This window comes from Zea mays, chromosome 8 (genome assembly GCF_902167145.1).
Source record: "Zea mays cultivar B73 chromosome 8, Zm-B73-REFERENCE-NAM-5.0, whole genome shotgun sequence".
NCBI classification, from domain to species: domain Eukaryota; kingdom Viridiplantae; phylum Streptophyta; class Magnoliopsida; order Poales; family Poaceae; genus Zea; species Zea mays.
Window position 1 is genome coordinate 91,314,069 of NC_050103.1, and position 72,089 is coordinate 91,386,157.

General features: G+C 43.9%; 1 protein-coding gene and 1 non-coding gene across 2 annotated transcripts; both read left to right on the forward strand.

Annotated features, from left to right (window-relative positions):
* Positions 1 to 15,627: 15,627 nt before the first annotated feature.
* Positions 15,628 to 15,699, forward strand: TRNAM-CAU (transfer RNA methionine (anticodon CAU)). The gene has a single exon. It is a non-coding gene; the product is annotated as a tRNA-Met (tRNA).
* Positions 15,700 to 46,446: 30,747 nt separating this feature from the next.
* Positions 46,447 to 47,162, forward strand: LOC100284446 (late embryogenesis abundant protein). The gene has a single exon (NM_001348983.1). The coding sequence runs from the start codon at positions 46,566 to 46,568 to the stop codon at positions 47,019 to 47,021; it is 456 nt and encodes a 151-aa protein (NP_001335912.1). The 5' UTR covers positions 46,447 to 46,565; the 3' UTR covers positions 47,022 to 47,162.
* Positions 47,163 to 72,089: the final 24,927 nt, after the last annotated feature.

Genomic DNA, 72,089 nt, shown 5'->3' on the forward strand with positions numbered 1-72,089 from the left:
CCACCGCCGCCACCGCCTCCCACTCTGCAGGAGCTAATGGCTCAGCAGAATGAGATCTTGAGGCAGCTAGCTCAGCGTCAGCCACCACCTCAGCACTATGGTGGTGGAGATCATCAGCGTCACCCCGCGGCAGCCACCTACCAGGAGTTCCTCAGTACCCAGCCTCCATTGTTCACCAGGGCAGAGGACCCACTGGATGCGGATGTATGGTTGAGAGTAGTGGAATCCAAATTCCCGCTACTCCATGGAGTTTGCTCAGAGGTCACTAAGGTCAGGTTCGCCACCCAGCAGCTTCGCGGACCCGCAAGGACTTGGTGGGACCATTTTCTTGCTATGCAGCCAGATGACCGAGAGGTGGAATGGAGAGAGTTCAAGGCAGCTTTCAGGGGGCACCATATACCAGCCGGAATTATGGATCGAAAGCTCAACGAGTTTCTGGCACTCACTCAGGGCAACAAGACAGTGTTGTAATATGCTCAGGCTTTTAATGACTTGTGCCAATATGCCGGGTATCATGCAGACACAGACGAGAAGAAGAGAGACAGGTTCAGGAGGGGGCTCAGCACTAAGCTCCGTGACCGTCTCAACACCGTCAGGGCCAACAACTATAATGAGTTGGTCAACATGGCCATCTCCCAGGAGGACTGTATCACAGCTCGTCAGGCAGAAAAGAAGAGGAAGACCCTGTGGCAAGACCTTCAGCTCAGCCACAGCGTTTCAGGATTGTGTCTGACACTCAGAACAGGGGGCCTCAGCAGCAGCAAGGGCGATGGGTGATCCGACCACAGCAGCAGCAGCAGGCACCCAACCGCACCCAGTTTCCAGCTCAGAGGAACAATCAACAGCAGCAGCAGTATCGCCAGGCAAATGACAACAGGTGTTTCACATGCGGCAACACCGGACATTATGCCAAGAATTGCCCCAGGAACCAGCAGAGGCAGGGGCAGAATGTTAATCAGAATCAAGGCAAGAGACAGAAGGTGCAAGTGAGGCAGGGCAGGCTGAACTTCACCACCATGGCTGATATTCCAGAGGGAGCACCCGTCATGACTGGTATCTTTACAGTTTTGAGTTATCCTGCTATTATTCTTTTTGATTCTGGTGCATCACATAATTTTATCAGTGCAAAATTTAGTGCCAAGTGTCAATTGCCTTTTCACCACACCAATGGGGGTATTACAATTTCAACACCAGGAGGCAGGGTTGCCACCTACCAAATCAACAAGAATGTGCCTATAAAGTTTGGTAGTCTGATAATCAAAACTAACCTCCTCATCTTGGGTTTGGATAGTGTGGATATCATATTGGGAACTAACTGGTTGACCAAACATCAAACTGTGATTGATATTGCAGCTAGGGCCATTGAAGTGCACTCACCGACCTGTGGTGAAACCACATTATATTTGCCCGACCAGGGATGCACCCATTCTTGTGCCTTCGTTATGATAGAATCCCCAGGGGAAAAGATCCCAGTAGTCTGTGACTACCCAGATGTTTTTCTGGATGAATTGCCAGGAATGCCACCTGATAGAGACATTGAGTTCGCCATTGAATTGCAACCTGGGACTGCTCCTATCTCCAAGAGACCCTATAGGATGCCTCCTGTAGAATTAGCAGAGCTGAAAAAGCAATTGCAGGAGTTGTTGGACAAGGGGTTCATTCGCCCAAGTACTTCACCATGGGGATGTCCGGCCTTATTTGTGAAGAAGAAGGATGAGAGCTTGAGAATGTGTGTTGATTACCGCCCTCTCAATGCGGTGACCATCAAGAACAAATACCCACTGCCCCGCATTGATGTTTTGTTTGATCAGTTGGTGGGAGCCAAGGTATTCTCCAAGATAGACCTTCGCTCGGGCTACCATCAAATCAAGATCCGAGCCAGTGATATTCCGAAGACAGCCTTCTCAACCAGATATGGGCTTTATGAGTTTTTGGTGATGTCTTTTGGGCTAACAAATGCCCCGGCTTATTTCATGTACTTGATGAACTCAGTATTCATGCCAGAGTTGGACAAGTTCGTGGTCGTTTTCATCGATGATATTCTGGTCTATTCAAAGAATGAAGATGAACATACTGAGCATCTGCACATCGTGCTTCAGCGGCTACGCGATCATCATCTTTATGCTAAGTTGTCTAAATGTGAGTTCTGGCTAAAGGAAATAAAATTCTTGGGTCACACAATTTCCCAGGATGGGATATCAGTTGATCCTGAGAAGGTACAAGAGGTAATGGATTGGAAACCCCCGACTACAGTGAGGCAGATTCGGAGTTTCCTGGGATTGGCAGGGTATTATCGACGATTTATTCCGGATTTCTCCAGAATTGCCAAACCAATGACTGAACTATTAAAGAAGGGAGTCAAGTATAATTGGAGCCAAAAGTGCGAAGATGCTTTTCACACACTAAGGCAGCATTTGACAACAGCCCTAGTGCTAGCTCAACCTGATAACACCAAGCCCTTTGAAGTTTATTGTGATGCTTCTGGTACGGGATTGGGATGCGTCTTAATGCAAGATAATAGAGTAATTGCTTATGCCTCCCGAGCACTCAGACCCCATGAGCAGAACTACCCTACACATGATCTGGAGTTAGCAGCCGTGGTTCAAGCTCTCAAGATATGGAGACACTACTTGATGGGAGCTCATTGTAACATTTACACTGATCACAAGAGTCTCAAATACATTTTCACTCAGGCAGATCTTAACATGAGACAGAGGAGATGGTTAGAATTAATCAAGGACTACGATTTGGAGGTGCACTACCATCCGGGCAAAGCCAATGTTGTGGCAGATGCCTTGAGCAGAAAGGCCCAGTGCAATTGTATGAGCATGGATGCAAGAGTTACCACCCTGTGTGATGAGTTGTGCAAGCTGAACCTAGAAGTTGTTTCTTCAGGTGATTTAAATTCTATCTCAGTGGAACCCACATTTCAAGAGCAAATAGTCAGGGCACAAATTGAAGACAAGGGTGTTCAGGTTATCAAAGAAATGATCAAGCAGAAGGCAGAGAAGTACAAGTTCTTCCGTCAGGACAACAAGGGAATTCTATGGTTTGGAGATCGATTGGTTGTTCCCAAGGACCCTGAGCTCAGAAAGAAGATATTGGATGAAGCTCACCTTTCAAAATTCTCCATGCACCCGGGCAGCAACAAGATGTACCATGATCTCAGATTCTTATACTGGTGGACCAGAATGAAGAGGGAAATTGCCAAGTACATATCCGAGTGTGACACCTGCCAAAGGATTAAAGCCAGTCATTTGAAGGCAGCAGGCACTTTGCAACCCCTTCCCATACCATCTTGGAAATGGGAGGACATTTGCATGGACTTTATCGTGGGACTGCCCAATACCTCCAGGCACCATGATTCAATTTGGGTTATTGTGGACAGATTGACCAAGTCAGCTCATTTCTTGCCAGTACACACCACCCACAAGACGGAGAAGTATGCAGAGATCTACATTGACCAGATAGTTCGTTTGCATGGAATACCAAGGACTATAGTCTCAGACAGAGGAGCACCATTTGTGGCACGATTTTGGGAGCAATTGCAGGAATCACTTGGGACCCATGTAATACGAAGCTCAGCTTACCATCCTCAAACAGATGGCCAGACAGAAAGGGTAAATCAGATTTTGGAAGACATGTTAAGGGCATGTGTGCTACACTACGAAAAAGATTGGGACAAGTGTCTTTCTTTGGCAGAGTTTTCTTATAATAACAGCTACCAGTCCAGTCTAAAGATGGCACCTTTTGAAGCCTTATATGGGAGAAGGTGTAGGACCCCGCTGAATTGGTCTCAAGCAGGAGAGAGGGAAATATTTGGGCCAGATTTGGTACTTGAAGCAGAGGCAAAGGTCAGAGTCATCAAGAAGAACTTAGAAGCTGCTCAGGCCAGGCAAAAGAGCTATCATGATAAGAGGCGGAAGCCTCTACAGTTTGAAGTGGGAGAGCATGCTTATCTTAAGGTATCACCCACCAAGGGCGTCCAGAGATTCGGGATCAAGGGCAAGTTAGCTCCTCGCTACATTGGACCCTACGAGATCAAGGAGGCTTGTGGACCTGTAGCCTATCAATTGAAGTTTCCACCCAGCATGTCAGCGGTTCATGATGTGTTCCATGTATCACAGTTGCGGAAATGTGTCCACCTACCCACTGAAGTGCTACGTGAACCAGACATTGAGATAGAACCAGACCTGTCCTATCAAGAGTACCCCATCAAGGTATTGGATCAGAAGGAGAGATCAACACGGGCAAGGTCGATCAGAATGTATAAGGTTCAGTGGAGTCACCATTCAGTAGAAGAAGCTACATGGGAGACCGAGGATTTTCTACGCTCTCGCTTCCCCGACTTTCTGCCCAAAGGAGTCGATACGTAACCCAAAACCCCACCCCCACCTGCCCTTTGAGTACGATTATAAGAAAAACTTAGATGACCAGGGTAGTCTAAGTTGTGGATTAAAATTAAAAAGGACTTCCTTCTGAAGTTGCAAAGAGAATGACATTCGAAGAGCAGTAACAAGAGAAACTTGGGTAAAAGAAAGAGTAGCACACCAACACACCTTCACGCACCCCTCCAAGGGACTCTACCTAAATCTCGGGACGAGATTCCTTTAGGGCTTGTTCGGTTATTCCCAATACACATGGATTGAATGGGATTGGAAAAAATTGTGAAGAAGTTTGAGCTGTTTGGGATTCAAACCCATCCAATCCCACTAAATCCACATGGATTGAGAGCTAACCGAACAAGCCCTTAAGGGGGGAGGGCTGTAACACCCCAGGAGTTACTCAGGGTGTCCACCTAGGGCTACACCTTTTAAACCTACTATCACATGTGGGTTAGTTTGAGCAAGGTACATCAAACTTAGAATTCAAACCCTAAGCAAGTGCAACCCATCTTAGATGTCATACCTTAACCTATCATGCACATCTAAAGGGGAGAAATGCCCAAAACCCTAAAGCAAACCCCTTTGGACAATGGGGACCCTAGATGTAAGTATGACCAAAAGGTCATGAAAACCTTATGATCATGGCTTGGGCCAAATATAAAAGTTGTAGTACACTTAATAACCTACAAATAATAGTAAGAAATTAACCCCAAAAAGATTTCAGAAAAGCCCCAAAAGGTTCACCAAAGGTTTGAGCACAAAAGAAAAATCAGAAATTGCCTAAGTCCAAAAACTAACCTTTGGCCAAAGATCACATATGTTCACCCTCATTCAAACTTCAAAATACTTCGACCCAATTGACAAAGTGGCGCCAAATTAACCCTAGAATGCCCTGGAAAAAGTTGACACCTACCCTAAGACGTTTGACACGACTTGGCACCATTTTTTTTCTCGGTTTGGACATATCTGACATAGCCGACTTCCCACCCCCATATCTCTCTAACCCGACCACATCTACCCTTGGAACTCACATGAACTAGGTAGCTCTAGGTGCAGGGAAGAGATCTTTCACAGGCTCTAGGACAAGATTTGTACGTTTTGGCCGCTCAGCAGAGGGAAGAACACGGGCAGAAGCAAAGAGCCACGTGTTCGACGCGCTCTGAGCTCGCCAGAGCACGCCCGCGCACGCCCCCGCGTGCCCCGCGTCGCGCCAAAGCCAAGCCGGCGCCATGGCCCGCGCCCACGCCTATAAAGCACCCAGGGACCTTGACTGTACCCCTCCGCATGCACTCGACCTCACCGGAGCTCAAACCCACCGGCGTTTGCCCGTGCACGGCGTGTCCGCGGCCGCCCAATCCCCCTGCCACCATAGACGGGCCAGCAGACCCCTTCCCAGCCCCGTCCAGCCCTCGGAGAAAACTGTGCACACCTTGGTGAACCTCCTCGAGCGAGGAATCGAAGTTTGCTTCGCCGGAGAGGCCAGTCCACGGTCGCCAGACTCCACCCGACCGCCGGCGAGCGTAGACCGGGTAATCCTCTGCTCCATTCCTCGATTCCTTGTGCACACAGCCTCCACATCACCCCGTGAAGCTCACTGTGCCATTGGATTGAACTAGGTCGCCGTGGTTTGGCCGGCACACCCGCCGCCGACGAGAGCACCCGCCTGCGCACGTGGACCGGGCGATTCCGGCCACCTCCACTGTCGAGTCGTACACCGTTGTGACCGCCAGAACCTCCCGGAGCCAACCCCGCCCCTCGCCGGACCTCTCTCGCCGCCGGTAAGCCGCGCCACCCTTTTATTCTCGCGGGTACTGTTTAAACCTAGGGAGGGACCGCGGGGGAGAAGAAAAGAAAGCTAGGGGGTTTTGCGCAATGTCAGTGACTCGGGTGAATAGTAGCACGGGGGTATAACTGAAAGAGTTAGTTTGGAAATAACCCGAGGACTTCGGTGCAAAGTGGTTTTCCAGGAAACCTTTAATTAAATCTGATTTAAAATATAAACAGCACTTGAATAATTCATATCTTCTGTTTTATTCATCCAAATTGAGTCAAACCAATTTTGTCAGATCTTAAATAATACAAACTACTGAAGAAAAATATAAAACCCCTATGTGCTACAGAAAACTTTAGGGTTCTGAATTAAATACTGATTTGGCCAAAAGCTAAATAATAGGAAGAAAAATAGTTGCACTATTTAACTGAGGTTAAGAAAATTTCGAGAAGTTTATGACCACCTACTGACCTATTTAAAAATGCTAAACCCCTCTGTACACCCCATTAAGGTAGAGTTTGCCATTTATTTTACATTATGCTTAAGGTTAAAGAAAATAGGAAAGGTGATTTAAATAAAGAATCAGGGAGCCCGCATATTTTTGTTAGTATACTTATTCAGTGTAGTTTACGAGAAAAATTGATTATACCCTGGTTTAGTATAAAATAAATAGGATACCTTTTATTTTAAGAAAACAAGGGAAACTTAGAAAAACCCTACAAAAATAACCCCATGGTGAAAACATCCCAACCTTTGGGATAGTGAATCTTTTGTATGAAGAACATAGGAAAAATATGAAATTTGCTGTTTGACATTTTTCAAATAGCAAGGTAGTGGAAAGTGCCTTTTTGGCATTAAACTTTGGAAAATCACAACTAAATAACCATCCCTTAGCTTTCTGTGATTTTTGGCACAGAAGCTTCTTATTACTGTTAGATACCAACAAAAATAACCCTTAGGACAGAACCCACCCCTAGTTAAGAGTTGTAGTACAAAGTGACCCATTTACACAACTTTTGTTATTTTTGTCTAAAGCATAGCCTTTATATTTTGAACCTCAAATTCCTAGAACATGCTATTTTGACCAATGGCCAGCCACAGTAATTTTTACAAAATTTTTGGAAAAAGTTAATTCATTGTTGTAGTTCAAACCTACACTAGAATTCATAAATAGAAAATGAAGAAAGGGAAAATGAATAATGGAAATTTGTGTCATCCTAAAACCCTTTGTAAATTGTCCACTGAAATATATAAAGGAAATACCAAACCACTATGCCTATCTCTAACAAAACCTAAACCTAGAGTGATAAGCATAAACCACTAAAAGTCACGTATGACCAATAAACCCTAAGTTACTCATTAACTTAGTTTTTCTTCCTTTAGCATAATGTTTTTAAATCCTGCATAATCATGACATACATATTCATTGCATTTCGATAGACTGTAACCTCGCTGACGGAGAGTACGTCCTCGTGCCGAAGCAAGGAGCTGCTCAGGAGGTAGCCCCGGATCCAGCACCAGAGCCTGTACCAGAGGATCTACCTGCCACTGCTTTGGAAGGCAAGCCCCGGTTTATGCATAACCTGTTATTTATGCTATTTTACTACACTTAATGATTGTAGGATTGATTGTGCACTTAGGTGTAGGAGTTATTTGAAACCCTAGTTGCATGATCTCAGGAATCGTTTTGAGATGAATACTAGTATGCTAGGTCGAGGTAGCTACTTTATTAATCAGGATCTCGGTAGAAGTCGAGTGATTTTTCTAGCACTCGCACGAGATCAGGAATTGGTTGTATCCACTTTCTTATCATAATGATGTTGGTTGGTGGACAACAATCCATGGGGATTGGTTGTCCACGGGATAAAAATTGGAATAAGGATTAAGGTGTGGTACCGTGTGTCAAGCGTTTGAACGTACTAAGCACATGCCGAGAAATATGGTAAATCGGTAAGCCTAGTACCTGAGTGAACCTGGCAGTGGACATATCCCCTCACGCGACCTGAGACGTGGTCTCCCATTCCGGTTAGGGTGGGTACAAGTGCGATCACTGCACGACGGCAGTCGGGGTCAGTGAGGCATTGTACGCCAAGGCGGTGAGCCCTGATCTGCTGACGGGGAATCGATGGGGACGGTTGATGTGTGTGGGGACGAAGTGCCCCTACACGTCGTGTGTTTAGGTTTACCTTGCAAGGATAAAAACTCGATTCGAATCGTCTGCTTCTCGCAGCTAATGAGACTGCTTGATCCATGCTGCTACATTGAGTAACAAGTGGAAATGTGATGAGTTGACACAAGATGTTGATTGCTAAATATGTTTGATACCATGTATGAGTAGATAGTACACTTTTAGCCTTAAGAGAGTCACACTTAAATTTGACAAAGTTAAAACTTGATTTAGAAACTCAGCTAGTGCTTTTGGCAACCAAACCCCACAGCCAAACAGCTGCATGTCTAGAGGTAGAGGAGTAGACTCCTCACACCGGGTAAGTCTAGCTGAGTATTAGTATACTCAGCCTTGCTTGTGGCATAATTTTACAGGTTCTCTGGAGGACATGGTTGCTGGAGTGACTTGGCCGTCCATCTTGCCACCGGGTTGGACTGTCGAGTGGGACCCTGCCTCTGCTGAGGAGGAGCATGAGGAGTGATGGGACAGGCTTCCCCATCTCTCTGTTTATTTACCGTTAGTTTTATTCCGCTGCACTTCGAACAATGATGTTTACTTTTGCAAAAACTCTGATGATGATGTAATAACTTAATACTCCTTAATGTATGGTTTTACGTTTTATTGTATTTGCTCTGTGACTCACCATCGAGTGAGATTGTGGTACTTGATCCTGTCAGTGGCCTTGTTGGACTAGATCCGAGGGATTGACGGGTTATTCTCATTTAAGTGTGGTCTAGCCTCTAAGGTGGGACTTAGGCACTTAAGTCGGAATAATTCGGGCAGTTCCGCCACAGATCAAAACCCTCTTATTGCAAAAATAGTTCTCTTATGGGGGAGAAATTCGATTATTAGAAAAAGGGGGAGTTTTTGGCATTTGATCAAATTTACTCTTGAAAGATCTTTTCATTTGCCAAAATAAGTGTTTTGACATAGAGATAGGAAAAAGAATTTGTTTTGTGAAAATAAACCAAGTGGTGGCAAAAGTGATCCAAATATGCCAAATCCTATGTGAGATGAATTTGTCTTCAATTTGGACTCTTTAGCTTATCTTTGAAAATGTGTTGCATTTTGAGTTGCTTTTTGATGTGTTGGCATAAATCACCAAAAAGGGGGAGATTTAAAAGGAAATGTGTCATTGGGCCATTTCTATAAATGTTCTGGTGATTAGATGCCAAACACATTGTTTTGGTTGATATGCGCTAAGTGTCAAAGAGATGCAAATCAACAATCAAGGTATGACTCTAGCCTTAGTGAATTGTTTTTGGTACTAACATATTCCTCTAAGTGCTAGGAACCTTGTCGAATCAAATGAGATTGGATCGGTTTGGCTAAGTCCAGCCAGACTTGCACCAGCCTGCGGTGCACCGGACAATGTCCGCTGCCCAAGCTGGCGCACGCGACAAACTTGCTGCTCTTGGGAAAAGTTGGGGGAGTCGTGACTATAATTCACCGGACTGTCCGGTTAGCCAACCGCGCCTGCGCTAACGGTCGGCAGCGCAATCAGCGGGCGACGTATGGCCCGCGCCAACGGTCACCAGGTCGCTCCGGACTGTCCGGTGTGCCAAGGGGGCTATGGCTGCAATGGTCGGCTTCACCAGAAAAAGAAGGAGATCACGCACTGTTCACTGTCCGGTGGTGCACCGGACTGTCCGGTGCGCCCACAGATAGAAGGCAACTATTGCCTTCCAAATGGAGCTCCAACGGCTCCTAGTTGCCTTAGGGCTATAAAAGGGACCCCTAGGCGCACGGAGCAGTACACCAAGCACCTCTTGAACATCCTAAGATGCCTAGACTCTGCAAGCACGTATTCAATTCATTGTGTTTGAGATTTGAGCACTTGTTTGAGCTGTGAACTTGCTGCGCTGTGTTGTGTGCTCATTTCTTGACTTGTGTGCGTGTCGTTGCTGCGATTCTAGCTCTTGCATGTGTTTCTATTTCCTCCCTTACTCTTGTGGTTTAATTGTGATCAATCTTGTAAGGGTGAGAGGCTCCAACTTGTAGAGATTCCTCACAAAGGGAATACTTGAGAAAAGGAACAAAAATTGTGGTACTCAAGTTTGATCTTTGGATCACTTGAGAGGGATTGAGTGCAATCCTTGACCAAAGGAGGTTGCCACAACGTGGAGTAGGCATTGGCTGAACCACGGGATAAAATCACCGTGTCTGTTGTGCGACTTTCTATTGTGATTTCTTTCTTCCTTAGAGTTTTACTTAATCACTTGCGCTATTGTTCCTAAGTTCAATACACAATCTAAAGGAACAATCAAGTGAAGAGTTCTCTCTCTCTCTCTCCATTCATAGCAACTTGGTTTTGATCTCACTAACATTTTATAAACCAAGTTTGTTTTGTTTAGTCTTGATTTTTATAGGATCACCTATTCACCCCCCCCCCCCCCTCTAGGTGCTCTTAGTAAGCATGGTTTTTCTTATCATGAACAGAATGCGAGCTACTAGCCAAGGGTGCCTTCCCTTTCTCCTTAATGATGTTGGAGGCCTTTTGGCTCTTTAAGTCATTGGTTCCCCTTTGGAAACCAAGTCCATCCTTAATGGAGGGATGTCTACCAATGGTAAAAGCATCCCTAGCAAATTTAACTTTATCACATTCATCTTTGCATATTTTAAGTTGAGCATGAAGGTTGGCAATATCATCATTCAACTTAGCAATTGTAGAGATATGTTTATTACAAGCATCTACATAAAAAAAAACTTTACATCTATTGCAAATAGAAACATGTTCCAAGGATGAACTAGTATCATTCAATTTTTCTACCCTAACATTTAAATCAACATTTACACTTTTAAGGCTAGAAATAGAATAATGGCAAGAAGACAACTCAAAAGCAAGCATTTCATTCTTAATTTCCAAAGCAAGAGATTTTTCAACATTAACAAATTTATCATGTTCTTCATAAAGAATGTCCTCTTGTTTTTCTAACAACATATCCTTATCATTAAGAGCATCAATCAATTCATTAATTTTATCAACTTTGGATCTATCTAAGCCCTTAAAGAGATCGCTATAATCTAGATCATCATCGGAATCCTCATCGCTAGAAGAAGTGTACTTGGGAGTATCTTGTGTACATACCTTCTTCTCCTTAGCCATGAGGCATGTATGTCATTCGTTGGAGAAGAGGGAGGACCTGTCGAAGGTGGAGGCAACAAGTCCTTCGTTGTCGGAGTCAGATGAAGAGCAGTCCGAGTCCCATTCCTTGCCAATATGTGCCTCGCCCTTTGCCTTACTGTAGTTCTTCTTCTTTTCCTTCTTACCTTTCTTTTCTTGTTCCTGGTCATTTTCATTATAGAGACATTGTGTAATAAAATGACCAGGCTTATCACATTTGAAGCATGAACGCTTTCTCCTTGATTTGTTCTTGTTGGGGAAGTCCTTGTGTCCCTTCAATGCGGTCTTGAAGCGCTTAATCACAAGCGCCATTTTTTCCTAATTAAGCCCGGTAGCCTCCACTTGTGCTACCTTGTTTGGTAGCGTCTCCTTGCTAGTCGTTGCCTTGAGTGCAACGAGTTGCGGCTTATAGAGGGGAAGAGGTATGTTGGTGATGTCGTCAACGTACCATGCCTCCTTCACAATTATGCGTCTGCTTACGAATTTTCCTAGAATTTTCTCTAGCGACATCTTGGGGTTTTCACGAATAAGGTTTACAAGATGGGGATCAATTATAGTAAATGATCTTAGCATCAGTCGCACGACATCATGATCTGTCCATCTTGTTCTTTCACAACTTCTAATCTTGTTTACCAGGGTCTTGAGCCTATTGTATGTTTCAGTTGGCTCCACAAGTTGGAGTCTCTCACACCTTACACAAATGATCTCAATCAAACACATGAGTAAGGGGGAGAAGAAACACACACAAGAGACAAAATCGCAATAACACACGAACACAAGTCGAGAGAAGAGCATAAGAGACGACGCGGGAGAGTTACAACTCAAAACACGTGCTCAAATCTCTATCTAGCATATCAATAGTATGGTTGCAATGTCTCGATGTTGTAGGATGTTCAAAGGATGCTTGGTATGCTGCTCCATGCGCCTAAGGGGTCCTTTTATAGCCCCAAGGGACCTATGAGCCGTTGGAGCTCCATATGGAAGGCACTGGTTGCCTTCTGCCCGCGGGTGCACCGGACACTGCACAGTGCAATGTTTGCAAATCCTCTGATTGGCTGGTTTCCTATTCTGGGGGCACCGTACCGTCCGGTGGGTGGCACTGGACTGTCCGGTGCCTCCATGTGGTCGTTGGCCCTAGGCCGAGGTGTCCACTAGCCGTTGGCTGGCTGGCACACCGGACTGTCTGGCACTCCGCGCGGATTGTCCAGTGATTTATAGTTGGCCCTAGCTGATTTTACTCGAGAGCAGCCCCTTGGTCAGACCGTGCACCGGACTGTCTATCACACCGGACTGTCTGGTGGGTGGCACCGGACTGTCCGGTGCTACGTAGGGCAGTCTAACTTTCTCTTTTCTATTTAGAATCTTTTTGCTTCTTTTGGCTTGACTTCATAAAGTCCCTAGCACTTAGACAAATATGATTAGTACCCAAAATAATTGACTAAGTATCCGGAGCTTACCTTTTTCACTTGGTACCATATAGATTTGTGTTATGCCCTCTTTCAAGCTCAATTTGCTTTATGTACCTATGCTCATTTCTCATGTAAGATAATTTTAGTCTAAACATAATGTGTTGAGCATTTAATCACCAAAACAAAATAGAAATGGCCTAAGGACACATTTCCCTTTCAGTGGATCCGGGTGGAGCACCAGTTGAAGGCCCATCAATTTCATTGGATGGACAGTGGACCGTTGAAGGACCAGCTATCAGCAAGAGAAACAATTAGCAGACCTGCACACGAGTTGCCATCAACAACTAACCAGTAAGTTCCAAGTTCACTAGCAATTCTATTCTATATATTAAGCGCCGACACATATCCGGTGTCTCCTTGAGCCACGTCACCTCCAAAAATCTTAGTCGTTGGATCTTCTACTTGCGGCTTCATCGTTTAGCAATGCTCAACTACAATTTGGAACTCTCCCACGTACCTGGCCACACGACAAGTCGCGATGCTTTGAGAGCTTCTTCCCCCTCCCCTCCTTAAACCCTGACATCGTGCTGGTGTTGCCTGTCGCTCGGAGCGTCTTCCTCTCCCCACTCCACTCAAACATCGACGTCTTCTGTCCGTTCGAAGCGACTCCGAGTGGAGCACCAATCCCTCCAACCAGACACCGCCGGCATGACCCACTTCCAGGAACTCCCTACTCTCCCTCATCCTCTGAAACGACAATGCCGCTGTCGTGTCGGCGCGGGCCAGAGCACCATTCCCTCCTCTGTGTGCTGATTCCAATCGGAGCTCCATCCCTCCCCTCCCCCGGCCGCCCTCAAGCGCCAACACGTTTTGTCCGTGTGGAGTGGATCCAGGTGGAGCACCAGGTGAAGGCCCATCAATTTCAGTGGATGGACAGTGGACGTTGAAGGCCCAGCTATCAGCAAGAGAAACAGTTAGCAGACCTGCACACGAGTTGTCGTCAATAACTAACTAGTAAGTTCCAAGTTCACTAGCACGTGTTCTATAACCTTATTCCATTGAAATTGATTTCCCTTCTTTTCTGTTTGTCACGTGGTTAATGTGATGCAAGTTTATAAATAATGAAGATGCTGAAGTTGAGAAAGCTCACTAATACTTTATAGCATTGTCTACATTTCGATGCTTTTCTTCATATCCAGCTGTCTTTTCAAACCTTGAAAAAATACTACTTTGGTTTTGATAGACTACCTAAACACAAATCACAAAGAAAAGATGATGCATGTCATAATGATATAACTAATCTTTCCAAAGTAGTGTACCAAATTTTATTTAACCCAGAAAAATACCACCCCTTAATTAGAGAAAGAATCCTAAACTAATGCAAATTATAATTTTGATAAACAAAATAGTAAAGACCTAATCACACTCAGCATAATAGGTTTTGCCACAAGGCTATTCACTCCCTATGCCTATCAACATGCAGTTCTTAGATAAAATCCTAACTGTCAGAAATTGAAAACACACAATAACTGATGTAACAGACTAAAAGAGCAAGTTCATTTACCCCATTAACAATAAATAAGATTTCATGGAATAGGCTTTATCCGTTTCGTTTTATATGTTCAGCAATTCATCTAGCTTGCATCTTTTATTATACAACATGTAAATGGAAGAGAACAAGAATATTTCAATAGAAATGACTGATTAGCAATCAGTACACTTATTCACAGTGAGTACAAACAGTGGCGGCCAATAGCATTTATGATTAAGTGGGTCTATACGTACTGCCAAATATACATAGATATATACATTGGAGACTGAAGTCTAATATTTATAGGTTGTTTTGTTTGAGGAATAAGCTAGTTCATCATCTTCTCACTCACTTTTTTGTTTGGTTTGTGAAATTGAATGAGTTGATCTATCACCACCTCATTCTTCATAGTTAGTTAGTATTAACATGAAGAATTAGACCATCCCACTAAATTTAAGGAATGTACTTATGATGCAACACCTTACAATTACATTGACATTGTCGTAATAGTTACCGGCACTATAATTTACCACAATTAATCATTATATTCTTAATAGTTATGCACCATTGACATCATAAAAAGGTTCAATAGGATAATAATATGCACATGGGCTTCTGTACAAAACCATGATTCTTAAAGTAAATAACACAATGAACATTATCTGCAATGTTCACATCATATTAAATATAAAAAAATAGGTAAAACATATGTCTATTGTGCTTGATCGTAGACTTCGGCCCATTGTTGGACACAACATGGCCCGCCATCCATCCATGTCTTGTCTCGGTTCGACAAAATCGGCTAGGCTTGTGGCAAGCTCGTGCTGAGCTGGCCCGACACGACCTATTGCCTATATATACTTCTATGTGAACCTGTCCATATATATTGGTGCTCCAATATATTTACAAAATTGATCTTTGAGTCAGTGGATGCATTGGTCAAAGACTCTGCGGAGCACGAGAAAGGTACTAGTTATGTAAGACGAGTATTTAATGGCAGTAAGAGAACTCGAGGTTTCAGAACCAAGGTGGACACACTGTAACATTAGATTACCTTTAGTTTTTTTATTTAGTCCTCACTAACGTAGATCAGTATTCAGTGTCGGAGCACGTATGTTTCAGAAACAAGTAGATCAATATATAAAAGATAATCTGCTCACTGACAACGACATCAGTATCCAGCGGTTTCAGAAACAAACAGATGTAATTTATATTAACAAAGTTGTGCATAGCCAACAACATCAGAGTGGCGCAGTGGAAGCGTGGTGGGCCCATAACCCACAGGTCCCAGGATCGAAACCTGGCTCTGATAATTTTTTTTGCTTTTGCTTTTTTCCCTGATTTTTTCCACTTTCCTTTTCTTGCAATACCATAAAAATACAGGTGCCTTAAATGCTCAGAAAGAGCTTTTTCACTTTGCTATTCTAGTTCAGTTGGCTTCCTGATTTCAACCTTTTATTCTGAAATTTTCACTTTGCTGTTCTAGCAATACCATAAAAATGCAGTCGTCTGGAATGCTCAAAAAGAGTTGAATTCTTCACATTGTTGTACTATTTCAGCGGCCTTCCTGATTTATATCTTTTCGATGCATAAGTTTTTACTTAGCTGTTCTAGCAAATACCATAAAACTGCAGGTGTCCTGAATCTCAGAAAGAGTAATTAATATTTATATTTGCGTTTCACTGGCGTAGTTCGCGTATAGTTGAATTATCAGCCAATAACTTAGGAGGATGACATCACATTTAAAATGAGTGACGACCGTTTTGTCGTTCCAAGTAACTTTTCTATTGGATGTTTGGGTTAGAAATTAGGTTCTTTGAACACACAATCACAAGCACAACAATAACATGTAAGAACACAGAGATGTAGAAGGGAAGGGGAGCTTCTGTATTCATTTTGTTTCTTAAATTACATAAGGTGAAAGTGACCCCTTGTTCATACTAAAAGGGGCTGAGGTGAATACAATTACCATTGTGTGAACTCTCTAAATTTCCCTCTCATGTTTCATTAATATGGCCAACATTTCAAAGTCATGTTCTTATACTCCCTGTGAGGTAATGAAGGTTTGTCCTAAGTCAAAGTTTTAAAATTTTGACCAACAATATCTACAAAATTAATTATTTTTAAATTAAATAAATAATATATTGTTCTATATGTTTTAATAATAAATGTAATAGTTTCGTTTTTATTTAGTCAATGTTTATGAATATTTTATTATTAATGGTCAAAGTTTCAAAACTTTGACTTAGAATAAACTTTCGTGACCTTAAGATAGGGAACGGAGGGAGTACTATTTTTGGACTTGATTTACAAAACTCCTCTTTTGCCCCATTTATGCTACGTGGATGCTTTGTTAAAAACTCTCAAAAATAGTGAAAATGAGAAAAAGTGCATCACATGCAACTGCTGCCTCATTAAAAAACATGCATGAGAAAACGGATGTCTATATGTATATTGGAAAACACATATAAACAGTAAAAAAGATGAATTATACAGTGAGTTGTCCGCTGTATGTGCGGTTTTTAATTCATTTGCTAGTCTTTAATACAAATGATGCAATATACAAATGATCTTTGTAACCAATATGTTTCTTGCTAATTGATACACACAAATATAATATATTACTTTTTTTGTAAATTAGCAGGAATACAAGACATTGTATATCATTTTAATTCAAAAAGCACCATATACATAATATATATTATAATTGGTAAATGGCATGATAACTTCATGTAGATTTATTTGCGATGGGACCATATTTTTGCCATATATTTTGAACCAAATCCCTCTTCAGTTGAGTATGAGTCGAGCGAGCTTGAATAGCGGAATTCCTTTGTAGCACTCCGACGAAGCGAGGGTCGGGATTGTCATTAGTTTGCCCTTCCAGTGGTAGCACAATTGTTTCACTTGAGTTTTCGTTCAAGTCCATAGGAACTCTAACTTATTCTTTTTCATCTTCGACAGTCATGTTATGAAGGATAATACAAGCTATTACGATGTTGACAACATCCCCTCGCTTCCATAAACGGGCTTCTATCGGTGAACAATATCAAAACGGGACCGTAACACTCCAAACGCGCACTCAACATTCTTCCTCGTCTTTTCTTGATGCTTTACATATACTGCCCACCCTCCATCAGCAAGATACCGCCCACTCTCCATCAGCAAGATAATATGGAGTTTAACCTTTTAACATGTTAATGTTGTAATATTAGAGAAATAAGTGACATGCTTTCTACATATTTAAATAGATTAAATATTCTAATTCCGAATAAAACACTCATATAACTCAGATAAATACCATATGAAATTATAGCAGCAATGAACAGTAGCAATTCTAAAACATGTAAACATGTAAAATAGCTACACAGGTCCATTTCAAAATTAAACATGGCTTGCAGATGAAGAAGGCAGATTAAACTAATAAACATAATTGTTTATCTTAAACTATTGCTCTCAAAGTAGCGGGTTGCTGTAATAAACAGCCCTCCAACGCTAAAAGGTGATCAGAGATCCTCGACTAACGTGACAGTCCTATCTTACCAAATAAGGGTTTTAGATCAGATGTAATAAGCCTAATAATCAAATATAAATACTGATAGTAAGGAGCTGTGTATTAAATAAATTAACAGAATTTAACACAGGTAAACAGCCTCAATAAAGAGAGATTTAATTAGGCACAAATTATATCAATGATGAAAATGATAATACACTAAAACCCAGACTGTCACGTTGTCTCACTACACCGCTATCATCATCGAGCACACAAATCGCCCACAACAGTGCAGTCACACCCAAGTATTTAATACTAGCAGATTGCACAAAATTAAACAGTAAATAAAATGAGGCAACGAATAACTCACAGCACGTAGATTGTCTACGTGGGAAGACCAGCTCAGCGAACACAAGGTTCTGTCCCAGAAAACCAATTCCGCCGCCCACGTCCGGGCCTGCACGGCGGGAGGTTGACGGAGATACTAGAGCCGCTGCCGGAGCCGAGGGAGACGTCCACGGCACCAGCCCGAGAAGACGAACACCGCGCAGCAGGGAGCCCAGGCACCAGACCACGGTGGACAATAATCAGATCAGACAGAGCACCACACAGGCGCACTGTAAATCAACGGAGCACAGGAGAACCTTGCTGCACAAGAACAGCACCACCTCTACTAGCTTCCAATCACCACCAGCGATTAAACACAGGAACACTAGGGAATTATGGAGCTAGAAGAATGGAACAGCCAGCTGCAGAGAGGAGTAGAACACACTTCTACACGGGATTTACCGCCCATCCTTTAAGGAGACGAGGTGGGGAGAGGAGGCCAACTGCTTTCCCGTGGATCTCGGACGAACGAGCCGCAGAGCTCGGCCTCCGTTGAAGCGCCGCCGCCCCAGCTTTTGCTGCTCTGCTCGTTCTACCGATCTCCAAGTCGTGGCCTCTTCATGCCCTAGCCAACTGCCAGCCCGTGGGCTGCTCGGTCAGCTGGGCCTTGTAGCGGCCCACCCGGCTGGCCCCCTCCTCTCTCTCTTTTTTTTAATAAAGTGAAAACACAAAAATCGGATAGCAATCCCCACCATTTTCACTCTTATTTTCTGATCAATGTCATTGAGCTCCCGTACTGTTTATATACTACTTTTCGGCAGAGGTACTTGTTAGGTTTGAACCAAAGCCTATCCCAGTGTACTCCAACCCTACACGAGTAAGCGGAGGACTACGCCTTGATCCACAAACCCTAGTGTGAGAATCTTCGCACAAAAGGCACATAGTACTAGGCAGATTATCTGCTTCTCTTACGGGGCAAGGCGTTACGGTCATGCCATTTAATATCTATTCATGAGCTCACTAGAGAGAAAACCCCATTCTCTCCTGGACTGCGACCCCATAGTCAGCTCATATAGGTGAAATCGTTAAGGAAATTCTGTAGGACAATTTCCCTGCTTATAGCATTGACTTCATTAAGAGCATATCGCTCAACCTGCCATACAGTCAGAGCACAGCAGCTCATGAGACTCTTTATCTTTTGTGCTCTTGGTTCCACAGTGCTTCGTTTCCTGGAGCCTGGATCTCGGGATCTCCGGTCACACAGGACAGTTATCCGCAGTTGAAACCGCTAACAGGGTACGAGTCCCATTCCCATGCACGCTACTTGGATTGGCTTTTGAGCCAGCCCTTTGGTGAAAGGATCAGCAAGGTTCCTTTCAGACTTGATGTAATCTACGGTTATTACACCCGTCTCTCTAGCATGCCGACATGAATCAAGTCGTCTTCTGATATGCCTCGAGGATTTTTGGTTGTCCTTTCTACTGTTCACTTTCAGCAACACAGAAGTGTTGTCACAGTATACTAGGACAGCCGGTATCGGCTTTGCTAGCATTGGAAGGTCTGACAACAGGTCTCTCAACCATTCAGCCTCCAATGCTGCTGAATCAAGTGCAACTAATTCAGCCTCCTTGGTGGAACGTGTCAACACTGATTGTTTAGACGATCTCCATGACACGGCCCCACCAGCTAAAGTGAACACATAGCCACTTGTAGACTTCATTTGATCTGAGTCAGAGATCCAGTTTGCATCACTGAATCCTTCAAGTACTGACGAAAATCCGGTATATTTAATACCAAGATTCATCGCTCCCTTCAAATACCGAAGCACTCTGTACAAGGCTACCCAGTGTCTATCTCCTGGACTGGCCGAATAACGAGCCAGTCTGCATACTGCATATGAGATATCTGGTCTAGTTGCACTGCTCAGATACATGAGAGATCCGATGATCTGCGAATATAGTAGCTGGTTCACATGCTCGCCTTCATATTTACTGAGCGTGTAGGATGGATCATAGGGCGTGGTGACTGGTTTACAGTCCATATGTCCAAAGCGAGTCAGGACCTTTTCCACATAATGGGATTGTGACAAAGTAATCCCATCCTCACCCTTTATTAGCTTGATGTTCAATATTACATCAGCTTCACCCAAGTCCTTCATATCAAAGTTCTTGGAGAGGAATATTTTTGTCTCCATGATAGCTTCCAAATCGGTCCCAAATATCAATATGTCATCAACGTATAAACACATGATAACACCTTTGCCCCCAGAGAAGCGATAATACACACACTTGTCGGCTTTGTTTACACAAAACCCGGCAGTGGTCAGAGTATTATTAAACTTCTCATGCCATTGTCTGGGAGCTTGCTTAAGACCATATAAGGATTTAATCAAGCGACACACTTTGCTCTCTTGTCCTTTAACCACAAATCCTTCTGGTTGCTGCATATAAATTTCCTCTTCCAGCTCTCCATTTAGGAATGCTGTCTTTACGTCCATTTGATGAACAAGAAGTTTATAAGCAGCAGCCAGTGCCAGAAGCACACGGATTGTGGGCAATCGAGCCACCGGAGAATAAGTATCAAAATAATCCTCCTCTTTCTTCTGAGTAAAACCCTTAGCCACAAGACGGGCCTTGTACTTTTCAATGGTACCATCGGGTCTCCTCTTCCTCCTAAAGATCCATTTGCAGCCCACAGGCTTGCAACCAGCTGGGAGATCAGTTATCTCCCAAGTTCCGTTCGAGATGATTGAATCCATCTCGCTACGGACAGCCTCCCTCCAGTACTCTGCATCCGGAGATGTATATGCCTCTGTGAGGGAGCGTGGTTCTTCATCCACTAGATAAATAATATAATCATCACCCAGAGACTTTTCAGTCCTTTGTCTCTTACTCCTCCTTAACTCCAAATCTGGAGTCTAGTCATGGACACTCGAGGGCAGAGAATATGTCCGAGATGGACCATCTGGGGCTACTACTTCCTTATCCCGCATAGGGAAGATGCTCTCAAAGAATGTCACATCCCGAGACTCCATTATTACATTTATAGCGATTTCGCTTGTCTCGGAATGGACCACTAGAAATCTATAAGCTGCACTGTTATGTGCATAACCCAGGAAGACACAGTCTACGGTCTTAGGGCCTAGCTTTCTCTTCTTCGGCAACGGGACATTCACCTTTGCAAGGCAGCCCCAAGTTCGAAGATGCGAAAGATCTGGCTTCCTTCCTTTAAATCCTTCATAGGGTGTGGCCTCACGGTTGCGAGGCGGCACCCTGTTCAGAACATAGCACACTGTGAGTACTGCCTCGCCCCACCAGATGTCAGGCATCCCCGAACTTTGCAACAAAGCATTAGCTAGGTCACACACCGTTCGGTTCTTCCTTTCAGCTACCCCATTTGACTGAGGTGAATATGGAGCGGTGGTTTCATGAATGATTCCACACTCTTTGCAGTACTCATCAAAAAGGTTGGAAAGGTATTCACCTCCTCTATCAGACCGTAGCCTTTTAATTTTCTTGTCTAACTGGTTTTCAACTTCAGTCTTATAGATCTTAAAGTGTTCTAGTGCCTCATCTTTAGTTCTGAGTAAGTAAATATAACAGAACCTGGTAGCATCATCTATCAAGGTAAGAAAGTATCTTTTACCGCCTTTTGTGATTATACCATTCATCTCACAGATATCTGAGTGAATTAGTTCTAAAGGAGTGGTACTTCTGCCTTCAACCGTATGAAACGGTTTTCTAGGCTGCTTAGCTTGCACACGAATACCACATTTTACACCTTTAACATGTTTATATTCAGGAATTAAAGACATGTCACTTAATCTTTTAATGGCCTCAAAATTCACATGACACAAACGGGAATGCCATATATTATTAATGGAGTCGTTATTACAGACCACATTAACATGGTAAGAAGAATGATTGTTCAAAACAGAAAGACGGAACAAACCGCCTGACTCATATGACTTTTCAACAAAAGTACCAAACTTAGACAGGACCACTTTATTAGACTCAAACACTAATTTGAGACCCTGTCGACATAGCAGCGACACTGATATGAGGTTCCAGCTCATCGATGGCACATAGAGTACGTCCTTCAGCACGAGCGTCTTTCCTGAAGTTAACTTCAGGTAGACCTGTCCAGTACCTCGAACTGCTGCCGGAACACCATTTCCCATCAAGACTGGTGCGCTGTTGTATCCCTGGAATGAAGAGAACATGGATCGATCAGCACAAATATGAACAGTAGCACCAGAATCCATCCACCAGTCATTTGATGGACTTGCCATAAAGGCCTGAGGTGCATACCCTGGGGTGGAGTTAACCACCACGTTCCCTTCTTTGCGCTGAGGTGGAGGACCTTTTCTCTTCCTAAGTTTGCACCTCCGAGCTGTATGCCCAGAGACACCACAAACGTAGCAGATAAAGTCCTCCTTTTTCTTCTTCATCTTTTTGGACTTAGGTTGGTTCATATTCTTCTGTGGAGAGTTCTTCTTCTTCTTCTGGAATTTTCTATCTCCACCCTTCTCAACAACGTGAGCCTCGAGTTGCTGGGATGGCTTGTTACTGGACCTTGCACGCTCTTCCACATTTATCGCAGCTGACAACTCAGTGAGAGTCATTTGCTTCTTCATGTGGCGGCGTGAAGTCATAAAGTCTCGCCAAGAAGGCGGGAGCTTTGCCAGTATTGCATTCACCTGAAAACTGTCTGGTAGGACGCAGCCATATTGGACCAAGTCCCTAACAAGGAGTTGAATCTCCTGTAGCTGCTCCATAACAGACCTTCCCTCAACCATTTTATAGTTGAGGTAGTTTTCCGTTGTGAATGACTCATTGCCATTGTCAACTTCAGAGAACTCGTTCTCAAGTTCAGTCCATAGACCCTTGGCGGAGGCAAAACCAGAGTACACGTCAAATAAGCGGTTCGACAAGACGTTCAGCAAACGAGACAAGCATGCCTCATTGGCTTCGTCCCACTTGGCTTTCTCCGCTAGTGCGGCGGCCTTCGCTGCATCATCAGCATCATCTGATGCAGCCCGGGGAACAGCCGACGTCACTACCCAAAATAATTTTAGGTCAGTGAGCCACATGCGAGTCTTAATCTGTCAGCGTTTAAAGCTTGCGCCGTCGAACGCTTCAGGCTTAATGACATCAGAACTGGAGGCCATAATACGAATTGGTTTTCTGGATTGTTGTAATATTAGAGAAATAAGTGACATGCTTTCTACATATTTAAATAGATTAAATATTCTAATTCCGAATAAAACACTCATATAACTCAGATAAATACCATATGAAATTATAGCAGTAATGAACAGTAGCAATTCTAAAACATGTAAACATGTAAAATAGCTACACAGGTCCATTTCAAAATTAAACATGGCTTGCAGATGAAGAAGGCAGATTAAACTAATAAACATAATTGTTTATCTTAAACTATTGCTCTCAAAGTAGCGGGTTGCTGTAATAAACAGCCCTCCAACGCTAAAAGGTGATCAGAGATCCTCGACTAACGTGACAGTCCTATCTTACCAAATAAGGGTTTTAGATCAGATGTAATAAGTCTAATAATCAAATATAAAAACTGATAGTAAGGAGCTGTGTATTAAATAAATTAACAGAATTTAACACAGGTAAACAGCCTCAATAAAGAGAGATTTAATTAGGCACAAATAATATCAATGATGAAAATGATAATACACTAAAACCCAGACTGTCACTCTGTCTCACTACACCGCTATCATCATCGAGCACACAAATCCGCCCACAATAGTGCAATCACACCCAAGTATTTAATACTAGCAGATTGCACAAAATTAAACAGTAAATAAAATGAGGCAACGAATAACTCACAGCACGTAGATTGTCTACGTGGGAAGACCAGCTCAGCGAACACAAGGTTCTGTCCCAGAAAACCAATTCCGCCGCCCACGTCCGGGCCTGCACGGCGGGAGGTTGACGGAGATACTAGAGCCGCTGCCGGAGCCGAGGGAGACGTCCACGGCACCAGCCCGAGAAGACGAACACCGCGCAGCAGGGAGCCCAGGCACCAGACCACGGTGGACAATAATCAGATCAGACAGAGCACCACACAGGCGCACTGTAAATCAACGGAGCACAGGAGAACCTTGCTGCACAAGAACAGCACCACCTCTACTAGCTTCCAATCACCACCAGCGATTAAACACAGGAACACTAGGGAATTATGGAGCTAGAAGAATGGAACAGCCAGCTGTAGAGAGGAGTAGAACACACTTCTACACGGGATTTACCGCCCATCCTTTAAGGAGACGAGGTGGGGAGAGGAGGCCAACTGCTTTCCCGTGGATCTCGGACGAACGAGCCGCAGAGCTCGGCCTCCGTTGAAGCGCCGCCGCCCCAGCTTTTGCTACTCTGCTCGTTCTACCGATCTCCAAGCCGTGGCTTCTTCATGCCCTAGCCAACTGCCAGCCCGTGGGCTGCTCGGTCAGCTGGGCCTTGTAGCGGCCCACCCGGCTGGCCCCCTCCTCTCTCTTTTTTTTTAATAAAGTGAAAACACAAAATCGGATAGCAGTTAACTGATTCAACACATTGATGTCGTTGCGAGATCTGTCAGTACCAAAAATGCCATATACGAAATTGTGTGATGCCACCGCTTGAAGAATCATAGTAGAATTGCCTTTGTCACCACGCGTAAAAAAAGCCAGCCCAAGCTTTTGGACAATTCTTCCAACGACAATGCATACAGTCAATGCTCCCTATCATACCAGGAAAATCGTGTGACCCATTTTCTCTAATATTTTTTCTAGTTCATCCTTCGTAGGAGGTCGCAAGTACTCTGGGCCAAAAACTGCAATGACCCCCTTTTGCGAATTCTCCCAAAAACTCCAATGTTGAGCTTGCACCCATCTTCAAAACTTCATCAAGCTGGTTCCATACGCAAGCATTCGAATGGTTGCGGTACACTTTACGAGGGGAGAGTACCCTTCTCTATCAACCGCATCAAAATTTTGTTGAAAATAAGAAGACCACTGACCAAGAGCCTGCACTATACGCTCGAATAGTAAGATCGGATAGCCTTCAGTTTGATCATAATGCAAATCTTGTAAATTTCAGAAACTCTATTGTTCAAGCATGTCACCAACAAATAGTCTGAAGAACTGGGCTTCCATTCTGCATGGGACGCATCTAATAATCCAGACAGATTAATGTGATCAATCACCACTCTCGATCGAGTGCCAATTGATCATTAGCTGAAACTACCGCAGCCAAAAAGAAGACTTGAGATGCTCTCTGTTCTTATTTTCAATCACACACAGAATTCAGAATTGAGAAGTTCTTTGTTCTTATTTTCAATCATAGACAGAATTCAGATACTAAAACTCACATACCTGGTCCTTGTGTTGGAATGGATGAGGGGAAACGTAGGTAAGGAGGAGTGGCCGATGAGGGCAACGCGGCAACGCCGGATGGAGCCATCGCAGCCGTCAGTGGCCTTGGCTTCAATCCGAGCGTCGTGCCCGAACGCTAGCTACCGGTGTCAACGCCATATCTGTGCATGGACACTGCCATGGTGGAGCAGTCCCAACCCTCCACGTTATCCAGTTTTTATAGTATTAATTCAGCTGCTACATAAGCTAAAAGATGATGTGATAAGTGTTAAGACCCATTAAGCCTAGATCTACTGGCTATATATATTACTACAGTCCTTAGGGACTAATTATGAATTAACACGGTAACAAAGCAGGTTACGAAACCCTAATTTTTTAGCCGTCGTCGTGGCTGTTCCCCACTAAGCCGTCGTCGCAGCTGTCCTCCCGTGCTACCGCCGTCGCGGCTCTTCCTCACCTAGCTGCCGCCGTCGCGGACCTTGCTGCCGTCGCGGACCATCCTGCAGTCGCGGATCGGCTGCCGCCGCGGCGTCCTCTGTGCGCGGACCACTGCCGCCGCGCCCTTGCCGCCGTCTTCCCTGCGTGGATCTGGATCTGGCGCGGATAGAAGCAATGCTGCTGCAATCAAGACTTGGCAGATCAATGATGGCAAGGTAATGGTTGCAATGGTCAACAGCACTAAACCAACTATGATTATGAGTCTGTCCAAATTTACCACTGCTCAGGCTATCTGGTCACATCTGAAGGATCAGTTTGTTCAGGATAGTGGTGCTCTTTTACATACCCTTATGCAGCAGACTCACGTAATTGAGCAACATGATATGTCCATTGATGAAAATTATTCCGCCTTTGATCGTCTTATGAGTGCATTGACCTCCATGGTGCTTTCTTGTACAGCTGTGCCTTGCCCAGCCCATAAGTTCATTGAGAAGTTCTTTACCTATAGATTTGTTATGAGAGTTCGATCTGAATTTGATTCTCTTCGTGCAAGGCTGTTTCACAGTTCAGATACTCTCACTATGGCTTAGGCATTGTCTGAATTACTTGCTGAAGAGACTCGTCTGAAGTCTATGTCTTCCATTACTGGTGTGAGTTCTCACAGTGTGTTGGCTACTGCTCAGAGGTCTAGGAACACCTCCTTTTAGCCTTGTGATCACTGCAAAAAGACCACTCATCGATCTGAGAGCTGCTTTGCTAAGTTTCCAGAGAAGCTGGCTGATTTTCGTGTCTGTCGTGCTACTCGTGGTCGTGGTACAGGACCATCTCCTAGAAGCTCAGTTGCGGTTGCTGCTACTTCATCTGCTGGTGCTTTGTCATCATCCTGGGTTCTTGATTCTGGAGCTTCCTTTCATGTGACATCTGATCAGTCAAGGCTGGCGTCTACTACACCTGTCACCGAGGGTACTTCTGTTCAGACTGCTTATGGTACATTATGTCATTGTCACCCACAAGGGTTCTCTTTCTGATCCAACTTTTACTATCCCAAATATATTTTTTGTACCTCAGTTATCCATGGATCTACTATCATTTGGTCAAATTACATACCACAATTGTTTTATAGGATTTGATGACTCATCTTGTTTTGTACAGGATCGCAAAACAGGGGATGTGATTGGGACTGGCCGTCGTCGTAAATCTTCACCTCGCCTCTACATCTAGGACACTTTGCGTCTTCCTTCATCCCCTACCACTACACCTCATGTGCTTGCTGCTTCGGGCCCCACGACGTCATTCGCCCAGTGGCATAGTCGTATGGGTCACTTATGTGGATCCCGTCTGTCTACTCTAATAAAGTCAGGATGCTTAGGCTCTACTCATGTTGAGTCTAGTTTTCATTGTAAAGGTTGTTATCTTGGAAAACAAATACAACTTCCATATTTTACTAGTAATTCTCATTCTGCTAAACCTTTTGATCTAATTCACTCTGATGTTTGGGTCCAGCTCCGTTTGTTTCTAAAGGTGGTCATAAATATTATGTCATTTTTATTTATGATCATTCTCGTTATACTTGGATTTACTTCATGAAACGCCGCTCGGAATTGCCTTCTATTTACAAGTCCTTCACTCGCATGGTTCACACCCAGTTTTCTGCTACTATTAAAATGGTGAATTCCTATCTGATAATTTTCGCCAGATATTGACCATAGAGGGTACTCTAGCTCAACTTTCTTGTCCTGGTGCTCATGCCCAAAATGGTGTTGCTGAACGCAAACACCGTCATATTATTGAGAGTGCTCATACTCTTTTGATATCTTATTTTGTACCTTCACACTTTTGGAGTGAAGCTGTTTCCACTGCCGTGTATCTCATTAATAGACAACCTTCATTTAAACTTTCTGGTAAATCACCGGGTGAAGTTCTTTTTGGGACTTCTCCACGATATGATCATCTTCGTGTGTTTGGATGTATATGTTATGTCTTGTTACCACCACGTGAGCGGACTAAATTGACTGCTCAATCTGTAGAGTGTGTATTCCTTGGATACAGTCCTGAACACAAAGGCTATCGTCGTTATGATCCATCTACTCGTCGTATTCGGATTTCTAGAGATGTGAGTTTCAATGAAAATCACCCCTTCTTTCACAACCAGTCTACTCACTCCACCTATTATCCCACATAATCTACTTCTTTCATGTGTCTTCCTTCCATTCCTGCATCTGAACCATCATCTTCTACATCCACATCTGATGTTCTCATTTCCATAACACCACCTTCCACCTCCACGTCATCCACCTCTTACTCTTCCAAACCACCTATCATCCAAACCTACATTCGTCGTTCCCGCTCTATTCCTACGGCTAGTCCTGATACTGATCATGTACCTGATTCTTGTACTAACAATAATGAGTTTAATGATGTTTTTAATCATGGATACAGTCTTCGTGACCGTGGTACCATTGAACCTCCAGATCGCTATGGTTTTCCACGGGCTGGTGTGGCAATTGTTGAACCCACTACATATCAGGAAGCTTCTGGGATTCTTGAGTGGCAGCTAGCTATGATTGATGAATTGGCTGCTCTTGAACGCACTGGTACATGAGATATTGTTCCTTTACCCTCACATGTTGTCCCTATCACATGTAAATGGGTCTTCAAAGTTAAGACAAAATCAGATGGTTCCATTGAGAGGTATAAAGCTCGTCTTGTGGCCCATGGTTTTCAACAGACTCAAGAACTTGATTATGATGAGACTTTTGCACCTATTGCGCATATGACTATTGTTTGAACCTTGATTGCAGTTGCAGCCTCATCTTCTTGGACTATATCCCAGATGGATGTCAAGAATGCTTTTCTTAATGACGATCTACAAGAAGAAGTTTGTATGCATCCTCCTCCAGGGGTTGATACTCCCTTAGGGCATGTTTGTCGTCTTCGTCGCGCATTGTATGGGCTGAAACAAGCTCCTCGTGCTTGGTTTAAGCGATTCATCTTTGTCATCACAGCTGCTGGTTTTTCTTCTAGTGAACATGATCTTGCATTGTTTGTTCATGTCTCTCCAAAAGGTCGTACTTTACTACTATTATATGTGGATGATATGCTGATTACAGGTGACAACTCAGAACATATTTCTCATGTCAAGCAACATCTTAGTAAGGAATTTCAGATGTCTGATTTGGGATCGCTTAGCTATTTCTTGGGCATTGAAGTTCAACAGACTCAAAAAGGCTTTTATCTGTCTCAGTCCAAATATATACAAGATCTTCTTGATCGCTCTGGAACACGCACTGTTGCAACACCGATGTATATTCATTTACAACTTCGTCCGAAGGATGGGACCCCACTAGCAGATCCAACTCGGTATCGTCATATTGTGGGTAGTCTTGTTTATCTCACCATCACCAGACCTGATATTGCTCATGCTATTCATATGTTGAGCCCATTTGTATCAACACCTACTTTAGTTCAGTATGGTCATTTGCTTCGTGTGCTTCGATATTTACGTGGGACAAGATCCAGATGTTTACTCTATGCTTCAGATAGCCCACTTCAGCTTCATGCGTATTCAGATGCCACTTGGGCAAGTGATCCTGTTGACCGTTGTTCTACTATAGGTTACTGTATTCTCCTTGGGTCATCTCCCATTGCATGGAAATCCAAGAAGCAAGCAGCCATATCTCGTTCTAGTGCTGAAGATGAACTTCGGGCACTTGCTACTACCACTGCTGAAATTATTTGGTTGCACTGGCTCTTGGCTGATCTTAGTGTCTCTTGTGACACTTCTACACCTCTGTTATGTGATAACTTGAGCGCTATACATATTTCTCATGATCCAGTGAAGCATGAACTTACTAAACACATAGGTGTTGATGCATCCTTTACTCGATCCCATTATCAGTAGAAGACTATTGATCTTCAATATGTGCCCTCAGAATATCAATTGGCAGATTTCTTCACCAAAGCACAAACAAGAGCACAACATCAATTTCACTTGATCAAACTCAAAGCTTCAGATCCTCCATTTCCACCTTGAGTTTGAGGAGGGGTGTTAAGGCCCATTAGGCCCAAGACTACTGGTTATATATATTACCTACAATCCTTAGGGACTAATTATCAATTATCAATCCCAAGGTTAGTAACAATAAGAATAAAGAAAGAGTAAGAAATTGGGTCTTGTATAAGACTTGGTTTCAACGTGATATCCAAAACATAACGAGAGAAGAGGAGTATTAAATTCAGTTAAGTAATATTGATGTTTGCATTGAAGAGGTAGTGCCTAGTAGTAGTTTATAGATGACGTGGAGGCTATAGAAACTATAAATAGTGTCTTAGGTTGAGACTGCTCTTAGGTTTTGGGGCCGCTGCTGTCGTCCCACCTTGCTTTGGTTCAATCACCGCCAAGGTAGTCCCTGCCTGCATCGGCTTCAGGAGCACCTTTGCTGTCCTTGCCTGGATGCTCGCGCCAGCCTTGCTTGGCCGCATCGGCAGCGAGCCCATGTCTTCCTCGCTTTCTTGAGAGTTCCGTGTTGTAGCCGCCTTTTTTTTGTGTCTCTCGGGCCACCGCCGCATCGAACACAAAGGGGAAGACGTTGAGCCACCACCATCCGTCGGGAACGAATCCATCTCGAATCGAAGCAAACTGGATTGTAGAGGGGATGGATATGAGCGAGATGTAGAAAGGCGATTGAAGGGATTGTTCACCCTAAGAAATGAGGGAGGTCCCAAGGAGAATTTTGTTTCCAAACTAGCCCTTGGGAAGTTTCCACAGGGCATCATTTTGGTCTGTTTGGAAGACAACTTCACGAGAGTTCTAGCCCACCTAGAGCCCAATTTTGACGTAGAAATAGACCCGATCATCAGAGGTGGGGCAGCAATCCCTGTCTCTCTCGACTTACTGAATGAGACCACGAACGAAACTATCGTCGTCGCCATCGCCGTTGCACTCCCTTCTGCCCTCCACTCCATGTCCCTCCCTTTGCTCCCCTCGATCGCCTCGGCTTCCATGCCTCCTCCACAAGTGTGTTGGTCTCCTCCCAGTCTCCCACATCTACACTTTGGCATCATCATCACTAGGTAGGTAGAAGAGGTGGAGGCAATCTCCATTTGCATCTAGATCATCCTCTATACTAGAGCTAGGGGTGACAATGGGCATTAAATTTTACACTATAAGATTTAAGGATCAGACTCTATTTCTATTCATTTTCCGAGTACTCTGAGTCCCTGTAGTCCTCCGAGGGAGGACTCGGGGGGGGGGGGGGGGCGCTTCCGCTTCTCGTCAGTATGATGATGACCTTTCTTGCCGCCGGCCATGGTCCATGCAGAGGGAGGGGAAGTGAAGAAGAAGGAGAAGACGAGTGAACAAGAACGAGTGGAGAAAGCAGCCGGGCTATTTAAAGAGGCCGGGAGGCGACCGTCCATTTCCTACACGCTCACCGAACAATCACAAGACTTCAATAGCAATTCAAACCGCCTGGAAATGAGTCAGGCGTCTGGCGCCGCTTCGCGTAACACGACACCGGATGGAATCAAGTCAACCGCTCAGGCAGAGTATTATACCTCTCCGTCATATCAAGTTACTATTTCAGGCCAACGCGATAGACGTCTTTTACTGGGAAGACACTCATTGGGCACACACATTGGGTGTACCACCTGGATTCTTCGAGATTTTCTGAAGCAGTAATACCTGCAACATATACACAATGAATATACCGCGACAAAAGGGGAAGATCGGCTGATATGGGAGAAGTCCAAAATGCGGTTACCAAAGCACAAGTTCAATCAGCAGAAGCATTAAAGTACCGAACGAGTGGCGTCCAGCCAAGGGCTCTCTGTTTTTTAGTGGCCGGGCTCCAACTGGTCACCGATCAAATTGATTCCAGACCAAACAAGATACAGACAGATGTCATCACCGGGCTATTCTGAAAAATCGTTTTGAGAAAATCATAATAAAAAGACCTTTGAATTGATTATTTCGAAATCAACTCAAAGCTCGGGGGCTACACTCATTGGGTGCACCTTCGGTGCACCCAATGGATTCATAAAACTTTGAAGCTCAAATGCTGATTTATAAAGCATAAAGATGAAGACCTTTGAATTGATTATTTCAAATCAACTCAAAGCTCGGGGGCTACACCCCCAACGGGTTCACAAAAACTTCGAAGCCAAGTGTTGATCTCTAAAGCATAATATGAATACCTTTGAATTGATTATTTCAAAATCAACTCAAAGCTCGGGGGGCTACATCCAATGGGTGCACCTTCGGTGCACCCAACAGAGATATAAACGTTTCAAGTCATACGATGAGCCCATAAGCAAGGACCAGGAACCTTTGAATCGATTACTTCAAAATCAACTCAAAGATTGGGGGCTTATGGGGGACAAATATCCCCCGGGTCCACTCGGGAGCGAAAACTCTGATCGGCGCCACATGCCAGTCGCCCCTCAGTGATGCCTCGTCGTGGGCTGGGCCAAGAGAAACGGCGGAAACGGGCCGACCCAGGAGTACGATGGGCCCACACCCAGATTACTCGCAGCTTGGGCGTGATCACGTTGAGTCTGTTCGCTTTTCTCGCACCCGACATCCTCAAACGCCGGAGATAGCTCGGAGCAGAGGCGCCGGGTTTTCCTCGGGATAGCGAAGTTTGTTCGCTATTAGCTAGGAGATAAGCAGGAAAGGTGTGATCAATGTGTACGCGGGAGGCACCCTACGATCGTGTATATAAGGCCAAGGGGGATCCCTATCATTTTCATCTTATTAGCACCTAACCACTTGGTAGACACCACTTGTAAACATCTCTCACATACAAAGCCATCCCAGGAAGTAGGGTATTACGCTCTTCAAAGCGGCCCGAACCTGCAGAAACTCGCTTGACTCTCTCTTTCTCGTGCCCCCGGTACGAACCATCGAGTTACGATCCGCGACACCGTCCTATCCAAAAGCACCACAAGGGTACCCCGGGTGTGCGGTCGGACACTAAACACCGATAGCTATGTATGTGGCATATCATGGAGAAGGTACCTGAGAGGGCCAGTCCATCTCTAAGGGAGGATCAAGAGTTTTGGGACACACTAAAATCATGTGTATGGGGCTTTGAAACTATAGAGGAATTTGATACACAATGGTATTGTTTTGTCACTAAATTTCAGCTCATGGGTAATGAATGGTTCTCCACTAGGTTTCTCATTCGTTAATTGTGGATCCCATCATACTTGATGGACATACCTCTCTCAGGCATCATTAGGACTACATCGCACTCAGAGAGTGAAAATTCTTTTTTCAATCGTTTCATTTATCAAAATTATCGTTCGTTGAGTTCTGGCTAAGGTTTGACACAACTATGGAGTGCCAACGTGAAGAGGAGTCGAAAGAGGACCACAAAAGCTTACATGGTATTTTAAAATTGATGACGCCATGGCCCATGGAGAGGTTGTGTAGTATGACATATACTGTCAGGGCCTAAGGAGGCCCACGGAGGGGCTGCGGTAGCAGTAGCCATGGGCCCTCAAGGGGGATTAGATAAGGATAGTTAGAGATAAGATTAGAAGATTAGTTGAGATTATTTAGGAGATTAGTTAAGATTATCTAGGAAGGTTATTAGTTAGTAGTTTGTTGAGAGTTTTTTGGAGATAAGGATCTCTAGCTAGATAGGGGCAGCCAACCGGCCTATTTATGTAATCAATGGATGAGAAATAAAGCAGACATGAATTAGAAGGGAGAAACCCTCTTCTTGCTCGACTGTGGGCACAGGCCCCCGGCCGGCGTTCCTGCCCATCGATATTGATAGTCGCCTAGAGGGGGGGGGGTGAATAGGGCGAAACTGAAATTTACAAATATAAACACAACTACAAGCCGGGTTAGCGTTAGAAATAAAGAAACGAGTCCGCGAGAGAGGGCGCAAAACAAATCGCAAGCAATTGAAGAGTGTGACACGTGGATTTGTTTTACCGAGGTTCGGTTCTTGCAAACCTACTCCCCGTTGAGGAGGCCACAAAGGCCGGGTCTCTTTCAACCCTTCCCTCTTCAAACGATCCCTCGGATCGAGTGAGCTTTCTTTTCTCAATCACTTGGAACACAAAGTTCCCACAAGGACCACCACAAGTTTGGTGTCTCTTGCCTCAATTACAAGTGAGTTTGATTGCAATGAAAGAATCAAGAAAGAAGAAAGCAATCCAAGCGCAAGAGCTCGAAAGAACACAAGCAAATCACTCTCTCTAGTCACTATGGCGTTGTGTGGAATTTGGAGAGGATTTGATCTCTTTGGTGTGTCTAGAATTGAATGCTAGAGCTCTTGTAGTAGTTGGGAAGTGGAAAACTTGGATGCAATGAATGGTGGGGTGGTTGGGGTATTTATAGCCCCAACCACCAAAAGTGGCCGTTGGGAGGCTGTCTGCTCGATGGCGCACCGGACAGTCCGGTGCACACCGGACATGTCCGGTGCCCCCGCCACGTCATCACTGCCGTTGGATTCTGACCGTTGAAGCTTCTGACTTGTGGGCCCGCCTGGATGTCCGGTGCACACCGGACATGCACTATTCCTTGTCCGGTGCGCCAGTATGGGCGCGCCTGCCTTCTGCGCGCGCAGAGCGCGCATTAAATGCATCGCAGGTAGCCGTTGGCGTCGAATAGCCGTTGCTCCGGAGTTGCACCGGACAGTCCGGTGCACACCGGACATGTCCGGTGAATTATAGCGGACTAGCCGTTGGAGATTCCTGAAGCTAGCGAGTTCCTGAGGCTGCTCCTCCTTGGCGCACCGGACACTGTCCGGTGTACACCGGACAGTCCGGTGAATTATAACGCGAGTGCCTCTGGAAATTCCCGAAGGTGGCGAGTTTGCGTTGGAGTCCTCTGGTACACCGGACATGTCCGGTGGTGCACCGGACACTGTCCGGTGCGCCAGATCAGAGGTGCCTTCGGTTGACCCCTTTGCTCCTTTGTTGAATCCAAAACTTGATCTTTTTATTGGCTGTGTGTGAACCTTTTACACCTGTATAATCTATACACTTGGGCAAACTAGTTAGTCCAATTATTTGTGTTGGGCAATTCAACCACCAAAATTAATTAGGGGCTAGGTGTAAGCCTAATTCCCTTTCAATCTCCCCCTTTTTGGTGATTGATGCCAACACAAACCAAAGCAAATATAGAAGTGCATAAATGAACTAGTTTGCATAATGTAAGTGCAAAGGTTGCTTGGAATTAAGCCAATATAAATACTTACAAGATATGCATGGATCGTTTCTTTCTTATTTAATATTTTGGACCACGCTTGCACCACATGTTTTGTTTTTGCAAACTCTTTTGTAAATCCTTTTCAAAGTTCTTTTGCAAATAGTCAAGGGCAAATGAATAAGATTTTGAGAAGCATTTTCAAGATTTGAAATTTTCTCCCCCTGTTTCAAATGCTTTTCCTTTAACTAAACAAAACTCCCCCTAAATGAGATCCTCCTCTTAGTGTTCAAGAGGGTTTTGATATATCATTTTTGAAATACTACTTTCTCCCCCTTTTTAACATAATAGGATACCAATTTATAGTATTCTTGGAAACACAAAATTTTTGAAATTGGTGGTGGTGCGGTCCATTTGCTTTGGGCTCTTACTTTCTCCCCCTTTGGCATAAATCGCCAAAAACGGAATCATTAGAGCCCTCGAAGTACTTTCTTCCCCTTTGGTCATAAATGAACAAGTTAAGATTATACCAAAGGTGAAGTCCTTTTGCTCTCTCCCCCAAGGATGGAGAGTGGCTTGGAGCGACGGCGAAGCATGAGTTACGGAGTGGAAGCCTTTGTCTTCACCGAAGACTTCAATTTCCTTTCAAATACACCTATGACTTGGTTTGAAATAGACTTGAAAACACAATAGTCATAACATATGAAAGAGACATGATCAAAGGTATATAGAAGAGCAATGTGTGCAATTTTAACAAAAGAAGTTCCTAGAATCCAGAATATTGAGCTCATGCCTAAGTTTGTTAAAAGATTGTTCATCAAGAGGCTTGGTAAAGATATCGGCTAATTGATCTTTAGTATTAATGTAAGAAATCTCGATATCTCCCTTTTGTTGGTGATCCCTTAAAAAGTGATACCGAATGGCTATGTGCTTAGTGCGGCTATGCTCGACGGGATTGTCGGCCATTTTGATTGCACTCTCATTATCACATAGCAAAGGGACTTTGGTTAATTTGTAACCGTAGTCCCGCAGGGTTTGCCTCATCCAAAGCAATTGCGCGCAACAATGGCCTGCGGCAATGTACTCGGCTTCGGCGGTGGAAAGAGCGACCGAATTTTGCTTCTTTGAAGCCCAAGACACCAAGGATCTTCCCAAGAACTGGCAAGTCCCCGATGTGCTCTTCCTATTGATTTTACACCCCGCCCAATCGGCATCCGAATAACCAATCAAATCAAAAGTGGATCCCCTAGGATACCAAAGCCCAAACTTAGGAGTATAAGCCAAATATCTCAAGATTCGTTTCACGGCCGTAAGGTGAGCTTCCTTAGGGTCAGCTTGGAATCTTGCACACATGCATACGGAAAGCACAATATCCGGTCGAGATGCACATAAATAGAGTAAAGAACCTATCATCGACCGGTATACCTTTTGGTCCACGGACTTACCTCCCGTGTCGAGGTCGAGATGCCCATTGGTTCCCATGGGTGTCTTGATGGGTTTGGCATCCTTCATCCCAAACTTGTTTAGAATATCTTGAGTGTACTTCGTTTGGCTTAGGAAGGTGCCCTCTTGGAGTTGCTTGACTTGGAATCCTAGAAAATACTTCAACTCCCCCATCATAGACATCTCGAACTTTTGTGTCATGATCCTACTAAACTCTTCACACGTAGACTCGTTAGTAGACCCAAATATAATATCATCAACATAAATTTGGCATACAAACAAGTCATTTTCAAGAGTTTTAGTAAAGAGTGTAGGATCGGCCTTTCCGACTTTGAAGCCATTAGCAATAAGGAAATCTCTAAGGCATTCATACCATGCTCTTGGGGCTTGCTTGAGCCCATAAAGCGCCTTAGAGAGCTTATAGACATGGTTAGGGTACTCACTGTCTTCAAAGCCGGGAGGTTGCTCAACATAGACCTCTTCCTTGATTGGTCCATTGAGGAAGGCACTTTTCACGTCCATTTGATAAAGCTTAAAGCCATGGTAAGTAGCATAGGCCAATAATATGCGAATTGACTCAAGCCTAGCTATGGGTGCATAGGTTTCACCGAAATCCAAACCTTCGACTTGAGAGTATCCTTTGGCCACAAGTCGAGCTTTGTTCCTTGTCACCACACCATGCTCATCTTGTTTGTTGCGGAAGACCCATTTGGTTCCTACAACATTTTGGTTAGGACGTGGAACTAAATGCCATACCTCGTTCCTCGTGAAGTTGTTGAGCTCCTCTTGCATCGCCACCACCCAATCCGAATCTTGGAGTGCTTCCTCTACCCTGTGTGGCTCAATAGAGGAAACAAAAGAGTAATGTTCACAAAAATGTGCAACACGAGATCTAGTAGTTACCCCCTTATGAATGTCGCCGAGGATGGTGTCGACGGGGTGATCTCGTTGGATTGCTTGGTGGACTCTTGGGTGTGGCGGCCTTTGCTCTTCATCCTCCTTGTCTTGATCATTTGCATCTCCCCCTTGATCTATGCCGTCATCTAGAGGTGGCTCATTTGCTTGATCTTCTATCTCATCAATTTGAGCTTCATCCTCATTTTGTGTTGGTGGAGATGCTTGCGTGGAGGAGGACGGTTGATCTTGTGCATTTGGAGGCTCTTCGGATTCCTTAGGACACACATCCCCAATGGACATGTTCCTTAGCGCGATGCACGGAGCCTCTTCAATACCTATCTCATCAAGATCAACTTGCTCTACTTGAGAGCCGTTAGTCTCATCAAACACGACGTCACAAGAAACTTCAACTTGTCCAGTGGACTTGTTAAAGACTCTATATGCCCTTGTGTTTGAATCATAACCAAGTAAAAAGCCTTCTACAATTTTAGGAGCAAATTTAGATTTTCTACCTCTTTTAACAAGAATAAAGCATTTGCTACCAAAAACTCTAAAATATGAAATGTTGGGCTTTTTACCGGTTAGGAGTTCATATGATGTCTTCTTGAGGATTCGGTGTAGATATAACCGGTTGATGGCGTAGCAAGCGGTGTTGACCGCCTCGGCCCAAAACCGATCCGATGTTTTGTACTCATCAAGCATGGTTCTTGCCATGTCCAAAAGAGTTCGATTCTTCCTCTCCACTACACCGTTTTGTTGTGGGGTGTAGGGAGAAGAGAACTCATGCTTGATGCCCTCCTCCTCAAGGAAGCCTTCGATTTGAGAGTTCTTGAACTCCGTCCCGTTGTCGCTTCTAATTTTCTTGATTCTTAAGCCGAACTCATTTTGAGCCCGTCTCAAGAATCCCTTTAAGGTCTCTTGGGTTTGAGATTTTTCCTGTAAAAAGAATACCCAAGTGAAGCGAGAATAATCATCCACTATTACAAGACAATACTTACTTCTGCCGATACTTATGTAAGCAATCGGGCCGAAAAGATCCATGTGGAGTAGCTCAAGCGGCCTGTCGGTCGTCATGATGTTCTTGTGTGGATGATGAGCACCAACTTGCTTTCCTGCTTGGCATGCGCTACAAACCCTGTCTTTCTCAAAATGAACATTTGTTAGTCCTAAAATGTGTTCTCCCTTTAGAAGCTTATGAAGATTCTTCATCCCAACATGTGCTAGTCGGCGATGCCAGAGCCAGCCCATGTTAGTGTTAGCAATTAAGCATGTGTCGAGATCAGCTCTATCAAAATCTACTAAGTATAGCTGACCCTCTAACACACCCTTGAATGCTATTGAATCATCACTTCTTCTAAAGACAATGACACCTACATCAGTAAAGAGACAGTTGTAGCCCATTTTGCATAATTGAGATACGGAAAGCAAATTGTAATCTAAAGAATCTACAAGAAAAACATTAGAAATGGAATGGTCAGGTGATATAGCAATTTTACCAAGACCTTTGACCAAACCTTGATTTCCATCCCCGAATGTGATAGCTCGTTGGGGATCCTGGTTTTTCTCGTAGGAGGAGAACATCCTTTTCTCCCCTGTCATGTGGTTTGTGCACCCGCTGTCGATGATCCAACTTGAGCCCCCGGATGCATAAACCTACAAAACAAGTTTAGTTCTTGATTTTAGGTACCCAAATGGTTTTGGGTCCTTTGGCATTAGACACAAGAACTTTGGGTACCCAAACACAAGTCTTTGACCCCTTGTGCTTGCCCCCAACATATTTGGCAACTACTTTGCCGGATTTGTTAGTCAACACATAAGATGCATCAAAAGTTTTGAATGAAATGTCATGATCATTTGATGCATTAGGAATTCTCTTCTTAGGCAACTTAGCACGGGTTGGTTGCCTAGAGCTAGATGTCTCACCCTTATACATGAAAGCATGATTAGGGCCAGAGTGAGACTTCCTAGAATGAATTCTCCTAATTTTGCTCTCGGGATAACCGACAGGGTATAAAATGTAACCCTCGTTATCCTGAGGCATGGGAGCCTTGCCCTTAACAAAATTGGACAATCTTTTATGAGGGGCACTAAGTTTGACATTGTCTCCCCTTTGGAAGCCAATGCCATCCTTGATGCCAGGTCGTCTCCCACTATAGAGCATACTTCTAGCAAATTTAAATTTTTCATTCTCTAAGTTATGCTCGACAATTTTAGCATCTAATTTAGCTATATGATCATTTTGTTGTTTAATTAAGGACATGTGATCATGGATAGCATTAATGTCAACATCTCTACATCTAGTACAAATAGATACATGTTCAATAGTAGATGTAGAGGGTTTGCAAGATTTTAATTCTACAACCTTAGCTTGTAACATATCGTTCTTGGTTCTAAGGTTGGAAATAGTAGCATTGCAAACATCAAAATCTTTAGCCTTAACAAGCAATTTTTCATTTTCAATTCTAAGGCTAGCAAGCGAAATGTTCAATTCTTCAATCCTAGCAAGCAAGTCAACATTATCATCTCTAGGATTGGAAGTTGAAACAATACAATCATGAGAATCAACCTTAGCTACCAAATTAGCATTTTCATTTCTAAGGTTGTCTATTGTCTCATGGCAAGTGCTTAGCTCACTAGATAATTTTTCACATTTCTCAATTTCTAGAGCATAAGCATTTTTAACCTTAACATGCTTTTTATTTTCCTTGATTAGGAAGTCCTCTTGGGTGTCCAGGAGATCATCCTTTTCATGGATGGCATTAATCAATTCATTAAGTTTTTCTTTTTGTTGCATGTTGAGGTTGGCAAAAAGAGTACGCAAATTATCTTCCTCATCACTAGCATTATCATCACTAGAGGATTCATATCTAGTGGAGGATTTAGATTTAACCTTCTTTTTGCCGTCCTTTGCCATGAGGCACTTGTGGCCGACGTTGGGGAAGAGGAGTCCCTTGGTGACGGCGATGTTGGCGGCGTCCTCGTCGTCGGAGGAGTCGCTTGAGCTCTCGTCGGAGTCCCACTCCCGACAAACATGGGCATCGCCCCCCCTCTTCTTGTAGTACCTTTTCTTTTCTCTCCTCTTGCCCTTCTTGTCGTTATCCCTGTCACTGTCACTTGATAATGGACATTTAGCAATAAAGTGACCGGGCTTACCACATTTGTAACAAACCTTCTTGGAGCGGGACTTGTAGTCCTTCCCTCTCCTTTGCTTGAGGATTTGGCGGAAGCTCTTGATGACGAGCGCCATTTCCTCATTGTCGAGCTTGGAGGCGTCGATTGGTTGCCGACTTGGTGTGGACTCCTCCTTCTTTTCCTCCTTCGCTTTGAATGCGACGGGTTGTGCTTCGGATGTGGAGGGATCATCAAGCTCGTTGATCTTCCTCGAGCCTTCGATCATGCACTCAAAACTTACAAAATTCCTGATAACTTCCTCGGGGGTCATTTTAGTATATCTAGGATTACCACGAATTAATTGAACTTGAGTGGGGTTAAGGAAAATGAGAGATCTTAGAATAACCTTAACCATTTCGTGGTCGTCCCACTTCTTGCTCCCGAGGTTGCGCACTTGGTTCACCAAGGTCTTGAGCCGGTTGTACATGTGTTGTGGCTCTTCCCCTTTGCGAAGCCGGAACCGACCGAGCTCCCCCTCGATCGTTTCCCGCTTGGTGATCTTTGTGAGCTCATCTCCCTCGTGCGCGGTTTTGAGCACATCCCAAACTTCCTTGGCGCTCTTCAACCCTTGCACTTTGTTATTCTCCTCTCTACTTAGAGAGGCGAGGAGTATTGTTGTCGCTTGAGAGTTGAAGTGCTCGATTTGGGCCACCTCATCCTCATCATAGTCTTTATCCCCTACCGACGGTACCTGTGCAACAAACTCAACAACATCCCATATACTTTTGTGAAGTGAGGTTAGATGGAATCGCATTAAATCACTCCACCTAGCATAATCTTCACCATCAAAAGTTGGTGGTTTGCCTAATGGGACGGAAAGTAAAGGTGCATGTTTAGAAATGCGAGGGTAGTGTAGGGGGATCTTACTAAACTTCTTACGCTCTTGGCGTTTAGAAGTTACGGAGGGCGCATCAGAGTCGGAGGTTGAAGTTGATGAAGTGTCGGTCTCGTAGTAGACCACTTTCCTCATCCTCTTTTGCTTGTCTCCGCTTCGATGCGGCTTGTGGGAAGAAGATTTTTCCTTCTCTTTGTGGTGAGAAGAAGATTTCTTCTCCTTCCCTTTGTTGGAGGAGCTCTTCTTCTTCTCCCTCCTCTTGGTGCGGGACTCTTCCGATGAAGTGCTCCCGTGGCTTGTAGTGGGCTTTTCGCCGGTCTCCATCTCCTTCTTGGCGTGATCTCCCGACATCACTTCGAGCGGTTAGGCTCTAATGAAGCACCGGGCTCTGATACCAATTGATAGTCGCCTAGAGGGGGGGTGAATAGGGCGAAACTGAAATTTACAAATATAAACACAACTACAAGCCGGGTTAGCGTTAGAAATAAAGAAACGAGTCCGCGAGAGAGGGCGCAAAACAAATCGCAAGCAATTGAAGAGTGTGACACGTGGATTTGTTTTACCGAGGTTCGGTTCTTGCAAACCTACTCCCCGTTGAGGAGGCCACAAAGGCCGGGTCTCTTTCAACCCTTCCCTCTTCAAACGATCCCTCGAATCGAGTGAGCTTTCTTTTCTCAATCACTTGGAACACAAAGTTCCCACAAGGACCACCACAAGTTTGGTGTCTCTTGCCTCAATTACAAGTGAGTTTGATTGCAATGAAAGAATCAAGAAAGAAGAAAGCAATCCAAGCGCAAGAGCTCGAAAGAACACAAGCAAATCACTCTCTCTAGTCACTATGGCGTTGTGTGGAATTTGGAGAGGATTTGATCTCTTTGGTGTGTCTAGAATTGAATGCTAGAGCTCTTGTAGTAGTTGGGAAGTGGAAAACTTGGATGCAATGAATGGTGGGGTGGTTGGGGTATTTATAGCCCCAACCACCAAAAGTGGCCGTTGGGAGGCTGTCTGCTCGATGGCGCACCGGACATGTCCGGTGCCCCCGCCACGTCATCACTGCCGTTGGATTCTGACCGTTGAAGCTTCTGACTTGTGGGCCCGCCTGGATGTCCGGTGCACACCGGACATGCACTATTCCTTGTCCGGTGCGCCAGTATGGGCGCGCCTGCCTTCTGCGCGCGCAGAGCGCGCATTAAATGTGTCGCAGGTAGCCGTTGGCGTCGAATAGCCGTTGCTCCGGAGTTGCACCGGACAGTCCGGTGCACACCGGACATGTCCGGTGAATTATAGCGGACTAGCCGTTGGAGATTCCCGAAGCTGGCGAGTTCCTGAGGCTGCTCCTCCTTGGCGCACCGGACACTGTCCGGTGTACACCGGACAGTCCGGTGAATTATAGCGCGAGTGCCTCTGGAAATTCCCGAAGGTGGCGAGTTTGCGTTGGAGTCCTCTGGTACACCGGACATGTCCGGTGGTGCACCGGACATTGTCCGGTGGCACACCGGACAGTCCGGTGTGCCAGACCAGAGGTGCCTTCGGTTGACCCCTTTGCTCCTTTGTTGAATCCAAAACTTGATCTTTTTATTGGCTGTGTGTGAACCTTTTACACCTGTATAATCTATACACTTGGGCAAACTAGTTAGTCCAATTATTTATGTTGGGCAATTCAACCACCAAAATTAATTAGGGGCTAGGTGTAAGCCTAATTCCCTTTCAGATATCCCTCTCTAATCCCTCATCGATCTAGCGACCATAATATCTGGTATCGGCTAGCTTGAGTTTTGATCTGATCCCATGGCTTCTGCTGCCAATTTTGTGGCGTCATCCTGGCAATCGGTGTCCCCATCTCCTTGGACAACGCCGCATGTCACCTTCGTCACGCCGTCCTGGCAACCGACGTCCCCATCTCCATGGGTTGCGCCGCATGCCACCTTCATCACGCCATCCTGGCAACCAGCGTCCTTATCTCCATGGGCAGCATCGCCTGCCAATTTTGTCACCACATCCTGGACGCCGACGTGCCCATCCCTAGGGACAACGTCAAATTTCATCACATCATCTTCGTTGACGGCGTCTCCGTCCCCATGGGCGACGCCACTAGGGGCAGCCACGACTCAGCAATCACCAGCTCCATCGATGGGAGATTTGTGGACCAACATAAGGGCTGATCTCACAAAGATGCAAGCCACGCTCCAGAAGGTTGAGCAAGGGCTGCTGCAAATCAAGGCAGCATTGCAACATGAGCAACACCAGCTGACGCTGTCCGCACGGCTCCAGACGTCGACGGCTGTGGGCATACAAGCTGCTGCTCGTGGCTTCCTTGCACGACAGAAAGTGCGGGAGATGCGCCGGCAGATGCTCGAGGCAGCCTTGGTGACGGTTGACCTCGGCACACGTTGGCGCGACCTCACCCTGTCGGACGGCCATCAGCAGTGGCACCAGGCCGCTATCTCGAAGTGCGAGCATGATACGTGTCCCGCGGGCGACAAACTTCAACTCTACGGCAGCAGCGGTAGGGAAGGCACTCACCTCGTCATCAACAAGGGCGCACTATTTAGCGCCACCACATTCCGCTACCGACCGCCACGAGGGCGCCTCCGCTGGTTATTGTTGCGACCTATTCCAGGTGCCCATCCATGTGCTCCCCTTTCGTGCAGATGGCGTCCATGGGATCCAGGTGGCTGCACACGTGCTTGTCCGCCTTATCTTATGGGGTAAAAAAATCAGATTCGGAATAATAAGATAAGCCAAGATGTAAAAGGCTTGTCTTCTAGGTGTTTGGTTTTGGGTCAAGTAGACTCGGTCTTTGAGCACCCGTTATGCGACAGCTCGAGGGCGAGCTACTTGTCCAGGAGGGGTGTAGTGTCAGGGCCTAAGGAGGCCCACGGAGGGGCTGCGGTAGCAGCAGCCATGGGCCCTCAAGGGGGATTAGATAAGGATAGTTAGAGATAAGATTAGAAGATTAGTTGAGATTATTTTGGAGATTAGTTAAGATTATCTAGGAAGGTTATCAGTTAGTAGTTTGTTAAGAGTTTTTAGGAGATAAGGATCTCTAGCTAGATAGGGGCAGCCAATCGGCCTATTTATGTAATCAATGGATGAGAAATAAAGCAGACAAGAATTAGAAGGGAGAAACCCTCCTCTTGCTCGGCCGTGGGCAGAGGCTCCCGGTCGGTGTTCCTGCCCATCGATACACCTCTCCATCTGGTATCAGAGCCTCACCGATCTAGCGACCATAACATATACACATGAAATTTTTACTAAATTTCTGGATCAATTAATAGCCTCCAGATATCATTGTTTTATTCAAGGTATAACAGATGGTGAGGAGTACAAAGTATTTACCATTAGTAGCCTATCTGGAAAGGAACGGTTGGTTCATTTCAACAAGTCAAGTTTGATTGGGAGGTGCTCATGTAAATTATTTGAGTCTCACGACATCATGTGCTGTCACATCATACAAGTTCTTAGAGCAGAGAGACAAATTGAATTACTAGACTATTATATTATGACAAGATGGCAGAAACGGTGTAAAAGGTTTGTCTTCTATATTCCTCTATGAAATTGGGACATGTAAGTTTCAAGTGATGTTTTAAATCTTTTCTTCATGCAGGGCTGTTTTCTTTGATGATGAAGGTAACATACTAGAAGACGTAGCTTCAAATCCCAATGAGGTGGCAACACGAAAAAAATTTCAGAAGCGCGCAACATGTTTGAAGATCTTATCCAAATGGCAAAGCAATCCAATGAAGGAATGGACATTTTAACTTCCAGTTTGTTAAATCTGCAAGCAGCTGTCAGAGTCATGGTGCCTTCTGTTATCAGTACCAAACATGATGAAATTGAGTCTTTTATTGGTACAAAAATTCCAAATGAAGTAGTCATACACCCACCTAATCATGTGAAGTCAAAGGGGAGATGCAAAAGAATTAAGAAAAGCAAGGAGACAAAGTCTGTAGGCAAGGGAAAAGCCACTCGTACATGCAGCAGTTGTAAGCAAATAGGGCACAGTCCCTTAATATTGCTTTGTGTCATCCTGTCTTGTTTGATTTGAGTTGGTAGTGCATTCACAACAATGTCAATGAGAACAATGTGATACGAGCAAATTTTACTTTCATTCAGATTTGCTTTCTTTACAATCCACAATAGTGCTACAATATCTAATTCTATGTGCTATACAATATCTAATTCGATATCCTATACAATCTCTAATTCTTTGTGCTATACAATATCTAATTTTCTATGCTATACTATCTCAGTAGCAATCCTGGAAGCATCAGTACCGTGTGATGCGCTAGTCTTTTGAAAGCATCAGTAATAATTCTGGAAGCAAGCAAACCGTTCCGGCGCCCTGATCATTTCATTCATTACAAATCTTGGAAGCATGATATTGCTGAAAGCATTGCACCATTGAATTTTCGGAAGCATTCTGGGAATAGTTAAACATTAAACAAACAAGACATAATATTGCTGTTTTTTTTCTTCTCTCAACCACTGAATGGCAGGAGTTTGCACCTGAACGACAGGAGGGTAGGGCGCTGGCTGGCTACAGGAAGTATAGGACGACGGTGTGGGGCCGAAGGAGGATGAGGAGGGCATAGGGGGCCGATGTTGCAGCAGTGTCTGGTCGGAGGTCGTCGAGGCGTCGTGCGTCGAGTGGCGGCACCTGGTCGGAGGTCATCGAGGTGTAGGTGCGTCGATGCGGCGCCTGGCCGGAGGCGGCGACGGAGAGGGCGAGGCTAAGTCAGAGGTGGCCAGGACAAGGCCAGGGCGGCGCATGGTCGGAGTTAGGCTGCGTCACTGGATCTAGCGATGACTGGATGGGGTTTGATTGCAGTTTGGATAATAGGTGAGGGGACTCATTGTAAAAGTGCAGCAGGGATGGGTTATACACGTTAGATATAGATCCAGTTACGGGCGTCGTGGTTTGCACAGTTTGCACGAGACGTGCAGTTTGCACCTGATCTGCAGCTGCAGGCCTGCAGCCCCCGAGTCCGAAATCGTTGGACGGGGAAAGGAAAGCGAAACAAGCCACGCTAAGCAAGATGCACCGAAACCCTCGCGCCGTCATCCGCGCCGCCGTCTCCCTCACCCGCCGGCCCCCCGCCGTTCCTGCCGCGGAGGCTCTCCAAACCCTGCCTAAAGCGACGCCCTCGCCTGCGCTTGGGGCGTGGCGGCCAGACCAGGCGGTGGGGCCTTTGGGTAGCGTCAGCCGCCGCCGCGCCTTCTCCTCCTCCGCGGCAGAGTATGGCAAGGATGTGGACGAGGTGAACCGCAAGTTCGCGGAGGCGCGGGAGGAGATCGAGGCGGCCATGGAGAGCAAGGAGACGGTCTACTTCAACGAGGAGGCCTCCATCGCGCGTGACGCCGCCAACGAGGCGCTCGCTGCTTTCGACGCGCTTTTAGCGCGCCTCCCGCCCACCGACGCCGACGCGCTCCGCCGCTCCATGGGGCTAAAGATGGAACAACTGAAGGCCGAGCTCAAGCAGCTCGAGGACTAGCCGACTAGGCTGCGGAAAGGTTTGAGTTTTGCGAGAAAATTTGGGCGGAATGTTTGGTTATACACCTGTTCTTTTGAGATAGAGATTCCTAGGTGTTCCGCTTGGTGAATAAATTTTAGCACAACAATCTGTTGCATTGCCTGTTTCTGTTGGTTCTTGGTGAGAGGAGATCCGAAGCTAATTTGTAATGTGCCTGGTTTACCACCTTCACATGATTGGCCACTGTTGAGGCCTTAAATTGATTTGATAGAAGTTAGACCGATGCGTTCCTGTGTTGTTCGGATTAAACTTCATTTGCAATTTTTCTTCCTTGATTAATGTTTTGGTGCAACATGGATACTTCATTGTTCAGTATCTGTTGCCATGACATTGACAAAATTTTGAGCTACTTTGTTTTGTGTTCCTGAAACCAGGTTCTTCGATACCTTATGTTATCACACCTTTTACTGAAAAACAGGAAAAGCTAGACATTGATGTTTCTTGTGTACAAACTATGAACTGCGTTTGCATGCATGCGTGCTCTTAGTGATTCATGCTCTTTTCAGAACCTGAGGTTTTTCTCTTCAAATCTTAAGGTGAAGGAATGAAGCCATGTGAGGTGATTTAAAGCTATAAGCACTTAAGTATATATTGTTTGTAAGAACTGCTGATGAATCAGTTACTACCTATTAATCACAATAAGACCCGTTTGTTTTCTTTCGTTTTAAGGAATTGGAATCTAACTAATGGAGTAAGCTATTTTTTTATAATGTGAATTGATTATATAGATTTACATGTTACTTTTCTAATGTACAACTTATAACATACTTTTCTACTTGCTACTCTATAGTATAATTGTAGTGTATAATTATCTCTCTCTTAAGATTTAGGATAATATACAAATATATTAACTTAATTAGTTTGTGTCAAAATTATGATTATTAAAATGGAATTCGATTCCAACAAAACAAACGGGGCCTAAGAGATTTTTGCTTCCAGCTCTAACTATCATGGCTTGTCAAACTATTTTCGACAAAATTGGTATATGCATGAGTCATGATGCCTTGGTATCAGTTTGTAGTCATGATGCCTTGTGGTATCTATTTGTCAACTCTGGTTTTATCTGCTGCTGCAGAACATTTGAATAATTTTTTTACCAGTTTAAAGTGGAAATATGTTAGACCTCTGGACCAAAAGGGTTTGCTCAGACATCTGCTTCTCTAATCCTTATGGTGATATATTCCCTCTAGACTGTCTCTTCTCTTATTTTCTCTAAGGGCTTCTTTGGATGACCAAACCCCGGTAGGTATCCCGGCCCAATCTGCTGGGGAGACGAGGCCTGCGTCTTCTCTTCCCCAGCTATCCTCGGCTCCCATTTGAATGTGGTATGGGCCAAAATTGTCACGGTCCTTCGTATTCCATCCCTATTGATCTACGGGGAAGGAAAAAAATTCTCGTCTGCTTGTGTTTCTTGTTCTCGTCGTGGCTCTCTCTCATCTAGGGACTACATTTTCATTTTGGGGTTTCCGAAACCCGTTCGTTGACTAAAGTTTGAATTTTATATTTTCAAATTTGAAATCAAAATACAAAAAAAACCGAACCAAAATTTGTATCTCGGAACACACCGAAATCGGGAAATTTTACCGGATTTGGTGTTTCCGAGTGAGATATTCGTCCCTGCTCTCATCTCGCCCGTCTCTCCCGCAGCAGCCATGGCGGCTAGGGTTTGCGTCGCCGGCGCATTATGAGATTTGTTGCTGCTCACGTGCCCATGCTCCATTGCCCTCCATTCCCACGCGCTTGATCCCCACGCTGCTCGTCGTCCCTCTCCATCGTCGGGACTTGTCAGCAGCGGATCAGGAGCCAGTGACGCGGTCTGCAACCACAGAGGTGGAGCTCTTCTGTCATCGCGGTCTGTAGCCAGTTCGCTAGTTCACAACCAACTCGCTCGAGCTCGACTTGTTTCGGTGTGAGGTGAGTTCTATGCAATAATTCCCGAGAGTGCGTGGGATGGTGGTGGTTCTTGCTAGGGTTGGGTGGTGACTGCCGTTGAGAAGCCCTATGTGTCGGGTGTGATCTTTTGTTGTTGCCTGTTCTCCGATTACCTATTACCGTTGCATGTTCTCTGATTATGACTAAGATCTCCTTCATTAGTGCCGTGTGAGCAGCTTGACTTGGACGGAGAGAGGAACAAAGAGGATGCCGGGATGGGATGGAGATGCGTAGCCATATTTGCGTCTTATTCTTTTTGCATCTAACTTACGACACTTTGTCCTTAGCTCAATCTAATATAACAGGCTCCAGTTAGAGCATCTCCAAGGAACTTTTTATTTTTAACTCTCTATTTGACTCTTTATTTGTCTCTCTATAAATATTAAACTTTATATATAACATCTCATTACAATAGACTCTCCAACATACAAGTTAGCTTGCCTAGCGAGAGTTGCTAGCCAAATTTGGCTAGTGAGGGAATTAATTTAGAGAGTCAGATAGCTTAGCAAGTTGAATGGCTAATCTGTTAGAAAGCTATTATGCTATTAAGTAGCTAAAATTTAGCTTGACAAACTATTTAGATAGTCTCTTGGGGATGCTCTTAGGCCTCTTAGGCCTTGATCAACATAAATTATTAAATTTCTAGCCTATCTTTTGCTATACACACTCTTGGTAGTTTATGAGAGAGAAAAAAATCCTAGCTCATTTTGTTATGCCAGTTTTGTCTTAGTTATTTACTTGATCTACTGCTCCCTTACAAATTGTAACTGAAGCAGTATTAAACAGGACAGGTAGCTATCAGTTATTCCAATTTAGCTTACATTTATTTCATTAGGTGTTTCTGTAGCTGTAAATACCGAAACATGAAGAAGGGCAGTATAAGAATAAAATTCAGGATAGGTTGTTCATATATACTTCTATCCCTAGTATGGTCCAATTAGATTGTTGATTTGAATAATCTAGTATTCATCACTGCTTTAATGATCCACTCATCACATTTTCATCACTAAGCAAGATGATAAATTAGATGACTACATGTCCTTATATAAATTACATGCCCTTATTATATAAATATATAATTGCGCTAGAAGAAATAGCTGTGCTAATTTGGGTGGACGACTGAAATTTCAATTCGAAACAGAAAATGATAGGTTGTGCTAATTTTGTTTAAAGATTGAAACTTTCAATCAGAGGTTAAAAAAATGATGATGCCTGTTTTGTGGCTATAACTTTAGTTACCGTCTGATTGGTTGCTGTAAAGTGGTAGCCTGGACCGTACATGAGGGGGTCAGACTCCTTGTGCACATGCTAGGTCTGTGTATATGTTTTTGTTTGGTTGTTTGCATTATTACATTCAGGACAAATATAGCATGTGTTTGATTATTTACACTAAAACTTGTATTATAGAAGAGTGAATAGATAAATCTTTAAATATTATATAGAAGTGTGGTCTAATTTTGTTAAAAAATCCAGGAACACGAATATAAAATTGATTCATTGATTAAATTTTTTATTTAAAAGATATGATGAAAAACAAATATAAATGTCTTTTTATTTTGCATGCAACAACATGCCACCGGTCTGCACGCGCACGGCGGGAGCATCTCCCGCGGGCCTGGCCCATCCATTTTTGTATCTGCTCAACTTGCACGCTCAAAGAAGTGAACTAAACAATGCGTGCTTTGAGACTCGCGGATGCTGCAGCCTCCCGCACGCCAACCAAACAGGCGGTTCGTGAATTCTGCCGGCAACTGATGATGCACCCTAAGCTATTAGTACTAGTAGATGACTTCAGTTTAACTAACCTAGACCTACTTAAGCTCTTCAGCTCCCGCAATGCCTGTCATTCAAATTCAAAACTAACCTGTACTTTTATAATTTCTGCTTTCCTGGAATGTCAACTGCTGGAGAGAACAAAACAGAGAGTAGGGAATCCAAGTTGGTCATCTTGATTCAGCCATGTGCACAGGCGTTGCTTTCCAAAGCAGTAATAACGATCTGGCACATCCAAGTTAGTCCATCATCTTCGCTTTGGTTTGTAGATTGGAATGAGTTAATGTATCACTATTTCTCTCCTCATATGTTAATAATTAGTAATAATATGATAAAAGAGTTCAGTCCACCAAATTTGTAAAATAGACTTACGATATACCACCTCATTTTGAATGGATTGACTCTTCAAATCAAACACCCCTTAAATTCATGTCAAAGAAACGTACTGCTTGAAGCTAACTGTCTGTCCATTTTTTTCAGATAATTGATGTATTCATACTCACAATGATCTATGATAGGATAGTTTCCTTGTTTCATCTTTTTTAACAGTAGGAATGGTTTATGGAAAAAAAAACTGAAAACTAATATCTGGTACACCAGTACCGTTTTTGTATATTTCTGTACCTAAGCAAAGCCAGAAACCGTCCGCATTGATGGACATATATTAATTCAAGAATTGCTTACTAGAACAATAGAAATGCTTACAACTTTTATGTAACTATGGCCTAATCTACATTTTCGGTTTCTTTGTATCGTGACTGCTGATGGTGCTTACATTTTCAGCTTCTTTGTATTTGGTTTTGGACATTGTAGTGAAAGTTGACATGAAAAACTCCTATTTGAACTTTAGAATGGTTAACTTTGGAGTGCATTGTGGCAATTAACCTTTTATGTACTTTAGATTGTATGTAATGTTTTCATTCAATGCATGCATTTATACTGAACAAAGTTTATCCTTGCTACTGATTTTGTGGATTGTAGCAACATTTTAGAATTATCTGGTTTTTTCTAATTTTTTATCGGCCATGATTTTAATCTCTGCCTCTCCAAAATGGACATCGGGTAAAATCACCCCTAAAGGGTTCTAATCACCTAGTGGGGCAGGTGTATATAGAGTAGGATGAAAATTCCCTGCGGGGTGTAAACCTACATGCATTTTCTTCCTAAGCATCCAAAGTGAAAGGGAAATAGGGTCAAACCTTTTCCTAAATGTTTTTGGTGGTTGAATTGCCCAACACAAATAATTGGACTAACTAGTTTGCTCTAGATTATAAGTTCTACAGGTGCCAAAGGATCAACACAAACCAATAAAAAGATCCAAGTTAGGGTTCAAAAAGAAAAGAGCAAAAGAAACCGAAGGCTGCCCTGGTCTGGCGCACCGGACAGTGTCCGGTGCACCAGGGTGGATCGACCTCCAACTCTCCACCTTCGTGTTTCTGGAAAAACCACATCGCTATAATTCATCGGACTGTCTGGTGTGCCACCGGACTGTCCGGTGCGCCAGCGAAGCAACGACTCCAGCGCAACGGTCCACTCCAACGGAAACCTGAAAAGCGCTACAGTGTGCGGACAGTTCGCGTAGTGTCGGAGCAGGCGCCAGAAGGCGCACCGGACAGTGAACAGTACCTGTCCGGTGCGGCACCGGACTGTCCGGTGCCCCAGGCTGTCAGAGCTCCAATGGTCGAACCCTAACAGTTGGGTGACGTGGCTGGCGCACCGGATAGTGTCTGGTGGCGCACCGAACTGTCCGGTGCGCCCATCGACAGCAGCACAACCCCAACGGTTGGTTTGGTGGTTGGGGCTATAAATACCACCAACCACCACCACTTCAAGGTATCCAAGTTTTCAGCCATTGCATTCAATACAAGAGCTCTAGACTTCACTCCAAGACACAAACAAGAGATCAAATCTTTCCCAAGTCCAAGATCACTCCAAACAATTAGTGACTAGTGAGAGAGAGATATTTGTGTTCATTTGAGTTCTTGTCGTTTGGATCGCTTTTCTTCTTCTCCATTCTTGTTCTCAACACCTTTGTAATCAAAGCAAGAGACACCAAGTTGTGGTGGTCCTTGTAGGGCCTAAGTGACCCAATTGATTGAGGAGAAAAGCTCACTCGGTCTAGGTGACCGTTTGAGATAGGGAAAGGGTTGAAAGAGACCCGGTCTTTGTGACCACCTCAACGGGGAGTAGGTTTGCAAGAACCGAACCTCGGTAAAACAAATCACCGTGTCATCCGCTTTATTTTCTTGTGATTTGTTTTCGCCCTCTCTTTCGGACTCGACTTTATTTCTAACGCTAACCCCGGCTTGTAGTTGTGCTTAAGTTTGTAAATTTCAGATTTGCCTATTCACCCCCCTCTAGGCGACTTTCATTTGGTATCAGAGCACCACTCAAAGTGATGTCGGGAGATCATGCCAAGAGGGAGATCGGGACCGGCGACGATAAGTCCACAAGCCTGGAGAGAACACACTCGAGGGAGTCTGGCCACAAGCACAAGGAGGAATCCTCTTCCTCCATCAAGACACAACGGAGAGGTGACAAGAAGAAGAAGATGAAGAAAGTGGTCTACTACGAGACCGACTCTTTGTCACCCTCCACCTCCGGCTCCGAATCGGCATTCGCCACTTCTAAGCGCCATGAGCGCAAGAAGTATAGTAAGATGCCCCTCCGCCACCCTCGCATTTCCAAACGTACTCCATTACTTTCCGTCCCATTAGACAAACCACCGGTTTTTTACGGTGAAGATTATTCTATGTGGAGTGATAAAATGAGGCATCACCTAACCTCACTCCACAAAAGCATATGGGATATTGTTGAGTATGGAGCGCAGGTACCGAAGGAAGGGGACAAGGACTACAATTCGGAGGAGGTCGACCAAATCCAGCACTTCAACTCCCAAGACACTACTATACTCCTCGCCTCTCTAAGTCGAGAGGAGTATAATAAGGTGCAAGGGTTGAAGAGTGCCAAAGAGATTTGGGACGTACTCAAGACCGCGCACGAAGGAGATGAAGTGACCAAGATCACCAAGCGGGAAACGATCGAGGGGGAGCTCGGTCGATTCATGCTCAACCAAGGAGAGGAGCCATAAGCCATGTACAACCGGCTCAAGACCTTGGTGAACCAAGTGCGCAACCTCGGGAGCACAAAATGGGATGACCATGAAATGGTCAAGGTTATTCTAAGATCACTTGTTTTTCTTAACCCTACACAAGTTCAATTAATTCGTGGTGATCGTAGATATAAGCTAATGTCTCCCGAGGAGGTTATAGGAAAGTTTGTGAGCTTTGAATTGATGATCAAAGGCTCCAAACAAATCATCGAGCGAGGCGCCACCTCCACACCCGAGGTGCAACCCGTCGCATTCAAAGCGACGGAAGAAAAGAAAGAAGAGTCTACATCAAGTAGGCTCCCCATCGACGCCTCCAAGCTCGACAATGAGGAGATGACGCTCATCATCAAGAGTTTCTGCCAAATCCTCAAGCAAAGGAGGGGGAAGGATTATAAGCACCGCTCCAAAAAAAGTTTGCTACAAATGTGGTAAGCCCGGTCATTTTATTGGTAAATGTCCATTATCTAGTGATAGTGACAGGGGGACGACAAGAAGGGAAGAAGGAAAGAAAAGAAGAAGTACTACAAGAAGAAGGGCGGTGATGCCCACATGTGTCGAGAATGGGACTCCGATGAGAGCTCCACTGACTCCTCCTCCGACGAGGACGCCGCCAACATCGCCGTCAACAAGGGACTCCTCTTCCCCAACGTCGGCCACAAGTACCTCATGGCAAAGGACGACAAAAAGAAGGTAAAATCTAGAGCTTCTACTAAATATGCAACATCTAGTGATGAGGCTAGCTCTAGTGATGATGAGGATGATTTGCTTACACTTTTTGCCAACCTTAACATGCAACAAAAGGAGAAGTTAACTGAATTGATTAGTGCTATTCATGAGAAGGATGAACTTTTGGATAGCCAAGAGGACTTCCTTATTAAGGAAAATAAGAAGCATGTTAAGGTGAAAAATGCTTATGCTCAGGAGATAGAAAAATGCGAAAAATTAACTAGTGAGCTTAGCATTTGCCATTACACTATCTCTAACCTTAGAATTGAAAATACCAAAATAATTGCTAAGGTTGAGAAATTAAATGTTTGTGATGATTCTCTTGTCAACCTTAAAAATGATAATGCTAGTTTGATTGCTAAGATTGACAAGTTAAATGAATCACTTTCTAGCCTTAAGATTGAGAATGATAAATAAATGTCTAAGGCTAAAGATTTAAATGTTTGCAATGTTTCTATTTCCAATCTTGTTGGGGGTATGCTTCGTAGCCGAAGATCCTAAAGAAAGATAACACCTTCGGAAGATCCTCTCAGGAGCAAGCGCAGAAGCTATTACCTATAGAGCTTCGGCATAATGACAGATCTCCAGACGAAAGGCCGAACTGACTTAAAGATGGATTGACTTAAAGACCCATAATGTTTTGTGTCATTATTGTAGTCGACTGTAAAGGACATAAATGTAATTTTACATAGGCTGCATCCTGTGCCTATAAATAGGTGAACAATACCGCAGCACTGTTCACGCTATCCTGTAATCGCTAACGCATTGCTCTGGAATCATTTTCTGTCAGAGACGAAGGTATAAATGTACCTAAATATTGTGTTTCAACATTTAAATTTATATTATGGAATATATAGATAATGTAGTTTGTATTTCCTATAATATCTAGTATTTTACATTTTATTTCACATTAATGAATGTCTAACCACGAAGGTACAACCTTCGTGGTATCTTGCCCGCGGCCTTCGTTCGAAGTTCATTAAATCCATGGGGATATAATGCTTCAGCGAACGAAGGGCATTATTATTTAACATTTTATGTGTTGCCTTGTTCTTAATTCGAAGCATTTGAGAACAAGTCCCCAACATTGGCGCCCACCTCCGGTGAACTCACTTCCACTTTTTTGAGCTGATGGCTTCGTTCAACAACCAAGCCAGAGCTGCATCGGCTCCGAAGCTGGTACTCCCGATAACAGGCGATTCATGCTCAGAGTCAGCCAACAAGAAGCAGAAGAAGGAGGCACAGAGAAGGGTACAACATGTCGGGGTGCAAGGACCCTTCATCAAGTCAAGATGGTCCCACATCCCAATTACCTTCTCCCAAGAGGACCTTCAGCTCAAGGATTACCCTCACAACGATGCTATGGTTATTTCTTGTGTTATCAAAGGATTTTTGGTCCACAATGTTTTGGTTGACACAGGCAATGCAACAGATATTATATTTGCTAAGGCCTTCAGACAGATGCAAGAGCCCGAAGATAAGATCCATGATGCTACACATCCCCTTTGTGGCTTCGGAGGAAGGCAGATTGTAGCACTCGGCAAGATCACAATGCCAGTAACTTTCGGATTTATCAACAATACAAGGACTGAACAAGTTGTGTTTGATATTGTTGACATGGAATACCCTTACAACGCAATCATTGGTCGTGGAACACTCAATGCGTTCGAAGCAATTCTTCACCCAACATATCTTTGCATGAAGATACCTTCGGATCAAGGGCCTATTGCTATTCATGGAAGTCAGGAAGCTGTCAGAAAGGCCGAAGGAAATTGGACAGATTCAAAAGCAATCCATAACATAGATGGAGCCGAAGCTTGTGAGCAATACAAGTACAGAAGGGAGAAGGCTGCTTCGACTGATCAGCCGAAGCCCATGCTCTTATGTGACGATATAGCAGAACAGAAGGTGCTATTGGGATCTCAATTGTCTGAAGAGCAGGAGAAAACCCTAATAAGGTTCCTGTTCAACAACAAAGATGTCTTCGCATGGTCAGCTAATGATCTCTGTGGTGTCAACAGGGATGTTATTGAACACTCGCTCAATGTTGACCCATCCTTCAGACCCAGAAAGCAGAGGCTTCGGAAGATGTCTGATGACAAAGCCGAAGGTGCTCGGAATGAAGTGAAAAGACTCCTCAGCGCTGGAGTCATCAGAGAAGTAAAATACCCAGAATGGCTAGCTAACACTGTTATGGTGAAGAAAGCCAATGGTAAATGGAGAATGTGCACTGATTTTACTGATCTCAACAAGGCTTGTCCGAAGGATGAATTTCCATTACCAAGGATAGATTCTCTGGTAGACGCAGCAGCTTCGTCAGAGCTCATGAGTTTACTAGATTGTTATTCAGGCTACCATCAAATCTCGATGAAGAAAGAAGACGAGCCAAAAACCAGCTTCATCACCCCCAGTGGTACATATTGTTACCTTCGGATGCCTGAGGGGCTCAAGAATGCTGGAGGAAGCTTCAGCAGAATGACAGCAAAGGTCCTGCATTCTCAGATAGGCAAAAACGTGCTAACATATGTTGATGATATCATAGTAAAAAGCACAAAGCAAGAAAATCACATTGCTGATCTGCAGGAGACATTCGCTAATTTTAGGCAAGCTGGTCTGAAGCTGAATCCGAAAAATGTGTTTTCGGTGTAAAGAAGGGGAAATTCCTTGGTTGTTTGGTTTCAACAAAAGGGATCGAAGCCAATCCAAATAAAATCGAAGCTGTCCTTCGGATGGAGCCGCCAAGCACAAAGAAAGGGGCTCAACGGCTGATAGGAAGACTGGCATCTTTGAATCGATTTATATTCAGATCGGCAGAGAGAAATTTACCATTCTTTGAAGTGCTGAAGTCAGTCGAAGTTTTTCAATGGGGATCAGCTCAGCAAAAAGCCTTCGAAGAACTGAAACAGTATTTGATAGATTTAACAACTCTAACTCCACCAGCGCCAGGGCCTCCTCTGCTGCTGTATGTGGCAGCTTCGCACTCTGCAGTAAGTGCGGCGCTTGTTCAGGAGAAGCTTGAAGGGCAATTGAAAAAGCAGGCTCCAGTATACTTTGTTTCCGAAGTTCTCAGTTTATCAAAGAAAAACTATACAGAACTGGAGAAGGTGATGTATGCTGTTTTAACGGCCTCTAGGAAGCTTCGACATTATTTTCAAGCATACCATATAATTGTTCCTTCATCACAGCCTTTGAAGGATATTATGAGAAACAGAGAAGCTACTGGAAGGATTGGAAAGTGGGCTGCAGAACTCAATGAGTTCTGCATTGATTATGTGCATAGATCTTCGATTCAGTCCCAGGCGCTAGCAGATTTCATCGCTGACTGGACGCCAGGGGCTCAGGAAGAAGAAGCAAGTAACGATGCCGAAGCTTGGACAATATTCTGCGATGGTTCCTGGGGAACCTTCGGGGCAGGTGCAACTGTCGTTTTAATTGCACCTTCCACAGTCAGAACATGCTACGCAGTGAAACTTGATTTTAGTTGTACAAATAATATTGCTGAGTATGAAGCTTTGCTTTTGGGTCTTCGGAAGTTGAAGGCAATGGGGATAAGAAGGGCGGTTCTCAAAACTGATTCCCAAGTTATTTCTGGCCATGTTGACAAAAGTTGCAAAGCAAGAGATCCGAAGCTTGAGAAATATTTGGATACAGTTCGAAGACTTGAAGCTTCCTTCGAAGGGTTTTCTGTCAAGAATATTCCACGAGGAGAAAATGAACACGCTGATCTACTAGCCAAGTCAGCGGCACAAGGGCTGCCATTACCTTCGGAAGTATTCTTTGAAACAATAAAAGCACCTTCGGTTGACCTTCTTGAAAGAGCAGTGCTCAATATATCTCCTGTTTATAGCGAAGATTGGAGAACTGAGATCATGTCTTTTCTTCAGGGCAATTTCCTTTCAGATGACGAAGCTTATCATAAGAGAATAGCGGCAAGAGCCCATCCATATGTAATAATAGAAGGGGAGTTATACAAGCATGGAGTCTGTTCTCCATTACTCAAATGTTTATCCAGAGTTGAAGGTATAGAGCTAATGAAAGAAATACATGCAACCCTGTGTGGATCTCACATCGGATCTAGGCCTTTGTTGGGTAAAGTTTTTTGTCAAGGATTCTATTGGCCGAAGGCAGCTTCGGATGCAGCAGAATTAGTCCAAAAATGCGAAGGTTGTCAAAAATGTGCAAGAGATAAAAAACAGCCTTCGTCTCTAACTCAATTAATACAACCCACTTGGCCATTCCAAAGATGGGGCCTTAATTTGCTAGGCCCACTTCCACCAGCACAAGGGAATTTAAGATATGTTGTAGTGACAGTAGAATATTTTTCTAAGTGGATTGAGGCGAAGCCTTTGGCCACAATAACTTCGGTAACTATTCAAAAGTTTTTCTGGCAAAATATTGTGTGTCGCTTCGGAGTGCCGAAGGCCATCACCGTGGACAATGGAACACAGTTTGATGCCGAAGCTTTCAGAGAGTTTTGTGAACAAATTGGCACGAAGATCCATTTTGCATCAGTTCGGCATCCGGAGTCAAATGGACTTGTCGAAAGAGCTAATGGCATTATAATGACAGAAATAATGAAGTTAATCTTCAACCAGCCCAGGGGAAAGTGGCCGGACGAATTAATCAAAGTGGTGTGGAGCCACAACACACCAATGTCAAGGTCAACAGGTTTTACACCATTCAAGTTGATGTTTGGTGACGAAGCAATAACCCCAGAAGAAGCTAAAGCGGGATCAATAAGAACAGTGGCTTCGGCAGAGGCCGAAGCTGATTATTCTGTGGCAAAAGATGCTATAGAAGGGATCAAGCTTCAGGATGTGGAGAATATCAATAAATATCAAGCCGAAACAATAAAATGGCGTGCAGAAAGGTTCGGTTAAAAAATATTAAGCCAGGACACTTGGTACTTCGGAGAGTTGCCAACCCAGATACAGTAGGAAAGCTACAATTGAAGTGGGAAGGGCCTTTCCTGGTAGTATCTTCGTCAAGACCCGGTTCCTACAGGTTGAAGGATATGGACGGCAGCGACATTCCTAGATCTTGGAATGCGGATGAGCTTCAGCAGTATTATGTGTAACCTGATGTAATCCTTTTTATTCTTTCTTATGGCACCCTTTTCCTTTCCAAAGGGGGAGAAAGGTTTTTAATGGGGCCATATCATGTAATTTCTCTTTTTCTTATATCAATTCTACAAGAGCAATATCCCCCGAAGATGTAAATGTAAAAGTTAGGCATGCACCATCGAGTGCAAAGAGAAAAAGGAAAAACAGGGAGAAGCTCGAAAGACGTCCTTAAGGGGATGCAGAGCACGACGAAGCTACAAAAAAGTCGTTCCTAAGGGAGCGTAGTGTAAGTTTTCTGCTCAAAAGTCGTTCCTAAGGGAATGCAGAGCTTACAGCGAAAAGTCAACGCTGATTCCGCCAAAATATAAGGCGAAGCGCGAAAAGTCAACGCGAATACCGCCGAAATAAAAGGCGAAGAAGCTCCTAAGGGAGCCTTACAGCGAAAAGTCAGCGCTGATACACCGAAAAATAAACGTCAAAGATTTGCTATTCCTAAGGGAATAAGAGTTGTGATTATGGTTCCGTATGTGTCTTTGAACATTCATTTGCATGATACATTACATCATACATTTGCATTCATAGACATCCACTTAGACATATGTAGGATCATCATCATCATAACATACACACTTGTTTCGGTTCTAAAAGAGAAGACTTCGGAAAAAAGGGAAAAGAGGCAATTTTATGCTTCGCTGTGTACGCAAAGAAGGGAAGGTGTTTTTCGCCTTCGGCTCAAAAATATTAATTTCGTCCACACCAAAGCATTTCATACATTGACGGAAAAGTAAGATTATATTACAAGGTATGGACAAAGTCCACAAAGTAAAATTTAATTACATCATACTTTATACAAGTTATCACATGAGTTTTTTGAGCTATTTCTACAGACTACTCGAGCTCTGTCAGCATTCAAGGAGCTTCGTCTTTTTACTCTGTAGCTTCAGCTTCGGCTTGGTCAACCTGTATGTAAGTATTATAAGCTAAATTCAAAATTCAAAGGAAAAGGCAAGCATAAGGTATGATTTTGTTACCAGCTTAAGGTGGCTTCGAGCTTCGTCACCAGCTTTGCTCCGTCCACCCTTTATCCATACTAATTTTATAAATCTATTCGCAATACTTCGGGCCAGGCTGGGAATGTTATCTAAGTCTGCTGGTGACAAGCTGAAGTTGGGTCTATTAACAATCTTTCCGTGTTCACAGCCAGACTTCAAAAAGGAAATAGTTGTGCCCCGAGAAGCTGCCAGGGCGCAGAAGTCACCATGCCCAGCTATAACTTCGTCAAGATCATTAATTTCACCTTCAATATGCTCGAAGGCACCAGACAGGTCTTCAGCCGAAGGAGTGAACTTCTCGCTACTGGCTCCAACAAAATGGAACACCTACTTCAACTGTTGAATGCATCGATTGCTGAATTCCAGGCACTTATTCTGAAGACTTGTCAAAGATTCTTTCAGCTCCAAACTTTTTTGAACTTCGGCCTCAAGCTTTGCATCAAGTTTTAGCTTTTCTTGTTCGAAATTTTCTGATTGGGAAAGAAGCTTCGAATTCAATTCTATTATTTTGGCTTCAGCATCCGCTAAGAAGCCTTCGGTTGTTCGAAGCTCGAAGTCTTTCTTTTCGATGGCAGCTGATTGCTCTTTTATCTAGTTTTCTAAGTTTTCAATTATAACTTCGTGCCTTTTATCCTCTAAGTCTTGTTGCATTTTTAAAGCCTTGCTCAAAAGCATACTCCGTGGACAAATAACCTTCGTCAGAAAATATTTATGTTATTACAAATAATAAAGGTTAGACAAAAGTTGTTTACCTTAAAATTGGAGTAGAACAAACTACCGACAATGTGTTGTCGTCGGTAGCGGCTGATATCTGCTTCGAGCTTCGGGAAACCGATACTCTTTGATAGAGTACCGATAACCTTCGCGCCGGTCTGATCCCGTATGCAGCCTAATCTTTCATCATCAACGCCACCGAAGAGAAGCGCTCCCGGCGGATACCCGCAAGATATAGCATATTCTTTTAGTTCTTCTTTTTCAGCTTTCGTCAGCTCTTGTCCAACTAAGTTTTGAAAGTCAAAAGCCTCATCTTCTGAAGTATCTTCGGTCATCTCTCCCTTCTCGGGTTTTGCGGCCGTAGTCTCTTCGGTGGCTGCGCCAGCTTCTTCCGCGGCCATGTTTAGTAGCATTTTGTCTATATCAGCAGCTATGCTTTCTAAATTAATATCTTCAGATTTGGCATCTTCGGCTCCAGCCTCTGCTGCGGCAACTTCCGAAGGTACAACTTCGGTAGCTGTCATGCTTTCAATAGCTGGCACCTTCGGAGCTGAAGCTCTTGGTGGTGTTGCTTCAATGACTTCTGTCACGGTAATGATTCTTTGCCTCTTTGGCCTAGGTACCTTCGTTTTTGTGGGCTCCTTTTTCTTCTGAAAAAGCTTCGTCAGATGTAGCCCCAGTGGACTTAGTTTGACACAGGCAAAGTTTCAGTCATTACCTTTAAGATTTCCTCTATTTCAGTAGCAGAGGATGTCGCAGAAGTCCTTTCTTTTTCATCAATTGACTTTTGCTTCGGAGTCGAAGCCTTTCTTTTCTTCGAAGCAACTGTTTTCGCCTCAGACTCCTGTTTTTTCTTCTTTGACTGATCTTCATCGTCCTTATTTAGAGCACTTGCTAGTCTTTTTCTTTTTTGGCCTTCAGCACCCTTGTCCAACCGCTCGTAATCAGGATATTCAAAACCTATAACATCCATCACTCGGTTTAGCCTTCGTTTCGGACGGGTGCCGAAGACTGCAGTCATCAATTGATCTTCTTTTTTAGAATAATTTCCAAGAATTTCGTTGCACATTACTTCGATTGTATCCAGCCATTCTTAGCAGGGTACTTTGAAATGTCTCTTGAATTTGTAGTGGTAGGGCAGCAGGACAAGTTCTCCCTCCTTTTTTCCTTCAAGCTTCGGCATGGCCCACTCTTTCATAGTTGGAAACACTTTGAAAGACAAAAATTCCTGCACTAAGTCCCTAGTGCCGATGTGCTCTGCGATAATCCTGAATTCAGCCAGTGCAATTTGAGTTGGACCCTCTGGTGTCTTGTTACACGGGGGTCTGGTCTCTCCGAAGATCAGCTCTAGCGGACTTTGGACTAGCTTCTCCTTATCATCGTCAACCTTGACGTAGAACCATTCCGATTTCTAGCCAGCCGGCCACTTGCTTCGGTAACTGATCATGGGAAATTTTGTAGTTTTCCGGTAAGCAAAATTGTAGCAGCCAAAGTTTTCATGCAACCCATCTCTTCTGGCCTTGGTTTGGTAATGCAGCTCATGAACTCGGCAGAAACCTTCGGTAAACGGTTCCACCCCTTGGCTTCGGAGAGCCCAAATGTAAACGCTAAGCCTAACGATAACGTTAGGAGTTAGCTGATGAAAGTAGATCCCAAACTTCTTCAGCACATCAGCAATCATCTTATTCAAAGGGAATCTCAAACCAGCTTTGAAGAAGCTCTTAAAAACTACTACTTCGTCTTTTCCTGGCTTCGGAGTAGTTTCCTCTCCACCAAAGCGAACCAGCTCTTTCTTTTCTTCATTAAAATAACCCAATTTCAACATCTTAGGTAGGTCACCTTCGGAGATTGTGGATTTTCCAAAATCCAGATGGCTGGGTTTGCTCGACACCGTGCTGCTATAATCATCTTCAGAATCGGTCTCCTCAACATCACCTTGCTCTGCTTCAGCGGCAGGGACGTCCTCCGGTGTTACCAGCCCAGAGCGCTTCATTGCTTCCGAAATCAGAACAGTCTCAGTAGCTTCGGTCTCATCTCCCTCACGATCAACCCTAGCAGTAGAGCGAACTCTGGCCATTTGATTATGACTTTCTTGAAATTTTTGTTGTTGACCTTTTTGTTTTTCTCGAAGCTCTTACTCTTGTGACGAAGCAGAATCAAAAGCAAAGTTTTGTCTAAACACGATGATTAAGCTTTGGCTATGGCTAAAATTTTGGCAGCAAAACAGTGCAATAGCAATGAATGCTGTGGTAACTTCACACCTACCCGTCTGTTTATATAGTGCCGCAGGTGGGAAGGTGAATCGTCAAGGTGTCCCGCACCGAACAAACAGTCACCCACACTCACTGAACAGTGGGCCACAGGGTCCGAGAAGGTGAATCGCTGGGGCGCGTGTAACTGCTGCAAGATGGGGCCACCGCGCGCGCGACGATTATTTTAATCGTTTCTCGCCAACGAGCTCAGGGAAGGTGTTTTTCGGATCTTCGGCGTCCCGAAGCCTAGAAGATTTTTTCACGGATCAAGCTCGTTACAAAAAACGATCTAGCACCGCGAGGGGCTACTGTTGGGGGGTATGCTTCGTAGCCGAAGATCCTAAAGAAAGATAACACCTTCGGAAGATCCTCTGAGGAGCAAGCACAGAAGCTATTACCTATAGAGCTTCGGCATAATGACAGATCTCCAGACGAAGGGCCGAATCGACTTAAAGATGGATTGACTTAAAGACCCATGATGTTTTGTGTCATTATTGTAGTCGACTGTAAAGGACATAAATGTAATTTTACACAGGCTGCATCCTGTGCCTATAAATAGGTGAACTGTACAGCAGCACTGTTCACGCTATCCTGTAATCGCTAACGCATTGCTCTGGAATCATTTTCTGTCAGAGACGAAGGTATAAATGTACCTAAATATTGTGTTTCAACATTTAAATTTATATTATGGAATATATAGATAATGTAGTTTGTATTTCCTATAATATCTAGTATTTTATATTTTATTTCACATTAATGCATGTCTAACCACGAAGGTATAACCTTCGTGGTATCTTGCCCGCGGCCTTCGTTCGAAGTTCATTAAATCCATGGGGATATAATGCTTCAGCGAACGAAGGGCATTATTATTTAACATTTTCTGTGTTGCCTTGTTCTTAATTCGAAGCATTTGAGAACAAGTCCCCAACAAATCTTAAGAATGAAAATGCTACTTTACATGCTAAGATTGATGAATTAAATGCATGCAAACCCTCTACATCTACTGTTGATCATGTTTCCATTTGTACTAGATGTAGAGACATTGATGTTGATGCTATCCATGATCACCTAGCTTTAATTAAACAACAAAATGATCACATAGCTCAACTTAGTGCTAAAATTAATGAGCATGAGATAGAAAATGAAAAATTCAAATTTGCTAGAAGCATGCTCTATAGTGGGAGACGCCCTGACATTAAGGATGGCATTGGCTTCCAAAAGGGAGACGATGTTAAACTTAATGCCCCTAAGAAATTGTCTAACTTTGTTAAGGGCAAAGCTCCCATGGTTCAGGATAACGAGGGCTATATTTTATATCGTGCTGGTTATCCCGAACACAAAATTAGGAGAATTCATTCTAGAAAGTCTCATTCTGGTTCTAATCATGCTTTTGTGTATAAGAATGAGACATCTAGCTCTAGGCATTCTACGCATGTTAAAATGCCTAAAAAGAAATCTCCTACTGCATCAAATGAGCCTATTGTTTCATTTAAGATTTTTGATGCTTCATATGTTTTAACTACCAAATCAGGCAAAGTAGTTGCCAAATATGTTGGGGGCAAACACAAGGGCTCCAAGACTTGTGTTTGGGTACCCAAGGTGCTTGTTTCTAATGTCAAAGGACCCAAGACCATTTGGGTACCTAAGAACAATGCCTAAACTTGTTTTTGTAGGTTTATGCATCTGGGGGCTCAAGTTGGTTCATTGATAGCGGGTGCACAAACCACATGACAGGGGAGAAAAGAATGTTCTCCTTCTATGAGAAAAATGAAGATCCCCAAAGAGCTATCACATTCGGGGATGGAAATCAAGGTTTGGTCAAAGGACTTGGTAAAATTGCTATATCACCTAACCATTCTATTTCCAATGTTTTTCTTGTAGATTCTTTTGATTACAATTTGCTTTCTGTTTCTCAATTATGCAAAATGAGTTACAACTGTCTTTTTACGGATATAGGTGTTACTGTCTTTAGAAGAAGTGATGATTCAGTAGCATTTAAAGGAGTATTAGAGGGTCAGCTATACTTAGTTGATTTTAATAGAGCTGAACTCGATACTTGCTTAATTGCTAAGACTAATATGGGTTGGCTCTGGCATCGCCGACTAGCCCACGTTGGGATGAAGAATCTTCACAAGCTTCTAAAGGGAGAACACATTTTGGGACTAACCAATGTTCATTTTGAGAAAGACAGAGTTTGTAGCGCATGTCAAGTAGGGAAGCAAGTTGGTGTTCACCATCCACACAAGAACATCATGACGACCGACAGGCCGCTTGAGCTACTCCACATGGATCTATTCGGCCCGATCGCTTACATAAGCATCGACAGGAGTAAGTATTGTCTTGTAATTGTGGATGATTATTCTCGCTTCACTTGGGTGTTCTTTTTGCAGGAAAAATCACAAACCCGAGAAACCTTAAAGGGATTCTTGAGACGGGCTCAAAATGAGTTCGTCTTAAGGATCAAAAAGATTAGAAGCGACAATGGGATGGAGTTCAAGAACTCTCAGATAGAAGACTTTCTTGAGGAGGAAGGCATCAAGCATGAGTTCTCTTCTCCCTACACACCTCAACAAAATGGTGTAGTGGAGAGGAAGAATAGAACTCTACTTGACATGGCGAGGACCATGCTTGATGAGTACAAGACTTCGGACTGGTTTTGGGCAGAAGCAATCAACACCGCTTGCTATGCCATCAACCGACTCTACCTTCACCGAATCCTCAAGAAGACATCCTATGAACTCCTCACCGGTAAAAAGCCCAATGTTTCATATTTTAGAGTCTTTGAAAGCAAATGTTTTATTCTTGTTAAAAGAGGTGGAAAATCTAAATTTGCTCCTAAGGCTGTAGAAGGCTTTTTACTTGGTTATGACTCAAACACAAGGGCATATAGAGTCTTTAACAAGTCCACTGGACTAGTTGAAGTTTCTTGTGACATTGTGTTTGATGAGACTAATGGCTCTCAAGTAGAGCAAGTTGATCTTGATGAGCTAGATGATGAAGAGGCTCCATGCGTCGCGCTAAGGAACATGTCCATTGGGGATGTGTGTCCTAAGGAATCCGAAGAGCCCACACAAGCATAAGATCAACCATCATCTTCCATGCAAGCATCTCCACCAACCCAAGATGAGTATCAAGCTCAAGATGATGAAAATGAAGATCAAAAGGATGAGCCACCTCAAGAGGAGGACAATGATCAAGGGGGAGATGAAGTTGATCAAGACAAGGAAGATGATCAAAGTCAAAGACCACCACACCCAAGAGTCCACCAAGCGATACAAAGAGATCACCCCGTGAACTCCATCCTTGGCGATATTCATAAGGGGGTAACCACTCGATCTCGTGTCACACATTTTTGTGAACATTACTCTTTTGTGTCTTCTATTGAGCCATACAGGGTGGAAGATGCATTGAGAGATTCGGATTGGGTGTTAGCAATGCAAGAGGAACTCAACAACTTCACGAGGAATGAGGTATGGCATTTAGTTCCACGTCCTAATCAAAATGTTGTAGGAACCAAGTGGGTATTCTGCAACAAGCAAGATGAGCATGGTGTGGTGACAAGGAACAAAGCCCGACTTGTTGCCAAGGGATATTCACAAGTTGAAGGTTTGGATTTCGGTGAAACCTATGCACCCGTAGCTAGGCTTGAGTCAATTCGTATATTACTTGCCTATGCTACTTACCATGGCTTTAAGCTTTACCAAATGGATGTGAAAAGTGCTTTCCTCAATGAACCAATCAAGAAAGAGGTCTATGTTGAGTAACCTCCCAGCTTTGAAGATAGTGAGTACCCTAACCATGTGTATAAACTCTCTAAGGCACTTTATGGGCTCAAGCAAGCCCCAAGAGCATGGTATGAATGCCTAAGAGATTTTCTTATCACTAATGGCTTCAAAGTCGGCAAAGCCGATCCTACTCTCTTTACTAAAACCATTGCAAATGATTTGTTTGTATGCCAAATTTATGTTGATAATATCATATTTGGGTCTACTGACAAATCTATTTGTGAAGAGTTTAGTAGGCTCATGATTCAAAAATTCGAGATGTCTATGATGGAGGAGTTGAAGTATTTCTTAGGTTTTCAAGTCAAGCAACTTCAAGAGGGCACCTTCATCAGCCAAACTAAGTATATTCAAGACATACTCACCAAGTTTGGAATGAAGGATGCCAAACCCATCAAGACACCCATGGGAACCAATGGGCATCTCGACCTCGACACGGGAGGTAAATCCGTAGATCAAAAGGTATACCGGTCGATGATAGGATCTCTACTCTATTTATGTGCATCTCGACCGTATATTATGCTTTCTGTATGCATGTGTGCAAGATTCCAAGCCGATCCTAAGGAAGTTCACCTTAGGGCCGTGAAAAGAATCTTGAGATATTTAGTTCATACACCTAAGTTTGGTCTTTGGTACCCCAAGGGATCCACTTTTGAGTTAATAGGTTACTCAGATGCTAATTGGGTAGGGTGTAAAATTGATAGAAAGAGCACATCAGGGACTTGTCAGTTCTTGGGAAGATCCTTGGTGTCTTGGGCTTCAAAGAAACAAAATTCAGTAGCTCTTTCTATCGCCGAAGCCGAGTATATTGCCGCAGGCCATTGTTGAGCGCAATTACTTTGGATGAGGCAAACCCTTAGGGACTATGGCTAAAAATTAACCAAAGTCCCTCTCCTATGTGATAATGAGAGTGCAATCCGCATGACAGATAATCCCGTTGAGCACAGCCGCACTAAGCACATAGCTATTCAGTATCACTTTTTGAGGGATCACCAACAATTGGGGGATATCGAGATTGCTTATGTTAGCACCAAAGAACAATTAGCCGATATCTTTACCAAACCATTAGATGAGAAAACCTTTACCAAACTTAGGAATGAGCTAAACATTCTTGATTATAGGAATTTTGATTGATACTTTGCACACATAGCTCAATTATATACTTTTGATCATATCTCTTTCGTTTGCTATGACTAATGTGTTTTTCAAGTGTATTTCATGCTAAGTCATAGATTGAAAGGGAAATAGAGTATTCGGCGAAGACAAGGCTTCCACTCCACTCTACCGGTATCATTTACCCTTCGCCGTCACTCCACACTACTCTCCAACTTTGGTATAATCTTCACTCATATTCATTTGTACCAATGGGGAGAAAGTAAAAAGGGCTCTAAAGACTCCATTTTTGGCAATTAATGCCAAAGTGGGAGAAAGTATTAGCCCAAAGCAAAAAGGACTGCACCACCTTGCCAATTTCAAAATTTTTCGAAACAAAGTTTTTAAATGTTTTCAATTGGTATCTTTCAAATTATAATTCCTCCAAGAAATTCTATCTCAATTGGTATCTATATTTTAAGGAGGAGTTTTTTAAAAAATTAGTATCTAAAATATTTTATCTTTTTCAATTGGTAAAATCCTCTTGAACACTAAGAGGAGAATTTCATTCAGGGGGAGTTTTGTTTAAGTCAAAGGAAAAGCATTTGAAACAGGGGGAGAAAATTTCAAATCCTAAAAATGCTTCTCGAAATCCTATTAATACACCTTTGACTATTTGCAAAAAGATTTTGAAAAAGAATTTCCAAATTTTTTTGCAAAAACAAAACAAGTGGTGCAAGCGTGGTCCAAAATATTAAAAGAAAAAAAGGAATCCATGCATATCATATGAAAGTATTAATTGGTTTAATTCCAAGCAACCTTTGCACTTACCTTACGCAAACTAGTTCAATTATGCACTTACATATTTGCTTTGGTTTGTGTTGGCATAAATCACCAAAAAGGGGGAGATTGAAAGGGAAATAGGGTCAAACCTTTTCCTAAATGATTTTGGTGGTTAAATGCCCAACACAAATAATTGGACTAACTAGTTTGCTCTAGATTATAAGTTCTACAGGTGCCAAAGGTTCAACACAAACCAATAAAAAGATCCAAGTTAGGGTTCAAAAAGAAAGGAGCAAAAGAAACCGAAGGCTGCCATGGTCTGGCGCACCGGACTGTCCGGTGTGCCACCGGACAGTGTCCGGTGCACCAGGGTGGATCGACCTCCAACTCTCCACCTTTGGATTTCTGGAAAATCCACTCTGCTATAATTCACCAGATTGTCCGGTGTGCCACCGGAGTGTCCGGTGCGCCAGCGGAGCAACGACTCCAGCGCAACGGTCGACTCCAACGGAAACCTCAAAAGCGCTACAGTGCGCGAACAGTTCGCGCAGAGTCAGAGCAGGCGCTAGAAGGCACACTGGACAGTGAACAGTACCTGTCCGGTGCCCCAGGCTGTCAGAGCTCCAACGGTCGAACCCTAACGGTTGGGTGACGTGGCTGGCGCACCGGACAGTGTCCGGTGGCGCACCGGACTGTCCGATGCGCCCATCGACAGCAGCCCAACCCCAACGGTTGGTTTGGTGGTTGGGGCTATAAATACCCCCAACCACCACCACTTCAAGGTACCCAAGTTTTCAGCCATTGCATTCAATACAAGAGCTCTAGACTTCACTCCAAGACACAAACAAGAGATCAAATCTTCTCCCAAGTCCAAGATCACTCCAAACAATTAGTGACTAGTGAGAGAGAGATATTTGTGTTCATTTGAGTTCTTGTCGCTTGGATCACTTTTCTTCTTCCCCATTCTTGTTCTCAACACCTTTGTAATCAAAGCAAGAGACACCAAGTAGTGGTGGTCCTTGTGGGGTCTAAGTGACCCAATTGATTGAGGAGAAAAGCTCACTCGGTCTAGGTGACCGTTTGAGAGAGGGAAAGGGTTGAAAGAGACCCGGTCTCTGTGACCACCTCAACGGGGAGTAGGTTTACAAGAACCGAACCTCGGTAAAACAAATCACCGTGTCATCCGCTTTATTTGCTTGTGATTTGTTTTCGCCCTCTCTTTCAGACTCGACTTTATTTCTAACGCTAACCCCGGCTTGTAGTTGTGCTTAAAGTTTGTAAATTTCAGATTTGCCTATTCACCCCCTCTAGGCGACTTTCACAAAGGAGCCCTAGGAGCCCTTCGTTAGGGAATGGATTGAAGGGGTTTGAGGGGATTAAATCCATTACTAGTCAAAATTGAATAGAAAGGGGTATAATCCCCCTCAACCCCATCCGATACCTATGCAACCGAACAAGTCCTAAGTCTGATTCCAACCATTCCTCCTCTCATTTCCCCTATTTGTACTTTCTATTCATTTTTAAATACCTCCACCCTGTTTCACCTCCTCTCCCACTGTTTCCCCTATTCAACTCCCCTTTTCTCTTTAACTAAGGTATTTAACTTTTATACACCAGTTTTTGGAGTTTTTAAAAATTGTATAATAGTTGTAGTACTGTAATACACATTGTTATCTGATAATTAAATTTGAATTAATTAATTTTACAGTTAATACCACTGATTAGTGAAAGGGAGAGATTAGACCTCCCCCTACACGGGGGAAATCCCTCTCTCACCTAATAGAGGGGGAGGGAGGATTGTTGAGTGCCTAGAGGGAGCAAAGGACATAGAATATCGTGGGGGGTGAGGAGTTGAGGGCATAGTTGGATACGTCCTAACACTAGCTATGCACATCCTCAAGTGGCTCTTCCAGGAAAGGAAATCATCCAACCACTGCACCCTCATCGGAAGGTGCAAGCAACTTATTTTTGGTTAAGGCTACACATAGTAAGTTGTTTCGGCTAGCTATCAAGAGGGTGGAGAGGGCCATGGAGGTGTGACCAAAGAGTGGAGGGCACAATGAAGATGAAAATGCAGGGACAGAGTGGTGTAGGAGGAACTCATCTCTTAGAGGTTAGATTAGCTTGAATATGAAGAGATCATGGATTGTTTTGGAGAACGGGATTGCAGGGGCTAAAATTCTCGCTATTTTAGCCCCTGCAACCCCCTCCATTCACCTTGCTCCCAAACATGTCGTCAAATCCTTATTCAGTTGCATGAGGCGAAGGATATTGGGGGCATTAAATCCATTTATGTTGTATTTTAACTAGCAAGATATTTAATCCCCTACAATCCCTTTCGATCCAACCCTAATCGAAAAAGCACTAAGGCTTCCATTGGGAGTCAGGGCCAGGGGGAGCTAGCACTCAGGGGTCAAATCCCTACCATGCATATTCTGGGCTTGTTCGGTTATTTTCAATCCATATGGATCGGAGGGGATTGATACGGATTGGAAGATATTTTGACTTACTAGGGAATGAAATCCCCTCAATCCCCCCCTCAATCCATATGGATTGGGGTAGAACCGAACAAGCCCTCTATGGGTGAGCACTGCTTGGCCAGGTTCCCTGCCTTGCTGCCCTCTTGAGCCACAAACGTACATGCCATTGCACTGGAAGAGGACATCAAGATGTACTCAAAATCAGCATGTACGCTCTCATGGCGGAGAAGGCTAACAAAAATAGAAAATTAAAAATCAGCAAAATCAA

Bases quoted from the DNA above. Each gene is read 5' to 3' on its own strand.
- LOC100284446 (NM_001348983.1), top strand. From the start codon at position 46,566: ATGCACCGAAACCCTCGCGCCGTCATCCGCGCCGCCGTCTCCCTCACC.